Source organism: Hoplias malabaricus, chromosome 6 (genome assembly GCF_029633855.1).
Source record: "Hoplias malabaricus isolate fHopMal1 chromosome 6, fHopMal1.hap1, whole genome shotgun sequence".
Taxonomy (NCBI): domain Eukaryota; kingdom Metazoa; phylum Chordata; class Actinopteri; order Characiformes; family Erythrinidae; genus Hoplias; species Hoplias malabaricus.
Window position 1 is genome coordinate 35902235 of NC_089805.1, and position 72089 is coordinate 35974323.

General features: G+C 39.6%; 3 protein-coding genes across 5 annotated transcripts in view; 1 reads left to right on the forward strand and 2 right to left on the reverse strand.

The window, feature by feature from the left end:
- Nucleotides 1-334, reverse strand: part of c6h6orf62 (chromosome 6 C6orf62 homolog) — a 4461-nt gene extending 4127 nt beyond the window's left edge. Inside the window, exon 1 of the mRNA XM_066674027.1 lies at nt 1-334. This exon is cut by the window's left edge and continues 1268 nt beyond it. The gene's annotated coding sequence lies outside the window, so the exon portion shown is untranslated.
- A 1585-nt stretch (nt 335-1919) lies between these two features.
- gmnn (geminin DNA replication inhibitor) lies at nt 1920-5639 on the forward strand. Its single transcript, XM_066675706.1, has 7 exons — nt 1920-2043; nt 3468-3535; nt 4267-4368; nt 4452-4608; nt 4777-4859; nt 4986-5096; nt 5199-5639. The coding sequence occupies exons 2-7, from the start codon at nt 3482-3484 to the stop codon at nt 5382-5384; spliced, it is 693 nt and encodes a 230-aa protein (XP_066531803.1). The 5' UTR covers nt 1920-2043; nt 3468-3481; the 3' UTR covers nt 5385-5639.
- A 734-nt stretch (nt 5640-6373) lies between these two features.
- On the reverse strand, nt 6374-57194 carry ripor2 (RHO family interacting cell polarization regulator 2). 3 transcript variants are annotated; one of them, XM_066675323.1, is made up of 22 exons: nt 57085-57194; nt 31263-31383; nt 28263-28418; nt 27483-27561; nt 27249-27272; nt 26926-26979; nt 18588-18737; nt 16840-16903; nt 16694-16737; nt 16147-16272; nt 15627-15775; nt 14039-14168; nt 12537-13181; nt 12164-12336; nt 11374-11539; nt 11016-11148; nt 10461-10622; nt 10132-10305; nt 9626-9828; nt 9178-9261; nt 8978-9068; nt 6374-8564 (listed from the first exon to the last, which is right to left on the reverse strand). In XM_066675323.1, exons 1-22 carry the CDS (start codon nt 57158-57160, stop codon nt 8464-8466), a joined length of 3105 nt encoding a protein of 1034 aa, XP_066531420.1. In that variant the 5' UTR covers nt 57161-57194; the 3' UTR covers nt 6374-8463. The 3 variants fall into 3 exon arrangements, with proteins under 3 accessions (XP_066531420.1, XP_066531419.1, XP_066531421.1); XM_066675322.1 differs by having other exon boundaries at nt 11374-11542; XM_066675324.1 differs by lacking the exon at nt 57085-57194 and adding an exon at nt 46192-46316 and having other exon boundaries at nt 11374-11542.
- Between the last annotated feature and the right edge of the window lie 14895 nt (nt 57195-72089).

The window sequence follows — 72089 nt, forward strand, 5'->3', positions numbered from 1 at the left end:
CTGTCAAATATAAATCTGTGAAATAAACCTCCTAGCCCCGTGTGAAAGCTCAGTTTCTGCCCAGCTCCTATCTCTCGTTGTTTTCCGCCGTCGTCACAAACCAACCGACCAAACCACCCATGCCATGTCAAGATAAATGAACAAACCAACTCAAGTTCTCCCTTCTTTCGGATAACAAAGGATTAGATTTGCTTCGCGGTGGACCCATAATTACAAAATGGTTGTGTGAAATGTCTCTGTAGCAGTTCTTTTGTCGAGGCGTCTGTCTTCGTTCCCCGTGAGTCTGAGGTGAAAAACAAACCCTGTCTCTCTCAACAGCTCAAAATGGCTGGCTCTCAACGTCACGCAGTTGTGGTAGTGAGCGGTTGCCAGATCCTCTACCAACAAAACCTCCACAGAATGAAGTTTTAAACTTTAACTAGAGACTGATTTTTATGTATGGAGAATGAATGTTCAGAACAAGCATGACTGTAATAATATTCAGGTTTAATATATCCTCTGCACAGTTTTGTGCAAATCATTAACTAAATAATCAAGCTTTTTCTTTGGGCCAGAGGCTTAGCAAAATTTCTCAGTGGCTGAATATTTTAAGCCCCCCCCTTAAATTGAATAGACTTGACACTTGTCTAAATTATCTGACTATCTCTCTGTACAAAGAAATGCAAATAAAAGTGAAAAACATTAAACTAGGGCAGTGTGTGTGTGTGTGTGTGGGGGGGGGGGTTCTTAAAATAACTAGAGAAGCTGTCAAGAAGTGGATATATTCATAGTTCCCACTTTTGGATTAAATGTTCCAATCAAAAAACTTTTCTACCTCTTCTACTGTTCCATTTAATATGTTCCATACATCTATATTTGGCAACCTTGTAAACACGTCACTTGGTAGACACGTGACTGAAAATATGAGCGCTTGTGTTTTCAAGAACAACTACCATGCCTTTGATAAATTAATCTAATCTCTGAATCATTACTTAATCTAGGGCTTCTCATTGCCGTTATGAAGCAATTTTGTCTTATAAAAACAGGATCAGAGTGGAAGTTTAACAAACACACGGACTGTGCAGTTGTCTGTAATACTTCCTTTAAACAAAGCATGCAGCTAAACTAACCCCCTGGACTGGACTGTCTAAAAACTTTAACTGAAATCTCCACCACACAGGACAGGAAACACTCTTAACAAATTCTGCAGACTGTTCCACAAACCCAAAGCCATTCTTGTCCATTAAAGAGCTGAACGACATTCTTACAAGGTCCTCAAGTATAAGATTAAGCAATTTCGCTATCAGAGAATGTAATTCCACAATACAGGCTTGCTAAATATATCCAGATAATCTCAAGTCATGTGTCCAGTAAGAAAATTGAGTATTCCTGCCAACAAACTTGTACGATTTCTGCTACCCTGTGAAAATACTCTTTAAAGATAGTAAGAGTAAAAATAAGTATCTTAACAATATTCCATTAATAATAATTGTATGATTATAATCAATCAACTAAACGTAGTGTGTGTACACAGGGCTTTTTAGAATAGAATAGAAGAGAGGTCTCTATATATGATTTTATCTCTAACGTGTTTAAGTTAAATTAACTTCTTGTAAACCTTGTTAACGTGTCAGTGTGGTGTTATTTTTACATGCTAGAAGATACATTTCATGTGTGAAATAAGCAGTCAAAGGCTTGGAAGAGCATTTAAAACGGCAATGTTCAAAAGACCCTGTCAGACAGACAAATTCAGACAACCAGGGATTCATACGTTGTCAACCTAAACCTGAAGATTACATTGTTTTTCTTATTTATTTATTTATTTATTTATTTATTTATTTATTTATTTATTTATTTATTTATTAAGTCCATCCGTGGGTGAGTTGTAGCGTGTGAAGTCCTCTATAGAGGTCGCTGTAGGATTACAGAGTGGCGCACAACCCCGCATCACGTGACCGAGTAGAGAGGCGGTACTTAAAGCTGGTGGCGCGAGTCTCAGTTGTTTTTTGGTGCGGAGACGCTGAGCGGACTGTGGAGGTTTTTGTGAAAAAATAGGCCACGTTTGTGAGTATTTCTATTTTATTTTTTCTTAAGAAGCATGATTCCTTAGTCGCTCTGCGTTGTGTCTGTCGGTGGTGAAGTAGAGTTCACTGCGCTAATGTGCTCTTGGTCGTCTTCTCCTGTGTAACAATAAGGTTATAACGATAGTTCTGTTTGTTTATTTAACAAGCCGTGGTGTGTGACTCGACAATATTACTGTGTAGAATGACCACACTCCTAGTTGATATTTATTCGACTTATGTGTTTTATAATGAAGTGGCTGGCTTTGTGTCCGTTAACTTAAAATTTCTTTTAGCGTTTAACCGCGTTTAATGTCGAAACATCTAGTATTTCACGTCTACGAGTTTTGCGTTTTAGGGTAATCCTGTTGCTTTTGTATTTAATCTGTTGAGCATGTTTATCAGCTACTTAGCTGTGATTTTATTAATTTCTAGCTCACTATATTTCACGACTGTAGTCACACTGCTCTTGTCCCTTTTCGCTCAGTTGTTTAGGACCCACACAGAACAGATGATGATTTGGGTGGTGGGTCCTTCTCTAAGCTTTAGTAACACTGACGTGGTTTTACTAGTGATATGTTGTTGCGCTGTCTGGATCAGACACAGCTGTGTTGCTGATATCCTTAGATAAATGTTGTGACCATTCACTATAATTTCTGCTAGAAATGCCTACCCTTTTGTCCTCTTTATCGCTGTAACGAGGTGAAAGGACTAGCTCATCTGTGTGTTGGTCATCCAACAAAACATTGTGGAGCTTTTAAAGAAGTTTCTTTAAATCGGTGTTTGACTTTTGTCAGGACAGTAGGTCAATACTTTGACTATATTTGGGTGAACTGTATTTGTTAGCTGATACTGAATGTAGTTCTGCTAACCTATGTTAAAATATTTGCATAATCCAGAAGTCACCTTTTGTATCTACTGAATAATGTACTGAATTGATGTCTCTGAATGCCTTTACCTCTGGCAGGAACGGAACGATTTTTTAAAATTTCTTTTTATTATTGTTTCCTTGACCTCAAATCTCAAATGGGGAGTAGAGCCCTTGTCGTTGGTACTCTTGGCTCAGCACTGCAGAAACTGCACTGTGTAACACCCCCACCCTCCCTCTTGATTTGAGGATGTTGCTGTAAGTTAATTACTCTGCAACTATAGGGGAGTCCAGGAGGGAAAAATGCCTATTAGGCTGTTGGAGCCCAGTGCAAAAATAATTTTGCACGTTTCCTTGGACAAAGTGTAGCTGTTGGACCTAATTGGGATGAATCATGGGATTGAAGAGTCAGCTGTACTGCTGTGTGCTCTGTACTTGGGAGTGATCAATTTTTAGAGCCTGCCCCAAATTTTCTTTAACATGCAGATTTTTTTTGTTCTCTGTATAATGTATGAAAGTTGTGGTGTAATGTTGTTGATGATCAATATTGATGTCTGCAGGTGTCTGATTTGAAATGAGTTCTGTCAGAAAAATGAAGCAAGCAGAAAACTCTTCTGAAAACATAAAAGTAAGTTAAACTAAGTGGTTGACTAGAGCCTTTGGAAATGGTCATATTAAAAATGTTTTTTAATGGTAATGTATATGTTGCTTATACAAGTCATTAAGCATCTAATTTTAGAACTGGTGCAAGAAAATTCCCAAATAATTCCTTTGTCTGCTTGAAACACATTGTAGTCTCTTATTAAATTAATCATTGCCAACACACACCCTCTTGGCAAAGTGTGTCCTAGTGTGTGAACCTGTTAGCTGTAGCTTAGACTGCCACTGTATTGTTTGAGTGAAAACATTAACTAACTCCTAACTTGTAGTTGGCCATAATGAGCTTCTTGAAGCAAGTTCCCACGGTAATTATTTGTTCAAGAATCTTGCTGTAAGATAATGATTTGAAAGAACCAGTCGCTGCCTGTGGGAATATGAGGCGTTTGCCCCATGCAGCTGATGACTGACCTGCCCCTTTCCCACGCTTGTTAGGCCAACAGACAAGCAGGGCTGCTCAGCTACCAATCTCACTTCTGTCTCACAATGACAGTTTAACAAGTATGTAAGTGGAGAAGAATGAGCCAGGTGAATTCTGTTTGTTATTGTATGCTGGGGAGGGGTGTACAATTTGGCAGTTCAGGCTGTTCCCACGTTGGTTTGATGCTCACATGTCTAATACAAACCGCTCTAAATACAGCACAGAATCCACCCAAACCCCTTTTATTTCCATGCTCAAGGTTTTTTTTTTTTTTTTTGCAGATGTTTTTTGGGCCACAAGCATCAGGTGTTTCTACAGGGAGGAGAACACTGCAAGTTCTTCAGCCATCTGCAGTTAATAAGAGCCTTGGAAAAAACACTGAGGTATAAATCCTGAGCAATTAATGCAAGTCTAGTTGTTTACTTACAGCCAGGATGCTAAAGGCTTTGCTTTCTCTTCTCTCTAGACTGGAAAAGCTGTTCCTAAGAGGAAGCTATGGAATACAGACCAGGTGAAAGGCTCAAAGAGGGTAAAAGCAGAAGTTGCTGTAAAAAGCATTGATCCAGAAAGTGAGAACCAGCCTGAAGGAATATCTCAGGAAGCCTATGAGCTAATGGTCAAAGGTAGTTTTCCAGATGCTATTGAATTTGTATGGCTTTGTAGAGTTTTAACCCAATCTCAATTTAACTCAATCTCAAGGTTTGAGTTCCAGAGGAATTCAGTATAATGTTCTGCATTGTTTAGGACATGAGTCTGTCCATTAATGTAATTGCATGGCTCTTTGTCCTCAGAAACTCCTACATCTGCCTACTGGAAGGAGATAGCAGAGGAGCGGCGGAAAGCTTTGTTCAATGTTCTACAGGAGAATGAGAATGTAAGCCACAAATAACAATATACATCCTTGCAGTTCTCATTTGAAATATGCTGAATTCAATTTAACATCTCAGTAATGGATGATGTTAGGATGATGGTTCTCAACCAATGTTTTGTTTTTCTCCAGTTGCACAAGGAGATAGAAACAAAAAATGAGCAGATTGCTAAGCTGAAAAGTGAAAACGATGAGCTTCAGGAATTGGCACAACATGTTCAACACATGGCTGAAATGATTGAGGTAAGCCTTCAGTGCAACTTTTATATTAAAAAAAAAAACTAGACATAGTTAAAATAGACATTTGCCATTACCACATTTTCATGTTTGTTTATTTGTTGGCAGAGGTTAACTGGTAAGAGTCCAGATAGCTTGGAGGAGCTGCGAGAGATTGCTTTTGATTCAGTGGTTGATGAAGATGAGTGTGCTGAAGGCCAGAGTGAAGATGAGGAGAGTGATGAGAGTGACTCGGAGGATGAAGAAACAAACTTGGAAAATGCACACAATAAAGAGCCTGGGTCAAAAGTGTAGGATGCTGCCAAAGTAATGTAAATCCTGTTAATTTTGAAGAATATCTCCTTGTTTTGGTACTAGTATTTGGTTTTGTTTCCTATAAGTTGCCTTGATTAACTGCCTTTTTTTTTTTTTTTTCTCTCCCCACTCCCATCCCTTTTGTTAAAACGCATGTGCAATTCCCTTGTTTTCAGCAATGTTTTTATATTTAAACTGTTATAGCTTTTGATGCACTGTATACACATGTAAATCTTGGACGTGTACATGAATAAAGTGCTGTATTTTTATAAATGTTGTGTGGTGTCCTTTTCTCCCCCTGGCCCCAAACCTGAGCAGCAATTTATTAGTTTGTTTTATTTAAGAATGAATGTAGAATGGCCTTGTGCTCAGTGATTGGAGGTAGGCTCTGGACCCATGACCCTGAATAGAATAAGTGGTTCAGACAATGAATGAAGTAATTTAGGATATCCATAACCTTAAACTGCAGAGGAGTTGCCCAAGTGTAGAAATTGGCCAGACTTGAGTTTGACAGTGAGTGTGCTGGTGATGTGGATTTTACACCAGAGAATGTTGAAGGTAGTTTGGGAGGTTTTAAATAGCTAACAGTTTTATGACCAGATCATTTCATGTAACCTTCCCTTCAAAAACTAACAAGTTGACAATTTAGATTTAGTGGACAAATCTATCTTGACCTTTTTCAGTGGGTTCAAAAGGTTTGGTACATCTCAAAGTCTAAATCAAATATAACAGACAACTCGGACAGGGCTCATTGTATAATTAAGTAGCATCCTGAGAATGAGGCTAAAGACATGTTTCAGCTTCTGATAACTACTTTAAAAGATTGAGGAATCCCCTGAATGCTTAAACCCTGTGATGAAAGTTGTGAATGTTCTTACCTATGGTACAGGAGGTTTTAGGCAGATTTAGCATGACTTATTTTTCTTTCTTCCAGGCAACAACATTCATACAATATATTAGAGTTAATACTGCATTGATAATTATGCAAAAATAAAACTTTATTGCCACTTTCAATAGACAAAAGAATACTGTAAACTCAAGAGGAAAGGAAAATCATATTTGAGAGCTCATTACAGAACAGAAGACGGCCGAAGTTCTGCAGATGATCAAATCCAGGTGTTATGCACTAAAGCGGTTTATATGAAAGCTCTCTAAACTGGTAACTAAAATGTATTGAAGAACCATTAAAACTAAAATATTGAACATGGTATTAGAAGCTTTAAGTGGAAAAACAATTTAAAAAGGTTTTTGCATTACCTTGGACTTGAATAAAGCATATCAATATGCATTACACTAGTCATTAATATGTACAAAGAAAACAATTCCCTTGAAGACTGATGTCCAAAAAAATACTGTGATTCATAAGGAAAAAAAAAACAGGACAAAAATCTTAATTGTAAATATGGAAAGGACAAAGGCCTCATTTTAAACTTTCTATAATGCTGAGTAGAAAAATTTGTCAGGCTTACACTGGTCTGTATCAATTATGGCTTTAGAAATTTGTGCAGTTTCTTATGAAACTTTAAAAGATGAATATAAACATTAAAAACAGAAATAGTTTGTGCTTTTAAGCACTTTATTACTCCAGGGATTTAACTGATGTTCTCCAAGTACAATCTTTAAATGTGCTTTTCAGAGACCAGTGGGCTTCAGCCTCCCCTTTGGTCTAATTCTGTAAGTAGTTAAAGAAAAGAAAAAAAAACAATATAAATTGAAAACCACACATTTTTACAACTTGACTGTTTTAAATATTAACATTGGCTGTAGACACAGGCACAGGGGCCTAGTATCTTACAGTATTCTTGCTGCAAGAGGTAAGTTAGGGATAACACCATTTAAAGATGACAGATCTATAAAGCAATATATAAGTTTACATTAAAATATTGTGTATATCTGATGGTAGGGAGTATCTCTGTGATTACAAACTAGCCTGTTTAGTATATTGCAGATATAGTCCATTTCAGTGATTTAAAAATAAAAAAAGACAAGCAACAAGTAAAAAATAAATTAAGTCATGAAAATCAGTTGTCACAGTAAATAATCTGACTCAGTAGTACAGTTACAATAGGCACAGAAGCTAGTTGGATCACAGAGCACTGTACTTCCAGTCTTCATTGAAGTTAAAACACCAAGTTCACAGTAAATCCATTAACACTTCTCAATATAGCAAAAAGTGCATTTATACACATACACAAACCCATGCACTCACACACACACACACACTCCAGTGAACAGCCTTAGCAAGGTCCCAAATCATTGTTCCCACTCGTCGTAATATCGCAGCTATAATGCATATAAATAAATACATGTGGAATCTGAAATCTTGCATCATCAGTCACTTGTATCAGCAGCCCATCAGGATTCTACTGCTTTTTGTTCCAAACAAGGCAAAACTGACCTTCAATAAGCTAAAGGCAAGCTGTCCTATCTGTGGCTGCTCAATGGTGAATGGGTAAGGAAACATTATGGCAAGACCTGTACCTCTGCCCTTTGCTCTCAAAGCATCCAGATGGTATGGAGGTGAGCTCACATCTGTCCAGTGATCAAAACGGTTAGAGCTTTCTTGCGTCAGACCGTACACACATACACACACTCAGTAACTAGGAGGGTTAAGTTAAACGTGTTCCTCAGAATCCCTGAAACTGAACGGCACATACTGGGGGGAGCTGAGTGGGGAGGGGGAAAAAGCAACATAACTCTCAGGTAGTTCAGGTAGAATATGCCAAACAATACACAGATAACCGTGTGCTCTATTTACACGCCTCTGATAAGTGCAAATTCAGGAATATCAGCCAATACCAACAAATAATGAAATGGTAGTAATAAAGAATGTTATTACTGTAAGATCAATAGCAACATGACTGTTCATCATCTTGGTGAACCTGATGAGTGCTGTGCTGTGACTGATCTGTCCACAGGGAAATGGCTGCAGAAGTCTCTCAGTGACGAGCCCTTTTTCTGAGTGGCCTACAGAGAAACTCCAAAGTCCACAGGGTCTGCCCAATCTCAGTTTACAAAATCAAACATCTGGGCAGAGACAGTAATGATGGGACTTTCACCCTGGTTTATCCAGCATTTCTCAGAAGGCAGTGGTGACTGCATTCCCGCGGCGTGTTCCCAATCGCACCATTTCCCGCGGCACTGTGTCCAGTTGCTCATACGCCAGCCGACCTTCTTCACCTGCATACACACATTCACCATCAAACACTAACGAAATACAGCCCAGAGAGACATGACATTTTCCCTGCCATACACTTTACTGAGTAAAATTTACTGAGCTTGTTATGTACTGCTGTTCCTGTTTGATCTAGGACAGAGATGTTGAATTCTAGACTCCACATTATGCTGCAGGATAAAATCTGAACACTCCTATACCAGGATAAAATCTGAAATCTCTCCACTCCTATAGTGTACACTATCTCTTTACATTGTGTGTATATTTCATTTGAACTGTTTCACTTTTTCAGGCAACCAAACTTATTAATATTTCTTCCCAACTTGAAGAATATGTGCCCAAAGTAATTGAAAGCTCACAAGTAATTTGCTTTCACAATCACTATCAATAATTAATACATGGCCAGTTGTTAACTTACCGAATGTGAGAAGTGTTTCTATGGCAACATGGCGGAGCTCTTCATCGGCAGAGTCACACAGTGACACTATTGCATGAATGCTCTCCACAGCCTGAGAGAGAAAGATAGAAGCCCCGAAATAGTCATGAACGTAATCTTTTTACTGCAACTGAACGACCTACTATCTTCACTGATTACATCAGTGGGTCAGCCATACTAACCTGCAGGGAGCTCAGGGCAACACAGGCAGCTCTCTGAGTGTGGACCCCTGCCTCTGATAAGGCCTGAGTGTAGTAATCCACTGCCTGTCCATATGCACACACACAAAAACACAATATTACATCCTTAATATCCTTATATTAGTTTAAAAGACTGATCCATAAATTATACTTAAAATCAAGTGTCAGTAAGGATCAAGGACACAATATCCTTCAATACAAAACAAGTAAAATCACCTCAATGTGTGCAGATAAAGTGCTGAATGATAAAGGTTAAAAACAAACGTGCACAAATAAATTCAACAAGGAGAATTGACAGCAGATAAAACCAAATAAAAAATAGGAGACAAAAGACAAGAGATCCTGATGGCAGGAATGATCAAAAGAATACAAAACAGATTACTACATTTACATAGTCATCAGTATCACTAAGACTGTTAACACCACTGACCTTTGACCTGAAAGGTGGATGTGATGCAGCATTAGAGAGGAAGGCAGTGGCAGCCTTGCTGAGGGCAGGGTCTTCAGAACTCAGTAGGCTGGCCAGGACACGCAGGGTATGTGGGCGAGGCTGCAGGCGGGCGATGGATATCTCCTGCAGCTCCTTTAAAGAACCATCCGCATCACCACAGCTTAGACGCTCTGTAAACACAACTGTACAGAACACAAACCCAGCCTTAACCACTCAAGCCCTTACATAGATTTCACATAGGTACACAAAGGGTTAAAACATTATTACATATTACATATATTAAACATTATTATTCAGCACCATATGCATGTTTGTGGGAAAAATAAGATATATTTAATTTTAGTTTAGAACGGGTTAAACATGATCATGTAAATTCCAAAAATTCCATAAAATGCAGGAGGCCCTTTAAACCATGATGTGATTCAAGTGCAGAGCTAAAATAAACCGCTGATGTTTAATATTGCATGATTAGTTATGTGTCGTACCCTCTCTGGCCACCTCCAATAAGTGTTGCTCCATGTCGACGATGTTGTGGTGGCTGGCGTAGCTGTGGAACTGAAACACAGTCAGCACATCCTGGGCAAGAGAGGAGGCTGAGGGGCAGGGGGAGGAGGCCAGGTCACTCCTGTCCACCATCTCACTCACCACCAGCCTGATCACTACATACACACAAAACAAAGATTACATTAATGACAAAGCAAAATATATATATATAGCACATGTAACCCTACTTTCTAATCTAATCTATTATGAGTTTTCTTATCATGGATTAGTGAGCAATTTATTATATATTATATAGAACATAGTATATTACCTGAGTCTGCACTGTGTGGATGAGTCTCCTGCAGTGGTGCAGTGAAACTGTAATGCATATGTTTGAGCACACGGTCCAGTGTTGTGTGGAAAAGGCCTCCAGAACCACTGCACTCAGACCACAGCCCCAACAGAGCCGGCCGCTCTGCCAGTCCAGGGAGCACTAAATGGGTGAATGCATACACACAAACACACAACTTATTTGCAGTCATGCTGCATGACAATTGGAAACTGTGTTCACTGTATCGAAACCACAATCTCCACAAAACCCTTGTTCACAGTGTAAAAAGATAATGGTAAATACTTAAACTAGTACATACATTGTGATTAAGCTTATTTTGTATACTCATATAGTGATAAATACACTGCTTAATAAATGAAATATACTCCTTTAGTGTGAAAATAAACAAGCTTACTTAATTGAAATGAACTACACAAATTGAGGCAAATAACTGTGTTTAAAAAGAATCACAAATTTTTCTTATCATTTAAACTAACACTCCACTCAAACCACAACAGACTAGATGCACAGTTCCAACCACAGATCATCACTCACCATCCACTGCAGAGCTGATGCTGCCAAGCCGCTCTATGCTGTTTTCAGTGAGCTCCTCCAGCAGCAGACTTTGGGTGGACAGCTTGTGCAAATGAGTCTTGTTCTGCCAGGAGCTCCCTCCTGAGGTCAACAGCTAAAATCACACACATTAGAAACATTAGTGTTTTGTCAACAGATAAGAAACATTTATGTTTAACGTATAAACTAATCAAAGTAAATGTGTTGCAACTGTACACATGTTTACTGTGGTCATGGTTGGATGAGTATGATGGTAAAAATAATGTGAACCACATTATATTTGTGGTGGCAGCAGGTCTTGTAGGTTGGTAAAAGTGAGTTTATTTTTCCCTGCATGCACCTGAATGAGGTGGTTGCAGTATTGCAGATGGATAACGATGGCCACATCCAGGTTCTCGTTGCCAGTGGTGAGTGGCAGTGGGCTGCCAGCCACACTGTTACCCACTCCTGTATCCTCGGTCAGGGCTTCACTCAAATGGCCTCTGGCCTCTGGGTGCTGTCCTGGCCTGCTAAACACACAAAATAATCTTACCACAAGAGGGCAGTACAGTATAGCACAATACATTCAGAGTAGAAGCATTCTGTTCAGTTACTGTTTGATATCAACAGAGCAATAATGAAGCTACAGAAGGCAAATGCTTTGATTGTCTGATTGTTTGATTGTACACAGCTAGCTCCACAGCCAGAGAAATCATACATCAGGCTTTTTAAAGCCTTATAAGCAATATATATCACAAAAGAAACAACAAGGGTAACAATTTAAGAAAAAATATAATTTCATGAGTCAGTGTTGCCTCTGCTTTCCGTCTGGTCTATTAGCCTATAATTATCAAAAACACAAGGCCCAAATATGCTTTTCAGACACATACAATGACCCAGAAATATATACAACTTTGTGTCATTGGACACTCCTGCGGATTTGCCTTTCAACATTGCAGTCTGGTGGAAAACCTCTCTCTAACCTTTTCCACATATAGTCAATACTCTGATGCTAAAAGAGGTTTTATCTGAAACATTAAGAATTTTGTTAAACACTCAGCATTTACTCATTTAGGATAGAACCGTTTGACTATCACTGTTTATCAATATTTAAACAACTGAAATGTCCTTTTTGGGGCCACAGTACATACCCAATCCTCTCTGTGTCCACATCAAAGAACACAGACCGTGGGACAGCGGTTGAATCATCCCCAGTGTCGTCATCATCAAAGTCTGAGGTGTTGAGGAAGTCGAAACTCTCTAGAGCACTCTCCACGGTCAGACTGAGGCTGGAAGAGCGGCTTCTGTGAGCAGGACCCCGGCACTGAGGAGTCACAACAGCCGTTAAAACTTGGCAGCACAGCTTAATAATAAACTAGCAAGCCAAATAAGAGCTCACCATATTTCTGTATTCTAAAATACATGATAAAAATTCAGTCAATTCACCCCTATTAAAAATTCCATTACTTGGCAACACTGTTATGTAAAAGCAATATAATCTTGAACTTGCTGTAGATATCTCACCTTGAGCAGGTCTTCCAGTTTCATCACTTCCTGTTCAAGGTCCTGGAGTTCCCTGCAGCGCTGACCAAGGCTCTCCAGCCTCAGCAACAGAGCCTGGATAGCCTCCTCCAGGCTGCTTTCTAGAAATGCTCTGCTGCCCTCTCCTGCCCAGCTTAGCACTCCAGCCTCAGGCAGGATTTCAGATGAGGTCAACCTCCTGACAAGCTGCTTGGTCAAACTGCCCTCCTCTCCATCCAGTTCCACTGGTTTCAACTCCAAGGCCTCGTCAGGCCCTCCTGGCTCCAAAAACACCACGTCCTCTGGCCCCACAGCAGATATCTGGCCTTCTGAGGACAGGGAGGGTGCTTTGGAGCTCTGAACTGGGCCCTGATCCCAGTCCCGCTCAGAGTCCGCCTCACTGGCACTTGCCAGGCTTACACTCACACTGCCAGTCTCCTCCTCTTCATCACCTCCTTCTTCCTCCACAGGCAGATCTGCTGTAGGAGGAATCTGAGGGTCTGTCTCAGGGGGGGTAACAGTGATTTCAGGGTTTGACTGGCTAGGGGCAGGGCTGGAGGTGGAGGTGTCGGAGAAAGTGAAGGACAGGCGCTTACACTCTGCTACTCCACATCCACCATTCTCAAATACGTCATCGGGCAACGTGGACTGTGAGAACAGCAGAGGGACATAGTGAATAAAATGAATAGAGTAGCAATAAGTCATTACAATACATAAGAATAAAATTATCACTGGCATAAGAAACCTCTTGTATCAAACATTTGGTAAAAAATTTGAGAAGACGACTTTCTTATGCCATGGACAAAAATATTTCATGCTAATTATATCTCATATCATCCTGTAATCTACATATTGAAATTCTAAGAAAATGAAACAAGAGTATAAGTGATGTGACAGGAAAACAGGTGCAAATGCAAACACAGGCATCAAGGTCACACACACATTTGGGAAGTAGCTAGGCACACAGCAACCTGACTCACATAGACTTCCAGACTGGACCTGGGTCGTGGCCGCAGTGCAGCCAGGTCGCCAAACGAACGACTGCGTCTGAGCTTCTCTAAGAGAGTGTCCCTGAGTGTGTGCAGGAAAGAGAGACGGTGGCCCTGCCGAAGCGGGGGCTGCCATGTCTATGCACCCAAACATACACAGCAGGAGCAGGGGCAGGGGATTTTTGCACAGAGGACAAGGGAAAGCAGTAATTTGGTGGTAAGTATGCATAGCAACAGGGAACAGGGTACAAATCACACACACACCTACACACATGCAGAATGGCAACATCAGGAGCGTGTCAGGGTGAAGAAGACATCAGGGGTAAATCAGGTTTGGGGCGATTGGAAAGCATGGATTGATTCAATAGATTCTACAAAGTCTTGGCTTCAAAAATAACTACTTTCAAGTTTCAATATGAAACTCTAACCTAATGTCTAACCAAGGGCATCTAGAAGCAGGCAGAATGCATTAACCTATTTCTCCCAGTGTTAACTGCAAATGAATAAAAAACTCACAAAGAAGGATGTGTCCTGGAAGGTGGGGGTCTCTGGTGTTCCCTGACTGTACACAGACACTCTTCTCTGAAGGGCAGTGGCTTTGCTCACATTACCAGAGGACAGTGTCAGGTCCTCCACATCAAATGGACTAGAGAATGAAGAGACAGGTGGTTGCTTGGTGAGATAAAAGGGTACACATTTAAAGGAAACATTCAAAGAGAAATCAAATCTACACGTTTCCCTTTGTCCTAACAGTAGCTGATCAGCTCAGACATATTTATACAAAATTACAAACATACGCCAGCCCTATTCCTGCTACTATTGTAAATCTATAGCAAATCTATTTCATAGTGGATCAGCTAGAGTTTGGGTAAGGGGAAAACTGAATTAGATTTTTTATTCCTCTTATTGCTCATAATGAGACAAAATGTCTTATATTGAATAAAACAAAATTGCCAGCAGAGGGCTGCACATTTCCTTTTATCATGCGGTGTTTATAGGAACTGAAGCTCCACATTAAAGGCAACATCTAAGATTGTTTGGTATTGCAGTTCTCTCCGGTTTGTTTACCTTCAGAAGCTCAGCGTCTTTTAAGATGGAACAGAATGTTTGAGAAGAAAACTTCTTGACTGTTGTTTGTTTGCAGATGAAGGTGAATTAAGTTTTGTAAGTTATTATTCACTGTTTGCATTACTAAAGAAACCCAATTGTAACTTGTATTGTTTAGTTTTGTAGCACTTTCAGTGTGCGTTTATTTTCATGTAGTTAGCAGTGTCCCGAATTAATAGTGGGTTCCTACCTAAATAAACTAAAACAGCAAAAATAAGTCAATATCACCCACCTGTGAAGCAACAATAAAGCATTTCCCTCATTTCTTTTCATGACTTCTAATATTCAGAAATCTCTTTGCCATTTCTCTGCTGTGAGCAGAGAGAGAGGAACCCTAGCAAGTCTGAACACATTTCACATTGTTTTTTTTACTCTGTGTTTAGTAGTGTTTGTGTTTTGGCCTGTGACCCTGCTGTAATTTGGCAATTTGTTTGAAAGATGGAGACAGCTTAGAGCCCAGTAAGACAAAAATACGGTGCCAGAGTTGGCTTATTTTCTCCTAAATAGGTAAGCAAGTCATTTTGGGAAAAACCATCAAGGTCACACTGTATGTATACCAATGTATATGGATTAAATGTGTAAGTAAAATGGTTTGTGTGTTTTAAATGAATAAATTGAGGAATAAGTATGTTTCAAAAGCTAACTTCAGTCTCACATAGTTACCTTTGATGGGGAACAGAAACATCAAATAAAAAGTTGGCAAATAATGCCATCAGCCTCATAAACTTAAACTAAAAGTGAAATTAAATGTTTGAATTCAAAAATTGTGAATCAGAAGCAAAATTAGCAGACAACTCACTCTTTTAAATGCTTGCGGTCAGTATTACAGGCTGCTTCTTTAACAAGGACACCATGATATTGATGCAAAGAACATAAAAGCACTACTTGTGGAGCATTTAGTATATGTGTGTGAGTGAGTATATACATGTGAATGAGTGATTTACACACAAGTTTCCTGAGGTGTACTGTTCTTAAAAAGCATGAAAATACTACTTACAACCAGGTGACCTCCAGGTTTAGCTTGATGGTGCCCAGGTCATTGACATCCACAGCCACTACCTGAGGCATTGCAGTAAACAGGTCCTTTGTTTCACAGATAACACTGCCTACCAGGACATGAGTGGCAAGCCCCTTCAGCTCTGTCACCTGAGGAATATGTTCACTGAGGGTTAGTGCCATGGCCAGGGCTCACTTTTAAGCATGTTAGCTAACCTGCAAAGCTTATAGTTTACCAATTAGTATTATTTACTAGATTTAGTTGTCAAGTAATTTAATACAGACTTGCTTATGTGGTTTCTGAGGGGTATGACCTTATTGTTTAGAAAGATGAACAAAAGTATTGTTTGATCATGTAATAAGAATAAAAAAAAAATGTAATACAGAATTTTCCAGAGGAAAACTTAAACTCTCAACTACCAGAGCATTTAGTCATTTACAGTAATTTAGTGACTGTGAGAGTTTTGTTTAGAGTACTACCAACACACCATAGCTAATGTTTTACATGTTACACCCAGCACCTTAATGGAGATGAGATCTGTTATAAGAGGCATGAAGATCATCTCCTCTGCATCCCAACTCTGCCTGGAGTTTGCCTCAATCTTCCCTTTCAGTTTCCATCTTTGGCGCCCATACCGCATGAAAATCTGGTGGAGGAAATGAGAGGAAATATATTAAGATAAAAGATAAAGAGGGAATGATTTTGAGGTTAAAAAAGACAGAAGGCTTGTGTGCCCACTCAGTCAATGCTCCACACCAATTAAGAAGAAAGCACATTCAGCGCAAGCACAGAAGTGTGATTCAGGTTTTATATAGGCTTACAAAAGCAGTTTTTCCTGAGGTAGAGGAGGACTGTGCTGCTGGATTAGAGCAGAGGATGTTGCTAAGGGAACAGTCATTATGGATGTACTTGATGTGCTTAGCAGATTCTAGACATTTACTATGAGGACTTGGTAATTGGGGATTTAGGGAAGTGCATTTGTTTGCTAGAGTTACACAAATGACTGCAAAGAAAAAGCCCTTTGCATTGGTGTTTTTTGGCACATAACACTAATTTGATCAACTCACCTCATACTGATCACCAGGACATAGCCTTGCAAAGCCAGCCAAACCTGGAGAAAGAACAAATTGAAATACATAACTATTTATTTATTTAAAAAAAAAAAAAAAAAGTATTTGCTCAGGTTTTATTCTGCACAGAAAAACAAATATACCTTTCATTTTGATATGGAATTCTCCCAGCAAGTTCTCCAGCTCCCCTTCAAAAGTGCTCATATTCTAAGGAAGAAAAGAAAGAAAAAAGAAAAAATATAAACTTAGCACAAGAAGTAAGGATATTTGTGTTTGGAAGATTATTACTTTGTTGTAACAATGCTTCTTGGCATTAAATCTTATAACTGTTAATTTCACTTTTAAACGGTGCCACATTTGTAAGGAACATGCATTTGTGGGATGAGCAGCAGAGCTGAGTATGTGGGTTGCACCCATGAAAAATCTGCCAAATCCTCTCTGCTAATGTCAAACGGCTTATTTTGCTGTTGCTATTTACACTTATTTTGAGCTTCTGGTACCCCCAGGTGCTGCCATTCAGGTGCCAATCAGCATGGTCAGTGGTCAGTAGGTGTCTGCTCCAAAAATCGGCATGCCAGGTTTGACTGATCTGGTCAGGGCCCGTGTGAAAGGGCAACATCAAGCTGGTGTTCCACAAAACCAACTTGCGGCATTATTTGGAGTGAGCCCTAGTACCACCTCCAAATTGAAGGCCAAGTCAAGGTTTGCTGGATGATATGGCTGATGGCTCTCTGCCCAGACAATCCGGAACAGACTGCACGCAGCCAACCTCCGGTCTGACTGGGCTGTCAGGAGGCCTGCCATGAACACCCTTCACCGTTTGCACTGGGGTTGGCAACGCATGCACTGGAGCCTGAACATGTGGAGGAACGTTATGTTCAGCGATGAGTCCAGATCCTGCCTACGGCAGTTGGATTGTAGCGTCGAAGTGTGGAGAAGACGTGGAGAAGGCTATGCTGACTGCTGCACCGATAGAGTAACATCTTTTGGTGGAGGCAGTGTGATGGTGTGGGGCGACATCACCCTCACTGGCAAAACGAGACATGTCATCATTGGAGACAATCTCAATGCAGAGAGATATCAAGATGAAATTCTGAAACCAGTGGCAAGCCCACATTTCCACAGTCTGGAACCAAACTCGATCCTCCAAGATGACAATGCTCGCACCCACAGAGCGGGGTTTATCAGAGACTACCTCTAGAATTTGGGAGTGGAGAGGATGGAATGGCCTGGCAGCAGTCCTTACCTGAACCCCATTGAACACTTCTGGGATCAGCTTGTTTGTGCTGTTCGTGCCAGAGTGACCAACCACGTTGGCTGACTGACAAATGCTGGCTGAAGAATGGGATGCCATTCCACAGCAGTGTGTGACCAGGCTGGTGACCAGCATAAGGAAGAGGTGCCAGGCTGTTGTGTCTATGCATGGTCCTTCTACATGCTACTACTGTTAAATTGCCAATATGTCTTGTTTCTTCAAACTTCAATCATCCAGTCCACCAAACACCAAACGAGTCAAGGGCAGAATAAGATGTTTGGCATTGGCAGAGTGAATTTGGCAAATTTTTCATGGGCGCAACCCACATACTCAGCTCTAATGTTAATTCCACAAATGCATGTTCCTTACAAATGTGGCGCCATTTAAAAGGGAAATTAACAGGCTTTACCAACGGAATAAAATGTATTGCCATGAAGCACTGTTACAGCAAAGAAATAATCTTCCAAACACAGATTTCATTACTTTTTGTGCTATGTTTATATAAGCTACCACTTTGGTCCAACAAATATTAGTGCAGACCTGCAGTAATATTTGTTAAGAGTATGCATCAGGAATCAAGAATAGCTTAAAAAAAAACCAGAAAAGAGCCAAGGGGGGAAACAAGAAAAATAGTACCTCTGTATATTCTTTGTAACGGCGATTGACCTCGGCTAAGCTGTCTCTAGTGCCTTTAGTGGATGGTGAAGCAGTGAAGGCTTGCTTCATCTTACTGGCTCCATCTCGCAGTCTCCTCTGAATACAGAAACCCTCATACAATTCATCAACCTGTAACAATAACAACAAAAAAAGGTTTTATATTAAGACTGACACAAAGAAAAACAATCCTCCAGTGGTCTGAAATGCTGATAATGAGACTGGAGTTCTGGATTCAGCACAGGCAAACTTAACAACCTTGCTTTAACAATAAATTAACAGTAATCCAAACAAAATACTATTTAGCAATTCTAATACATGTTCAAGGGCTTTGGACACACAAGAGGAGGTCACATTCTTAAAATATAGTGTAAATGATGTACAAAGCTGTTCTACTGGACATTGAATTGATTATGTGTGGCCTTTTGCATAGTAGTGCACATGAAAAATATCAGATGTCTGTAACAGGCCACAGTCATAGCATTCTTAATCATCACTAGGTTTTAAACTGTGGTATGATATTAAGTCCTGTAACACTCCATCCCTACAGGGGACTGCATCTAAGAGAAGTCAGACAACACATAGTTGCACAGAGCCACTGCCAAATTGATGTGACTTATGTATGATCTCAGCTCCATAGTCATCACTGAAGAAACAGACATTTGGCTAATACTCAACTCAGTGATGCATCAGTAGGAAAGAATAAAGAGAGATGGAGGAGGATAAATGAAAAGGGAGAGAAAAGGAGAGGGGAAAATGTGGGGAAAGAAAAACACACTGTCAGTGAAAAGACTGCAAATGATGGGATGAGAAAGAAAAGGAAACGGGAACAGACAATAAAGAAGTGGGAGCGCAAATAACAAGGCAGCTCCTCCAGCGCCCTGCGACAGTGCATCAGTGCTGCCTCAAACAGCAGATGGCATTTAGCACTCCCAGAGTGACAGTCCTCTCTTCATGTGTGCGTATATTTATATGTGGCCATCATATCCTAATCAACCCCCCACTGAGACCTCCACCAAAGGGAGCCACAACTATAGTTATAAGCTTTTTTTTGGTGCTATGAATACACAGGGAGAGATAAATGTACCTCAGTGCTTCTAAAGAAAACATACAGAGAACTCAATTCAAAAGGAAATATTCACATATTCACAGGCAGAGACGTTAAACATTGATACATTTCTATTTTCAGAACAATGAGAAAATAGGACACTCTAATCCAGTGGAAGCAAAGACATTCTTGAAGAGTGTTCTGCAGTTTAGTTAAGGAGCATAGAAAGATATCAAATGTCAGTCTTAAAAGATAGATTCTTTCTTTATCCAAATTAGAATTTTGCTAATGGTTAAACCATCAATATATGATGATGGATTTATTGTATTCTGGCAGAGCATGGTGTGGTTAATTTCAGCTAGGATATATGTTGATATTTATATAAAATATTTTATAACATTGTTAATACATTTCTGATATTTGCTAGCTCTCTTTTCCATTTGCGTGCTCAAAACAAGTCAAATGTATTTTACAATGCCCCAGCCTCAATACAGTACAGCAGTAAAACGACATCTGGACCATCAATAGACCTCCAAAACTAAAAAGCATGAACAGCGATATATATATCATTCCTGCTCCATAGGTGAGTACATTGATTTATTTATTGCTTTAGATGGAACTGACTCTAAATTCGAGAGTGAGCTGCATGAAAGTGCTATGAAAAACTAAACAACTTGATTAACAAATGAGTTTCTGTGTTAATTCAAACAGTGAAAAACAAATTTACAGACAAATTTAACTTCTGTCAAGTATAAACATAATGTTTCACCTTAATACGCAGAGCTTCTGAACATAAACAAATGAAAGAACAGTGTTTCCCCACAATTGTAGACATCGCCTTTAACTAGGACTATTCCAGTCACATACACTGCCACTAACATGGGATAGTGATGGCAAGACCATACTTCCTCCAAGACAAGCAAATCAAACTATGTATTTTTTTTTTTTTTCTTTCTTTCTTTTTTTTTTTTTTTTTTTAACGGCTGCTGACACAATGCCACTGGACAGCTCAATAGCTGGAAGAGAATACCAACTCTCCAGATCTGTTATGCCACTTAAAGGCAATGTCTAAAATGTACACACACTGGGGCTTAGTAAACACAATAAAGCAGGGATTTGAACACACAAGTATACTGTAAAGCAGCAAATGGTGTCAAAACATCTTCAGAATTTTACAAAAGGTGTTTTTTATATATATTAAAATCATCAAGTTTGTATTTAACAGAGGACAGTTGTGCCTTCTAAGAATCCCAGTCTTGGATTGCTGAGACGTCATAAGGGATCAAACCGATGATCTCCTCATAATGAGGCCAATGCTTAGACGAACGCACCACTTGGGATGGCAGTAAGCTTGGTGGACTGCTCTGTTCTGTTCTGCTACTCTTAATGAAGGTAAAGGAAATCCTAACATGCATTAGTTTTCTGTATTTAAACTAAATTATCTGAAGGCACACCACAGATGACAACAAATGCAGTTTACTGCCAGAAGATGGACACCAAGTCTAAAGTGCCTGTACTTACATTATTAAAACTTAATGAAACTGGATTTATACATTTATGGAGCAGAATCCAAAATAAAATAGCTGTAACCAACCAGTACAGCTGAAGATAGCTGCCTGATATTATTAGCCTGCACCAAAACATGTTGACTAAGGGATTTTGAATATTTGAGAGTAGTGTTTAAAAGGGTTGGGTACAAATTCTACTGATGGGGAGACATCAGGAAGCAGGGTTGGGCAGTCCAACCCTGGTGTGTGTGGATGTATTATCTGTCTGCATTTAAAAATGTGTGTGTGGGGTGGTCCCATCTGTTTATTTAAACTGCAGAAAAAGACCCACCCAAGTCTAGAGTACTCCACAAATGCACACCACAGCCATTCTTGTTGTGATATGTGTGTGGCTGTGTTGCCTTCTCAAAATCCCCTTTAGTCCCTCATGTCTAGTCTGTTAAAACTTGTGGGGCTGACTCAGCATTAATTGGGTGTTTTATTTTCCCACCAAGTACAATTTGTCATGTCTGGTACAGAACAGCTGAGGAGTTTCAACTTTGCATTAAAAGTGCATTGTATTATCCCATAAAGCTTGTAATCAGACACACGTCTTTTAAAAGGGCCACAAAAACATATTTATACCAATTTTCTCTCATCCAAATTTCCTGATAAACTAAGACATGTTTACTAGTTAAAGTTCTCTGGAGCTTCACATCTAACGTAGTTCTCAAATAACCGTTTATATTGTTACAACTGGGAACGGTGTAAACTACAAGTCAATTATCACACTTGCCTCAAACATGCTGTTATTCAGCAAGGCTATTTGAGATTACATGTGTGGTCTCTGATATATAATGTCATCAATGTGAAGCACTGAATTTTTGTAAACATGAGCTAATGAGCGAGCCAGTTCCATGGGTTTATTTGCATCTGGGGAGAGAAGGGAAAAAAAAGTTGGCTACCATACCATAAATCAGTAGGAGACTCCATCTTAAAGCTGTGAAGCCTTTATTTGGCTGTAATGTTATAATTGTAGAATATAAGCTTCCATTTCTTGTTAGCAACAGAAGCCTTAAACCTCAACTGGAGACCTAAAATCATCAAAACTGACTAATTGTATTTGGAGGAATATGGTATATTTTGAATTTGTCAGGTTGCTCTCAATTAAAGAAAAGGACTAATATGTGCATGAGCATGATACAACTGATTCAAACTGCATTACTGTCGAACCCACACACACACACGACAAATGTGATCATGCCTGGTGACACTGGCTCTGCACCACATGTCCCGAAGGCAACTGCAGAACAGGGCAGGGCCTGTGATTGACAAGACTATGGGCAAGTGAACAACTGCTGGTGCCAGTGTGAGAGTCCACTAAGAAGATTCACTCGTTTGATTTTGGAGAGATTTGATAAACACACAGAGGCACAAAACACAGAGACATTACATTGCAATGTTATTATGCCTCATCCACTGACATTCTTCCAGCCTTTTATTGTCATGATTAAACATTCATCTCCACTCAAAGTAGCCTTTATTTTGTGTGTTGTGCCTGGAGCAATTGTGCTCGGAGGCAGAATTTATAACCAATCAGAAAGCACTGTAGCGGCTGAACTGGAAACACTGCCGTAACAGGCCTTTCCCTCTCTGTCATTGTGTATAAAAAAGCAGGCTGAAGCAAGGGGTGATTAAGAATGCTTTTTGAAGCTTATCAATTCATATATCTCTGTATAAACCCACACCCAAAGTCAGAATCTTGAGGGGGGAAATGCAAGTGTTTGTTTAAAAAAAAAAAGAAAGAAAGAAAGAGAGAGAGAGAGACAGCTGGGGCCCATGGGCCCACACCCAGATACATTTGCATAAGCATACAAAAACATACACTTTCCCCCGAGACAGTTTTTGATCTTGGGCATGTGTCCTTTTTAGTTCACAGCATGAGGCAATGGCACTACTAGACCAACACATGTGTGCAAGCAAGCAGCTGTTTGGCAATATTTTAGCTTAGCTTAGCATATATGTGTGTGTGTGTGTGTACTTGTATTTTAAAGGGGGATATAGATTTGGCTTACCATGTTAAATATCCAATAGATATAAAAATAGCTGGGCCACAAAAACATTGGTAATTGGATGTTGTTGGTTTTTAGCTAGTCTGGATCATACACTCTGTTGACTAAATTAAAATATGAAACATCAACAATATCTTTTAAGAGTCACAACACCAAATAAGTGGCCATTTAAGTTGGTAATGAAAAAACAGTTATTTAAATGACACACCTAAAAGATACACAATGTCCAAATCCATGTTTAGAGCAAATAAATAAATAAATACATAAATTTTAAAATCTTCTTTTTCCAATCTTTCCAGTCCTCAAATGCTAAAATCTAAATATTCGCCATATTAAAAAATAAATAAAAATGGAATATCAAGCTCCTAAGCAGAATGCTGTGTGGCATGAACAACAGGGAAATCCTCTTAAAATATGGGTGCATTTATCAGCAGTGCTTATAGGATTTAGGACCACTGCTCTATAACATCCCATGGACACCAGTGAGATTATACTGAGATTAAAATGCTCAGTTCACCCACGTAAGCATAAATGACACTAAAAGTGACAAAAATCTAAAAGAACACACAGGAGAAAAATAGAAGAGATTGAAAGTGGAATGAAGAGAGAGAGAGAGAGAGAGAATGCCAAAATGTGCTTTTGACCTATGGATGCTGGATTTTGTATCTAAGGCAAGGCAAACTGAGCTCCATAGCTAAAGTCATGTTGAGCAGGGGCTATCCCTCGATATCCCGCCTCTGATCTAGTATCTAGCTCCCAAGGATTTCATCTTTTGTGCCATTCGCACCTCATGGCTGATACGTGTTCAGACCATCACCTCTAATACAGAAGGCCCCAGGAGCAGTTTGTTAGGAGACTTCTGAGAAGCAGCTCCTCAAGGAAATGGACTGGGCTATTTTTAAACCACTCTCAGAGAAGCAATGGTTTATTTCATCATCTCTTTGAGAAAAGATAAAGGGTGACTCCTCTCCCTCACTCTCATCTGTTCTTCCCCTTTTCTGCCCAACCTGCAAAACACCACCTGTTGTAATGCTTCCTGTTTGCCCTGCCCTGCTTCCTGTTGGTGGGTGGGACACCTGTGATTGCAGTACTGCTTCAAGTGCAAGTGTTTCAGCAGAAAGCCGGGACAAAGCCCTCTTTCAGCAAGTGTGCAACATGTGCTAAATGCAGTAAATAAGTGTAACTATAAATAAATAAAAATGTGCAAAGGTACAGCTGACCAACTGCTGACTGCATCTATTGCACACACTTTTCACACATGGTAACAAAATGCCAAACAAAGGTCAGGTTATGCACTGAAGAGACTGAAAGAAGCATTGTTTATTGTAGTGGGACAGTTTTTAACAATGAATTACAATGCCTCTCAGATCTCCTCCGGAAGTGATTTGCCCAATGAAATTTTAATCGGTTATAAAGGGGATGCATCTATTTGAGTGCATGTAATTTGAGAATCTGAAACTCCTACCAACATACAAATTATGAAATAAAATAGTCCAGTCAGTTTTTGCCTACATCTGAATACATGGGATGAAATGAAGACTTCAGATTTTATGCTGAGTCTTACGTAGAGGTAAGGCACTTCACAATTGTCACAGCTGTTTTACCTCCTGATCTGAGTCTCTCCAATCACAGCTCTGGACCCACATTTATGAGAGTGCGCCAAGACAAGGTTAGGCAAAATAAAAAAAACAAATACAACAAGAGGGGAGAAATAACTGTACTGATTACATATATATTAAAAAACAAGAACAGAGGACATAGACAACAAGCAACAATGGCTAATAAACAGTGTTTCTGCTCCTGGTTCTTCACTGCTGTTTAGAGTAAACGGAGGCTCACTCTCATTTAAAAGAACAGGTGCTGAAACCAGTCATTCTGAACAAGGCTGATTAGTCAGGGTAAGAATCGTGCTTGATTGATCCTTGTGGTATTTTGAGTAAAGCATGTTACAGGCATTTCATTATGACCCCAGAGGACTGTTTTAACCTCTGGAACAAGGGGTATATACACACACATATAAATTAATAAAATTTTCAGCCGGTGCTACTTTTAATGGTCTGCTTATGATGCCAATCTGCTGAGGCTGTAGAGATGTAGTTTTATGCAGTGTTTCAGTGATACGCATTCTGCTTTCTGGACCATACAGATCCTGCACCTTATCTGCACAGCAAATCAGGCTCTTACAAATAATCCAGTCCATAATACCGAAGACTTCCTGTCAGTAGCCAGCATGGCAATGCTGAAGGCAGAGGAGCAATCAAAGACGACAGAAGAAAGAATGGAAAGTAAGTAAAGTGAGCTCCAATTTCTACCGCCAATAACAATGAAGTAAGCCATTATACTTCCATGAGCCAAAATTGCTCATAGATAAAGCACTGTCATGCAGAACATAATTGGGTGTAAAAAAACACTGAGTCTCAGCTGACTGGCTCTCTCATGCTCCCGCCTTAAAAAAAACAGGAACACACACTCTGTCCCCTACACACACTCCCAATGCGCCATCAGAACAGAAAATGAGACAAAACACACTTCTCTCACACAAAATCAAATAAATGTACACACTTGGATGAATATTCACACTTATACATCTTCATTAAAGCCCCCAACTCAATTGTCAAAGGTCTATATCCATCACCACTCTGGAGGATTGCTTTGACCTAGATCCAGAGCCAATCACAAACAACAAAAACTGTTGCCAAGTGTGCAGGGAAACAGAACAAAACAGCTCTTCGAATTACCACAAGGAAGCTGCACAATGTCCTGTATCATATACGGGATTGTAAACAAAGTGCAATCGATGATTCAGCTGACTTCCTGAGACATGTGGAGAGCCACCTAGTTCTTAAAGGATAGCTATGAAAGGAAGGACATAGGGCTAATTTCAAGCTATGAATTGCTCTGGAATGGCTTCAAAAGCCTCCATCTTCACGTTGCTATGGCTACCTCTAGAGCACAAGTGCTTTTAGGTTGCCAATTAGCGCACCGCTGTGTAGCAGCAACACACCTTTGTCAGCAGGACACTGTGGAGAAGAGACACAGTGGGGCTCAGAAGAAACTGACCAGGGTGCACCGGAAATGAGTCAGGCCAATTACAGCATACAGTAATACGTCACAGTCAGCAATGACTTGCTGCTCAAAATATAAAACAATTTGGATTTCAAACATTTTAAAAGAGTTTTAATTTCCAGTTCACACAGCAGTTAAGACTACCCCGAGTGAGCTTGAATTGGTTTAAATGTGTCCAGAGCAAAAAGTCCAGAGCTTTGTCTCCATTAAACTCAGTCCACACAAAGAGATTCACAGAGGTTGGTCTGTGGGCTTACACTTGGCTGATGTGCTACTGTGTGTGTTAGGTTGGTGTGGGGAAAATACACAAGGCCAAATCTGAGAACACCCCTTTGAATCATAGATCAGTGGAAAGACAACTATAAGCTTAATACAGCTACCTATTAGAAATGTTTGGTCAGACATTGTGAAAATCATGAATACTTTAATAACATATGACGGGGATGAAATATGTATTTATGGGCACTTTCTGGGTCTCTTAATTTCTCACAGCAATTGTATTGCACTTTTAATTATTAGGTAAAGTAAGGATCTGAAATAAAAATGTGTCATAGCAGAACGACTACATTTGGTGTAGGTGGAAAATAAATGAACTTTAATATAATTTTAACACAGCAGTCTAAAATGGTGTCAAAATCACAGCTTACCTTACTTAAGTGAAATTCCAACCGTCGCATATATCTCTCAATGGTCTTGATTTGCTATAGGAAAAAAAAAACAAATCCGTTAATATACAGTAAGTCACACAAAGATCAATCTAAATGTACAGCAATACTATTCCACAAAAGCAAAACCATGCAGCCATTAGATGGTTTGTAAATTAATAGCTGCATTGCAGGAGAGTGACATGTCACAGCTACAAAGCAGCTTATTTATGCTTAAACCTTCTCTCACGTTTCTGAGCCATATTGGTTTTGTAAGCTTCATGCTAAGCAGAACCGAGAGGTGTTTATGGTTGAGCCCCACCTACCTTGTCAAGATCATACAGTACTCCCTGAGGATAAAACACACACAAGCATATACACAGCATCAGTGCACCGTAACCTCTCCAGTAGAAAAATAAGATTTAAAAAAGCCCTAAATTCACTCTAATAATTAAACAATAAGCATGAAGTAAAAACTTTATGAAAACAGTGTTTTAAAACAACCAAAGCCTGAACAAGTCCAGTCAGTCAGAATGAAATGCACTCATGCCATGTCTCACCAGTCTTGAGTTCCTCTTCATATCTTTCATGAGAGAGGTGAGTTTATCCAGCTCCACTTGGTGCACTTCCAAATACTCACTGATGCAGGGAAACAGAGAAAATACTATGTAGTGATCAATGAGCCAAACCATAAAGCACACTTTATTTTAAAACAAAAGTACTGTCCAATAGAAACACCCTCCTGTCTTTTCCTATTGTACACACTTTTGATTAAACAACAATCTTTCCACTTGATGTCTTTTATAAAACTCCACTTCAAAGAAATATTAGCAAAGCCCCCAGGCAGTTATTTCTACTCACACAAGTCTGGGTTACTATCTACTTTAATAAAAACAGAACTAGAAACCTGACAGCCATTTGAATACTTCAGAAAATAAATGCAATAATGTTAAAATATGAATCTGATAAATATCACATAAATGTAAAATGTTTGACAAATATCTCCCTACAGGGTGATTTTTTTCCTAACATAACCATTGTCGTTGTTGTCCATGTTGCCTAAACAACACACTACATCAATATTAAACTCATGCAAGGCTTGGTAATCAGCTGAAGAAGGCCTAGGTTCCCAAAAGAGTTGTCCGAGTCGTGCTCTGACCTCTACTGGTTTAAAATCATGTTTCCAGATAACCTGCCCAGTTTAATCAGGTGTGTTGAGTGTGTAGAGGACATGTACAGAGGACATGAATATTAGAACTAGGAAACACTAATGTAGGTTGAAGGGTAAATTATATATTAATATATAACTCTTAAGGTTGTAGGGATTGAGCTGCACTCACTCCAAGCCCTGTTTCAGTGCACCATACACCTCCTCAACTCTCTTGGGCTGCGGCTCATGTGAGCTACTGCTGGACTTGTGCCCAGACAGATGCGGCTTCTTAGGTTTGGAGACGGGCTTCTTCTGCACTGCTGAGTTCCCCATGAATGAGTTACACCTGAAAACACACACAAGCACACACTCACTATCACAAATGAGTTTCTGTTGGTTTCAGTGCTACTGGATCTACACTAGCCTTATACTTCAATTTACAAAAGACTGAGCAAAAATAATGCTTTTTAAATTTGAGTTTTCACTAGTGATAATTGTTTAACATTTGTATTTCTCAGTTTGTAATAAACATTCAACATACATCATAATTGCACTTGTCTTGCATAGAGAAAGCCTATGTGTTTGGAAGGATATTAATATGAGGTTAATGTAAGAGGAAAAAGCTGGATTGGAAACTGAAGTGGGGAAAAAAGACTGTCTAATTCTGTTAATGGTTTTGTAAAGTCACTGACTATTTTGAGCATGAAAGCCTATATTTAGATGTCTATTTTCAAATGCTCTTTAAAGATGATCACAAGTGAACTGCGTTTGTGCTTTTTATCTAAAAAAAAAATAATAAAAAATAATAAAAAATAAGTATCAGTACTGTCCGATAGTCAAGGTTTCAATATCAACATCAGAAAACACAGAATTATTTTAAAGGAATACAATAATGGATTTATGATTAAACAGCATAATAAGACTAAAAATAAATACACATTTATACCAGTATGGGCCGATTCCTAGACACATATCAATTAAGCCATTCAACACTGAGACTGGAAGCCAGACTCTGTGTGTAACTCAGTTTTGGAGCAGGTACTTTCCTACAGTTGTGCTTATAGGATGTTTAAAAATATTACTGAAATCCAAGGATTAAGGACATGTATTATTTGAGCAGATGAGTGCTTCTTAGCCCACTTTGGTAAGAACAGTCATTCACCACCTAATAAACTCCTGCATTCCTGAGATGTACGGATATCAAGGCAGTTGGATTCACTGCTTGACATGTCTCAACCTGTCACCCACACACACGCTTTTGGAAGTTCCACTGCACTGAATCTAGGCCAGTGTGGTGAATGAGCACACACAGTTGCCTAGGGGTCACACATGCATACTGCACTCTGCTAGGTTCAGATAAGGGAACAAACTTTACACATCATGCGCACACACACACACACACACACACACACACACACACACACACACACACACACACACACACACACACACACACACACACACACACACACACACACACACACACACATACACACACACACACACACACACTTTCCTTCATTATCAAATGATAATATACAACCATACAACTCACTTTTCTGTTTATTTAATCTCTTCATTCAACGTGCTGGTTTTAATGCTCTCACTGTCAGCTCCAATATATTGTTGATGTCCAATTAAAAACATGTAGCTTTTGGAGCATTTCTATTGGTCAATTCACCACGAGGTTCTACCACAATGTGAAGGACAGCTGCTGTTTTCAAATGATGTAGTAAACTAAAAATCCAGAAAAATGCAGATATGTGTTTGTAATTGGACAGTGACAATATACAAGAATACCGTATTCACAAAATCTGTACTGTTCTGTAGTTTTGATTAAACACAGATTGTAAATATTAAAAAAGTCACAAAATATACTTGGATATAGACTAATCATAGAGATCGCTGTCAACTTTCATTGTTACCTGTATAACTGCCCTGCACTTTACCCTTTTCCCTAGAAAGTTTTGCCCTGATCATTTGTGTTAATGTGTGGCATGCACTAGTGATAGCATCATGTCTATAAGATTCTAACAAGAATCTACCAATGATTAAGTACTTATTTCCCAGCTTCTTGTTCTGATTTTCCCGTTCCACCATAAACGGTACAGCAGCTATGTTCTGGTGCCTGCACAATTTAAGGTGGAATGGGAAACTATGAACAAGTAGCTGGGAAATAAGAACCTGATGAGCTTCGTAATGTTAAGGAAACTAAAGCAAATCTATAACAGGTGCTTTCTGATATCATACCTCAGGTACTTAATAATGGTAATGTCTTCCTTTATGTGCTTAAATAAGGAAGTCCAAAAGCTAACACCGCTGCTTCTACTGACTGGATTCAAGTAAACAAAACGTGCCCTGACTGGCAAATCAGTGGGCAGCGTTTTGATTCTTTAGTTAGTGGGCAGTGTGCTGATTGTCTAGACAGCTCAGGAGTAAAAACAGTGTTAACACATTTTGTGGTTTGTAGTTTGTAACTTTAGTGAGACTTGCGAATTTCAAACCTCACAATTTCAAAATATTTCAGAGACAGCATTTTTTTTTTGACACATTTGCAAATTATATTCAGGTGCAAAAACTTTTCCAATCATACACAACATTTTTATAGCTGTGAATCTTTATAACACATTCATAAACTTGAGATTGAGAGTTTTATTTTTTTATTTTTTTAGGTTCAAACATTCATGTACATGCATGCAATTCTTTCATGTGCACAAAGCGGGCATAGGTAGCAGGGTGTGAAAATATTTATGAATATCATTTCACAAGCTGAAAATATTAATGACCCTAATCTAACTCTATGCATGTCCTGGTTGGAAAAGTTAAACTGAATCAGCTTACCCTTGTTTCACCAAGAAATGTGCATTGATTTTACCTAGGGATCTGAGGTAGTAGAAGCCATTCAAAAAAATTGGCAAACGATTATTTAACCTAATGCATGAGTTTAAATCAGATGTCTGCTATCTGACAGATCATCAAAAAATGAGCCAGGAAAATAAATGCATAAAGTGCTACATGAAGTTAAATTTGCTGTTTGCTGCACTACTGAAATGAACAAGTGTAGCTAATTGAAGCCAGAAAGGTCATGTAAGAGCATGAATGGGGTATATAAATCCAGTGACTCGTAGTGATGGTGTGACTGATCTATATATTTGTTATTGGTTGTGACAAACAGGCTGTGTTTCCTTACCGTGAGCGTCTCTCCTGCAGGGTGCTGAAGCCAGCGAATGACTGGCTACGGATGATTCCATTGGGCCCTCCAGGAGAGTGGGTCCCAGCCGCCATGATTTCTGGGAAGCGGGAGGACACTCCTTGGGTAAGGCAGAGAAGATGACAGTAAGACTATGATCATTGCCACAGATAAAAGCAGTGCACTGTTAGGATAACACTTATTTTACATTTTAATGTCAAATGCTTACACTACCCTGGACTTCCTCTGACTGGAATGAATGCAAATCGTTAATTAGATAGAAGGTTACAAATACATTACAGCCATTATTAAGACTCTGGAAGCTAGCCAACCTTGGCTGTGACTTAATGCACATCAAAATCCCATTTAAATGCAGTGAAAAGCAAGAGATGAGTCATTTAATCTCTTGTGGAAATGCAGGCAGAAAATAGCAGCTTGGAGAAAGAGGGCCCCATACGGTGCACATTGAAAGGTTCCTAGAAAAGACTTAATGCCACCTGAGCCCACTTCAGATAATATGGCAAAAAAAGTGGGGAAACACAGCTAGTTTGTGGACAGTACTCCTTCTAGATTACTCATTTTTATTAAATCCAACAATACAAAGGATGCTGAATTTAAATCGACTTCAGACAACAAATCTGTTATGATGGATGCTCTGGTTGTAGGCTGTTACCTCATCCATTGCATCACAGCACAGCCGGATGATGACAGCATTGGCAAGCTCCTGACCGGGGGGGCAATGAGGCTGAAAATTTCAGCGATGCGAGAGGGCCTACGAAACACATTCACTCGCTCTGACACTGCCCTACCATGGCCAGCAGCTCTCAGCCCCACTAACCCGCCTCATATAGGCCATCAGATATGGGCTATTCACTTGGGGAAAAACAGGGAAATGAATGCTAAACTCAGAAAATATTGGGTTCAAAAATCCTTACTTTTAGGCATTATGATGGAAAATGTGATGCAATTACTCAAAGCTGTCAATTTTAGTGCTTTGATTTTGGACTGTTAGAATTAATTCTCAAAATGAGTGTGCTGAGTACTTGGTATTGCTCCACTGGACAATAACTCTGTATTTGAGGCTCGGAGCTCTTTCATGAGTTACCGAACCTCGACACGCCCACAGACGACCCCACAGTTCACACTGATAAACCAACTCTTGTTTGGTTCCAGCTGGGAATGCACTTTTCTGGTTCACAAACCAGTTTATGTCCACGAAAACGTGCCATATGGTTCCAAATTTAGTTCGCGAACCGGAACAGTGCTTGTTCCACGTTGGTGGAAAGGAGCTCCTGAACAACAAGAACACCTACATCCAGACACTGTTCACTGACATCAGCCTCACCATCAATGCAGTCATTCCTACAAGGCTCAGTGATTTGGTTATTAACACAAATATATGTAATTATGGGTTTTGAACATTATGACAGCAGCCTTTGAGGTTGGGCAATCCAACATTTGTGACTCCCATGTAGAATGACTCATATTAGCATGCATGCCACAGAGACACACAACCGCTAGATTAGATACACAAATTTCATTGCTTCATTGCTTGTATTATCAGCAAAAAAGACATTGCTGACATCCTGCATTGAGCTACATGGTTACATTTTTATTTTTATAGTTTATAATTATAATACAGTACAATTTATTGTAAACTAATAAATTATACCAAAGCGACATCAAAAAGATGAGCAACCTTCATCAAGATAAGGAAGTGGTTTTAGTGGGTTGAGAAAATGTTTAGGCACATGTATACTAATAAGATTGTGTCTGTGATGACTTTTAGGCTTTGTAAACAACATTAGAATATTAGCAACAGTACAAACATCAAGAGGCCAACATCTTTGATATGTGTATAACTGAATCAATATAGCATTTCTTTGCCCTTCTCTGAAAGGTAGGTTTGTTCGGATGGAATGGAGGTTACTTGCAGACGTGTTGAGCTCTAGCCAGTCCTGGGTACTGGAGGACAAGTCGAGTGTAACTATACACGCTGCCTGGGTCTCCACAAGGAGGGTAGTGCAATGGATATGCCACTGTTCAAAAAGAGCCACACAAAAGCAACAAGGCTCTATCTGAAAGACAAGATCTTGTTTTGCAGAAGCAAGACAAAAGTGAGGCTTATGACAGACACCAAGCTATTTATAGATAAGACTTCAGTAAAGATCATTTTAAATTTGACATTTTACCTAATGCTCAGAACATTATTTTAACGATCTGTAAAAACAACAGGCCATCACTTTTCAAATTCAAAGAGTAGAACTCCAGAAATAAAAACAAAGCTATACAGCAGACGTCTGGAAATAAACAACAAAGGACAATGTGTTTCCCAGGATAGCAACAAACAACACTCTATGCCCAACATTAAATGCCCAAAAGAGTAGCTTTTCAATATATGGCCTACAATTAAGACCATTGGGCCATTTCCAGGTAATTATGGTCTGTCATTACTGGGAGCTCAAAGGTTTGCAAGTATTCTATAGATACTGAAAGTCTAGAGTTTAGTGTTTTTAGGCCTACCTTACCCACCTAGATTGGAAGCTACACTTTAAAAAGCTCATTTCGACATATTCTTTCCACCTCATTTGTTTTAGAAAAGGCATATATTATTCTCTATAAACATACAACCAAGACCACATGCTGTTACATAATGAACACTGCGGAGCAAGAAACTGTAGTATAAAATCAATAAACTCAAGGTCATTTATTCTTTGTATTCAGGGTTTACTGATGCAATACCACAACTCCTTAATTCATGGTCAAGCCAGGCCAATCAGCATTCTTCTAAAACCAAATCTCTGCTAGGGATTTTGTTGCTTCTACCAGTTTGATAAATGCCCTACTTTCCAACTCCTCATGCATCTCAAGAAGACAAAGCCTCAGTTAGGCCCCAAGTGCATGCTTGGATGGCCACTGAATGGAGGTGCCACTCTCTCCAGTGAGGCCTGCCCATCTCGCTTCTCATTCAGCACTGAAAAACACAGCTGAGGCGGAATACGTCATCCTCTTCCTCTTTGGGCACAGCCCTAATAAGCATTCAGACTACTGTGGCCTGGTGCAGGGGTCAAAGCCTTTCTGAAAACAGAGCAAGTGAATGAGAAAGAAGGAATGAGAGGGAGGGGTTTTTTTGCCAATGGCTGGAGGAAATAATTATTTTATTGCCACAAGCCAGGCTCATACGCACGTGAAGGATGTGAGGGGGACCCAGAGCAGGCCGGATGGGAAAGTTTAAATTGTATTTGAGCCATTCAATAAAATCTGATGACATTAGCTCCCAACGAGGAGACTTAGGTTATTAGATTATTTATTATATATTCACTTTAAAAATAAATGGATCTATTAATCTGTTAAAAAAAGGCTAATGGCCATACAGGATCACTTTGTAGTTCTACAATTACAGACTGTAGTCCATCTGTTTCTTTGCATATTTTCTTTGCATACCATTTCACTTTGATGGTCAATGGTTAGGACCCCCAAAGAACTACCACAGAGCAGATACGATTTGGGTGGTGGATCATTCCCAGCACTGCAGTGACACTGCTGTGAGAATGGTGGTGGTGTGTTAGTGTGTGTTGTGCTGGTACGAGTGGATCAGACACAGCAGTGCTGCTGGAGTTTTTAAAGACATTAGTGTCACTGTTATAATGAGAATAGTCCCCCAACCAAAAATAACCGACCTTTTAAAAACCAAGACTGTATCTAAGATTTTCTCACCCCATCAACATCATCGCCAAAGCCAAATTCAGCTCCAAATAAATATTAGTCCTCTAGAATTAAGAATCTAACCCTTGTCAGCAGTCAAAAAACCTCTGACATATAAAAGGAAGAGATCTTGAAAAGTCGCAAATGTCAAAAAAACAGAAAGCCCTAATCTGCAGGCTGAAACCGGGTTGTAAGGTTTTGTGATGTTCCTAATTTCAGTTTTTAACTTCTCTGTACAAGCATGCAAAGGGCTTTATATGCACACACCCTGCCTCCTCAAATGTGAGTGTAGGAAGGAACTCTGTCTGCTGTGGTATCTGTGATGATCGCTGAATTTCAGCCCACAGTGTTAACAGTTGTCTAACGCCCTATGCTTGCATAAACGATGTTCCCCATAGCAACAGAACACAATACATAGCATGTGGAGTAAAACAACATTGCCATTATGGACCCTGTGCAGAGCCCAGCGCCTCCACCTCCATTCAGCTCTAAAGCTCTGTTGTCTGCTGCCCGGCTCTACTGCAGGCTGTGCTAGGTAGGAGGGTCCTTTAGCTCTGGGCCTCTGAAACTAGTCTTTGTGTTCCACTCAGCTTTGCTAACTCCACAGTGGCCACATCAGTGTAGTGACCTCACCATTGTTTCCCATGCCCACAGTTTAACAATTAAATTCTTAAAAAATACAAAATATAAACAAACAAATAATACAGAAAAGACTTGACATCACAAAAAAAAAAAGAATTAAAAATGGAAAAACATTTTGTAAAAGTAGAGTGCTTTTAAAGCTTTAAAAATCTTTATATTACTTAAATAATTAGACATTTTTTCTAAGGAGACTAAGCTCTTCTATATTCTCTTATAGTAAAATGCAGAGCTGGATGAACACATTCATTCTATGCAATAAAGTATTTTCGTGTTTTAAATTGTATTTCTGTGGATGTCAGTGAAGCACAACAAATGTTACACAGGTCAGAATGGAGACTAAACTTTTAGCTGTAGTGTATTAAGATCCGAACTTAAAAACATGTAATCTGTTACTCAGGTGCATAAAAATAGTACTGACATTTAAATAAAAGTATATTAAATTAACCTTCATTACTGAAGGTACTTTTAAATGAATGTGATTTACTGTATGTCTAAGAATTCAGACAAAACATTATTTGTACAATGCTACAAAGAGCTGTAACTGTGGCCCTTGGCGCAGAAAAAGCAGAAAGAAAACCTCAGCTCGAATTTGGTGTACAGTACTTGGCACTAATAAGTTGAGCTATGATTTGCTTGCTGCAAAGCCTTTTACTGCCATGAAAAAATAACAGAGAGAATCAGACAATTAACACCAAGGGTGCAAAAATAGATCATATAACAGTCCTTATGAACAGTCACTGAGCTGTGCTCTGGGGAACTCTGCAGCACGTGACAGTAAGCCTTTGCCAATGCAGCTGGACATGTTATATTTAGGAAAGAAAAAGTAGAGACAGCTAATTGGGCAATGTGACATTGCAAAGTATTAAGAATTCTCTTCTGGGTACATTCAGAAATTCAATGTGCATCATAGTGAAAATAATGCAATAGTCTAAAAAAGGCAAAAGCGAATTTGAAGTTGGGGAATGTAAGCGCATGGACTCACTGGTAACAAATACTGTATGTAACTGGACCATTTTTGTATTATTTGCAAAACAATGCCACGGAAATGGATGTTAAATTTATACTTGGCACAAACACATTCACTCGTTCATTCATTTTCTGTAACCACTTATCCATTTCAAAGTCATAGTTGGTCCGGCGCCTACCTGGAATGGACACAAGTTAGATGCACAACCTGGATGGGGCATCAGTCCATCACAGGGCAGCATACACTCTCACATTCACACACACCTTTGGATCACCTGAAGTAAACCTACATGGACTTGGGGAGAACACAACAAACTCCTCACAGGCAGTAACACCAAGCAAGACTTGAACCCACAACCCCAGGACAAATTCCGAATAACCTGAAGGACAAGATAATGTCTAATATATCAAACCTCAAGGCTCCTCAGTCCTACATTTTCCCTTGATCCTTAGGGGCTGCGAGATGGAACAGAGCAAAAATATGGACCCTCCTGGAGGCCCTAATGACCGGGCTGAGGACCACTATTCTACAGGACACGTGCGAAACTCACACGTGCAAACATAACTACCATCTAACATGAAACAGAATATCTAGCATTAGTATGTCATATGTCTACATAATCTTTGTATGCAAAGACAACACACGTATGGTAGACATGCACTGGCATGCAGACACCCACCACATGATCTACAGGTGTGTTAGGAGTTATAGTCTTTGGCCCAGATTCAGAAATAAAATAACATTTGAAAAGAACAACTGAGATGGGTATGTCTACATCTGTACAGATGTTTCATCAATGGACAAAATGTTGAAACTAATTGATTTCATTGCAGTTATGTCAGAGGGCAGATTGTTATTGTTGTTGAGTGTGTGTGTGTGTGTGTGTGTGTGTGTCTCTCAATTTCCTGCATTAACTGATAGAATTAAGATCAAAATGTTTCATCAATTTGCTACTTATCAGATTATTTTTTTTTTTTTCCAAACAATTTAACTATGAACATTTTTATGTAACTTTGAAAATTAAAAAACTTTAGTTAATTGATTAAAATGTTTTCACTGATAGTGGGCAGAATTATGCAGTACTACTTCCCTAAACCCAGAACTATCTGTACCCTAAGTATAAGTACCACTGTAGCACTCTACATGCAACAGGAAGTAAGCAGCATTAATGGGAAGTTGTGTGGTGTTCTAGTGTGAAATTCTTGTTTAGCTACCTTATACTCACATTCATTTACCAGCACAAACAGGGAAGGAATTAATTTCATTTCTACACAAGTTTGAAGCAATAAAATGTGAAATGTATCAAAACAAAAAGGTGATTTTTGCCCAAAAATTTAGCCACTAAAATGACTATTAAAAATTAAAATACTTCAAACAATGTCATTGATTCCTAAAAAAAAAAAGAAAAAAAAAAGTCACATTTGATTTGTTTCATGGATTCCCTTGTTTCCTGTATACCACCATAGCTTGTGTACTATGCGATGTACCCATTTTATTAAATGGTAATATTACATGCAAACATTTTGAATTAACACTAACGAAGCTGTTTCTGAAGCCTACATTAGCAAATGTGTCAAAATGGGACACGGGTTCACATCAGTTTCAAGCTTAAGAATCTGACCTCGCCTGACTTACATAAAGGTCAGATGCACATAAATGTTAATGTATTATCCACAACTAAAGCATATTGTGACCATGCCATTCAACTCTGACCATCATAGAAACATGTTTATTCCAAAGCTCAGTGAGCGACCATACAAACCAAGCACTGCAATGTTATCTTAGGGTGACTGCGAGCAGCTGATAGGAATGGTTAAATGTCATGCCACTTCCTATTGCTGGACCTACTGGGGGAGTGGGAGAAGGAGAGAGATGGGTGAGCCTGAATGTGATGGGGTGTGCTAGACTGGGGCGTTTGAGGTTTGTAAAGTCACACTTTCAGAATATACAAAGATTTTAGAGAAGTCTGAGCATGTTGTAAATGTCAGTAAGTTGAGGAGTACAAGGCTAACTGTTCATTATTAAACTACTATAGCGTAAGTGTGCTTTCAAAACCCACTCACTCCAGCATGTTCACTGCAGCCATGGCAGACACACCAGGTTTAATCCAGTTACACAGTTAAACAAAGGCAAAGAGCAGTAACTATGCCAACAGTGAAAATTGAAAAGTTCTGTGAGTGTCCAGCAATATTAAAATCACACACAGTCAGTCAATCACTTTTAATAATCGAGTATTGAGCATGTCATCAACTCTGATCAACAACTCTATGCAGATATTACACGCTGCTTTTGTACTCCTATAAAGGTTAAATCCAAAGGCACTTGTCTTAGACTAGGTTTTATACTCACACTGTTCTCTTTAAACGCTCATGCTTGTTTTTTTCTACTTTCAAATTCTTATACTGTTTTCAGATCAGTATGTATCTGTATGGTTAGTAACCTAAACCCAGTACCCCATACTCTGTAACCCTTTGACTGTTTTCCAACACAGTCTAAATTCCAGCGATGCCATGACCAAAACACCTGGTAATTATCAGCAGTATTTTCAGAAACACCAAACGTGTCACACATCATGAACCAAGGTACTATTTAGTTGCCCTTTTGTACAGTGTGTATGTTCACCTGTGGTCCTGTAAACACAGGCTGTGTACATGTAGCCCTGTATATTGGATACATACTTGTATGAGTGTGAAAGAACATTGTTGGTCTTAATTGTGTTCTTGAAAACAGAGCATAGGTGAAGGTTTTGTCCAAAGATAAAGCTGAAGCTCAGACACCTGACTTTGGTTGACCAAAACTGCAGTTGCTGCCTTTTCTATTTGTATCGCAGTATAGTGGACAGAGCATTCCAGAGGAAGCTAGCTGTGTGGTTTTTTCTCCAAGAGAAAAACTAGGATCTGTGGTTTCTGTGAGAATGGTGGGTTAAAAGTGGGGCACGGCTCCATATGTGACAGAGAGTAGAGATGACGTGAGTAACATGTAGCTGCTGGCTTGGCACTGGGCATTATGTGGAAGACCAATATTTTTAGAACAGAGTGAAAAGAGCAGCATGAGTGTGGGGGTTGACATTCCTGTATTCAGGGAGTGCGAGGCAGTGAGAAAACACATAGCGAACACAGCTGCTGAGGCCATATGAACTACACACACCTCTACCATCCTCACTTCCATCAGTGGTTGTAATGAGATGGAAAAGCTGTTGACCCTGAAGCTTTACAAATGGCGTCCTCGATTTATATTCATGCTTACACTTGTGGAGCACTAGCTTGGGGTCAGGTACTCCAGTTCGCCATTGGTCAAAGAAAGAAATTACACAACCACCTGCTAATGAAGGACTGGCCCAATCACAAACACTATGCCTAGAGAAAGAAGGAAGGAGAGCTAGAGGACAAAAGGCGAAGCTATGCTCAGTCTCTTAATGCTCACTGCAGCAGCTAAAAATGCTCCAAGGAACAGTTGTCCTCAAATCTTCGGCAGGCTTTTTGAATCCAACACTGGATCTGTATTTCCATATTCTAGCAGACTCGCAATGCAAAATATCATTTGTCAAGCCACTGAACCCAGTTAGACTTGAATTGATTTTGACTGAATTCAGAGTTGGGTTAATACCATCTATTCACCAAGCACTGAATCATCAGAGCCGTGCCACAGACATAAGCCTCCCTTATGGCTTGTGCTGGACGCAATGCTTTTTTTTTTTTGCTTTGATGTAGAGGAAATTAACAGTATTAATTATGCAGGTGAGACCCAGTCTGTATGTTCACAGAAAAGGTAGTAGACAGGTAGGGTTACAGTAGAATAGCGGTAGAATTCGGTAGCTGAATCACACATTAGATTAAAACAGTTATATTCTTTTTTTTTTTTCATATATCCATCCATTATCTGTAACCGCTTATCCAGTTCAGGGTCGCGGTGGGTCCAGAGCCTACCTGGAATCATTGGGCACAAGGCGGGACTACAGCCTGGAGGGGGCGCCAGTCCTTCACAGGGCAACACAGACACACACACATTCACTCACACCTACGGACACTTTTGAGTCACCAATCCACCTACCAACGTGTGTTTTTGGACTGTGGGAGGAAACAGGAGCACCCAGAGGAAACCCACGCAGACACGGGTAGAACACACCAACTCCTCACAGACAGTCACCCGGAGTGGGTATCGAACCCATAACCTCCAGCTCCCTGGAGCTGTGTGACTGCGACACTACCTGCTGAGCCACCGTGCCGCCCCACAGTGATATTTGTATATTTCAAATAGATGCTTAGCCACATTCTGCTCTTCTTCAGTTTCTAATGACAATAGAATGTAGCTAGATGTTTGGCTCAACAGCTCATCACCTTACATTTTTGCTGTACTGGAATATGACAAATAACCTACATCATCAAATATCAAACAGAAGCATTGGTCAGATCTCAACATCTCATATATACAGATGATCTTTTTCCCCCCAGCAATTATATGCAGATACAAACATGATTTTGACATCACTATATGTCTCTACCATGGACAAATATACAATTCCACTCCTATCACAAACTTTAAAAAAAAATTAAATTAAAATTAAATAACCATCAACATATTTAACAAAGAAAGAAATATATTTTCTGAACTGCAGAAACATACCACAACTTTTTACCTGTTACTCAATGGTGAAGTAAATAAGGCCACCTCTCATATAAATGTAAATCAGGAATTACTGGCAACAAAGACGTAAAACCTTTCAACAATAGTCTCTATAGATTCTATACCAATATAGAATTGCTGTTTATTTTATTTAAATATTTAATATTTGAGACCAGTCTCTAATACAGATTCCATTTCTGCCTGATGTACATAGGAACAAATTCAAATCTGACCATGCAACATGAAACCTGCATTAATTCACAGCACTCAATTCAATACAAAGTGGGGGCTGGAGGTTATGATCTGACATAACGACAATCATGAAAGACAAGGAAAATATAGTGTTGTCTGACCCTGGCATTAATTTTGTGTCAAAATATATAGCCTGTTGTTCAGCCATTGTATTCTCCTGTTTTATTTTACTTTTTTTTTGTTGAATACAAATGCAGTCCTCCTTCCTTCTCCAGCTGTTTTAGTACATCTGTACCCCAGTGGGCCACAGCACAGTGTGTCCTCAAATGCCATTATGGCAAGTGTGCCTTCCAATAAAAGCAGATTACACATTGCAGTAGGCAGATGTCAACTGAAACAGATGTCACATACAGAATATGTAGAACATGACAACTTCACCTTCCAGCCAATAAGATTTCAGATGGAAGTTCAATGAATCAATCAATTCCATGTCCAGCTGTTTACCACTGTTAAGGCACCGATGAAATTTAAAAAAACAAAAACAAACAAACAAAAAAATAAACAGCTTATCAGCTAACGCCTGAATGATAAGGCTCTTTAATGCTCTTTTGGTGCGAATCTTTGAGTGAATCAGTGGGGGGTAAAGTCTGCGGGTCACTAGATGGGTGCCCACTCTACCACTACACAGATGTTTAGTCAGGGGGATTACGGGGTAGCCCCCCACTGAGCAGTGCTGCTGTAAACAGAGATCATCTGCCCAGTGTGTAATAGAAAGAGGGCAAACCCTCAGACTCTTCCTCAATCCCACCGCTCTAATAAGTACATTGACACATTGATGATCTTTAAAACAGGTGTCAGCAGCTTTCTCAAGCCCATGTCACTGACATTTGAACTAATTGAAAATTTTAAGCAGAATACAAATCAATATATTAATATGAATAATGATCAAATCAGTCCTTTCATTAACTTGCAGGGTTTATCTCTTCACTATAGCACAAAAAAATAAGGTCTGAGTCTAGAATTTACTTTTGCATCCGGATCTGATGCTGGTTTATGTACATCTACTTTGCTGATGGGCTTCTTTAGATTTTAAACAGCCAAATATTTACAAAACAAACAGACTAACAAAGTCACAACATAAATATATAAGGCAATTCTAATAAAAGTGATAACAATAATGTTATATTTACATACTACAAATTCTGTAAATATATATAATTATAAATTCTCAACATGCTTTATGAGTAAAACATTAGAAATTATAAAATACCATGGTCTAAATGTGTTAATAGTCCAGTTACAAACAATGGGATCATATGAGCTCCAGTATATTAAGTATAATACTTTATTTCCAAATCTTGATTGAGCCTGCATTCCTACTACAATCTAATGGTATTAAATTTTGAATGCTATTCCTGAGTTTAGAAGCTAAATGAGACGAATAACTTTTAACAACAATGCTGTAAGTGGTTCTAAGAGATTGTGGTCAGGGTCCGCTAAGTAAAAAAGTTATTATATAAGAAACACATGCTGAATCTAAACCATTTATTGATAATCCTGGGTTATTCTGAATAATTAAAATTATATAAAATCTATTTTAAAAAAGGGCAGCATGTTAATATTAAAGGACTATTAGAAAAGGAAGCTGTAAACACACCATGTCTCCCATATGTCAAGCCATAGTGATTTTCATAAACCATGCTCATGTTTTAGAACTTCTCAAAGTGATCATGCAGGCTACATCAGAGATCCAAACAGCAGAACATCAAAGCAGTAAACGCTGATTGTGTGTGTTATGTAGTTTCTGACACTACAACCCCACCATATCTCTCAAATGACTTGTTTGCTGTGGTGGTTTAATTTGAACTTTTCCGGCTGTAAAACTGAGACCACCACCAAATACTCCCTATCACGATTACAGAAAGGTAGGATTAAAAAAATAAACAAACAATCTGATTATTCCTTTCATTCTTATCTTTTTCTTTCTCTTCCAGGGAATCTCAGATATCTCTCTGTTCCCCACCCCCACTGTTTCTCTGCCTCAATCACTCCTGAAATACCCCTCCTCACACCCTCAGGGCCAGGCTCTCCGATTGGGATTTGTCCAGACAAGTGCAGCAGAGACACTCAGGCAGTTTAAACACAGATAACCCTGACAGGCCTCACTCATAAATCTTTCTTCCATTCCCCACACAGGACAGAACTGCACAGAGCTGGACAATGGAGAGAAAAGCTTACCTTGCCTGACTGAAACTAAATGTGGGTGAAGGTTGTGTATGGAACATATGGACAGGCCTTGTGGCTGGATCACTAAAGGCTGAGGGCCAACAGTACAAGAACATTGCCAGTTACCACACAAGACATGCCCAGCTCAATGACCAGCTGTGAAAACTCAAGCTATGCCTTTGAAAAGAATAATGGTTAATACTCCCACCACCCAGTGAGAAAGAGTACACTAAATATGGGAATCACGGGAAGGCAGCTTACAATTTAAAAAAGAAAAAAACTTTTATTTCTGTACGCTACATTATTATTTATTCCATTTGTTAGAAATGTATCAAATCTGCATCAACAGGTAAATGGCCCATAACAGCAGAAATTAGACTGAGTATCAGAGTAAGAAAATAATTCTTGCAGCTTAATCCTGAAACAGATCTAACCAGACAAAGCACATAGTCACGATGTGCGATGTCATGTTGTTATCTGTGCATTTCTTCCTGTGGGGCGGCAGCAGGTTTGTGTAACTTTGTGATGCTTGTCTAAAGAGAAGTGCTTTAAATAAAAACAGCTCATTTTACAGTTCATTAGTTCTTAATGAAAAATATTGGGTGTTTACTCTAAAACTCAAGGATTTACTCTTCAACTGTATCAGAAATCATTTCTGAAAAGTCAAAAGTGGTATTTCGCCATCTCTACTTGACTAGATTATTTTCCCCACTCCTGGACTCACAAAAAGCCTCAGTCAAAGTATCAAGGCCCAGATGGATGTGTCAAGATGGCAAAAAAAAAGACAAATTAGCTCACTTACTACCTCAAGCTATGATTTAACTCTCATCTAGGGCTCACAGAATGATGTCAGCTTCAAGAATGGGTCATTGTACCAAAGGTTGTACTGCACAGAACAACAAACAGAACACTGCCTGACTTCATTCATTTGAAGCTCAGCTCAGCAGATCTTCATCAGACATAGAACAGCTAACAAAATATGTTCTAAAGCAAGTTACATGACATCATTGTGTATGCAGGACAAAGTGTATGTTACAAGAGAACGTAAAATCAAATGCAAGAGTGTCAAATGGGAAAATCTGTGACGGGGATATGGAGACACATGAGGAAAGAGGAACTGAGGGCTCTGACTGAAGGGAATTTGTCTCTGGCAATGAACATGTTGGCAGCTTTCGGCCTTGGCATCCCCCTCCATCCACCACTGTCCTAACACTTCCCATCAAATATCTTTCAGAACTAAACCTCTCAGATAAAATGGGGCATATCACTGATATTATCCTACAGCACTGCAAAACCAAACCACCCTTGACATACATTCTCCCTTCTAGCCATAGCGTCTGTCTGAACAACAGTAACCCGAATACAGCAGGAACTGTAGATCTCTACAGAATCACTGTAATCACTGTTATTATACTAAGCACCAGACACAGAGACTCTGAGCTACACAAGCAGTGTTGCTGTACAATTTCCTCAATTTGTTTTAGGGATGTTGATAATTCTATACACTTTTGCTCTAATATTTAACTTAATATGTTAAAAAAATCAACAACAAAACACATATATTCTCTCTGCAATTCCCAAAAAAATGACAAATAAAAATTAAAAAGAAGTAGTTTACTCAAAGTCATAAAAGATCAAAGTTGTAAAGAGTATGGGGCAATTCCATCATGTTTTTGTAAATATATGGCTGTATATTTGTTGATAGCAGGGGTGATAGGAACAGATGCCCATTTTGTAACATTTTCTACTAGTTATATTCAGAAGTCACACTTAAGTCATATTTATAGTCATATTTATTCCTTCAGCATTTACACTAAAGTCCCACCATCAATTAAATCCCTAAAAACTCATTTCTGTTGATCAAAATTACATAATTAAAATTTATTCCAAAAATAAAAACTCTCATAATGCCTTCAACAATGACTTAGATGTTACTCTACAGCTTCACTTTCATACAGTATGTAGATCAATGAATATGTAAGTACTCTTACTTCTGTGTCTGGAGAGCCCCAACCCACAAGTTGACAGTATTGGTTCCTCTGGTTTATGACGTAAGAAACCCTAACTGTTTGAACTTTCCATTTTGAGTCTGTATAACACTGCCATAACAAAGCTGAAAGGCTCGGCCATGGCATGTACTGCTCATTTCCCTCATGAAGCATACAAACAACACCGCACTGACATGTTAGCTAACAAGAAAAGAAACTGATTTTCCCCGGAGGCAGTCTTCCACGACCGTTACTCTCTAACGTCCACTCCTCCTCCGTGAGTCTGACAGGGTGAACATTTAACAGCACTACACTGCACAAGAGCGACCAACCCGACCAAACAGCGAAAAGACGAAAACACGAGGAGGGAACGACACTAACAAAAGTGTCGTTTGCTCGTTAGAGCAAAGAGAATGTACACAATTGTAGAAGAAAACCACAGGCTAAGTTGGCTACTTTTGACTCGGCTATGTCCTGTGTCAGATGTTTCGCTGATATACGGCACAAATAACGAACACGAAGTAAAGTCACTCCAAACATATTTATCTCCAAATGTGTTTGTGATTGGTGCATCTCCTCTACTCACCGCTGCTGGAAGACCGCAAGTTTAGTCCAAATAAACCCCGTTTACTCCCTCGGTCCCTGATCCATTCGCTCCAAAGCGCTTCATCAAAACACGCCGCGCTTTAAACCGACGCTTCTAATCGCTACAGCAGCGCGTGAATGAGAGCAGAGCATCCAAACTCATGTCCTCTCGTGTTGCCTTGTACTTGGCCACGCCTCCCGAGCTTCAGCTGACCAATGAACGAACAGAACACCATCAGTGGGAGGGGTCTATTGGTACCCTCTTAAATATTCACCCCAAACCCACTCTGATGTCTAAGTTGAGTTCTGTCTTCTGAGGCTGGAGGCTGTGGAGCTCCACGTTACAGAGGTATTTACTCAGCTGTCATGATGTCCACACAGCGAGCCTGCAACAAAGGCTGTAGCTACCAGCACCAAAAATAACTGTATAACAAAAAATCAAGTTACATCTGAGCAGCTTCAGTAGTGGCAGTGGTTCAAGGGAAAATGAACATTCCAGTTCTTCAGATTCTGTACCTTCATTAAACATGTGATTCTGGCCAGAGCAAATGTCAATATAAGATGACACAGAGAAAGAGAATTACAATGCATTAAATAAATAGTTCTACCTCTTGATTACAGGTTGGTCTGTAAGTGAAGGGGTGTAGATCAAATATTGACATAATAAACGACCTCATATAAACCTGTGATATTTCACTCATTCAGTTCAGGCTGAATCACGCAAAACAAAATTTGCTTTTGCTTCACAGTCCAAGCAGAAATGATGCTTCTAGCATGGAATGCATCAGATACGTTGTCTTTTTGATGTTAAAACCCCATCATATTTACATATATTCAGACTGCAGTACTTTTTTTTTAATTATCATATAAACATGTTTACAAGTGTTTCAGCCCTAGCTGCTTTTTGAAGAAGCCTAGCAAAGGGCAATCAGTTCAGGGATAATTTTTGTATATATATATATATATATATTACATTTAAACAAACAAGTTTCTGAAAGATGATGATGTAAAAAAATATAATGAGTGGTCTTAAACATAAAACCCATACACAAACATTAAAAGGGGAAAAGGGAAAAAAATGCAAGAAAACTGTAGAAAATGGGTTCATTTAATGAGCTCCTCAAATTACCATAGCATACTTTACAAGTGCAATTAGCATGTTTACACAGACTGGGTGTTAACTGAAACAACAAAGAACAGCACTGGACAACTATATGGCCTGCGTGAAAGGGGTTAGGTTCTTTTTATCTCTCTGACTTACACATTGAAAGAATGGCACACACACACATGCACACACCCACCCCACAAACACACACACACACACACTACAAAGTCAAAGTCTCCTGCAGGTAGAATAAACCCACATCAGAAGCACTCTACCTCAAGATGAAATCAGTGCAAGTGCATTAAACTTTGAGCACCTGGGTGTTCTGTTGCAGCATAACCCCACTCACTCCACCTCGCTCAGCCGGGACATTGGTTGGCTCCTACTGGTGACCTCATTGTGGTTAAAGCTGACCTGAGTACAAAAGCATGCCTTCTAATTGATATGTTATACGTCAGTCCACAAGGCTGAGTGAATACATGTAGGCAGCCTTGGGCAGTACAGCACAGACACCTCCACACGCCTCCTCTCTCAGCTGCTCTGAAGCTCATCCTGTAATTATGGCTGTCATCAGCAGCCCCCGACCAGCAGCTATATTTACTGGGGCTCTGCGCAAACAGCAATCATGCTTAAAAAAGAGCCCTGTACAAGAGCAGGGCTTACAGCCACACTGGACCTTCAAAAGTGTGTTCCAATTAGCGCATTTATCCTAAGAAAAATAATGTCATTCTGGTGGCTCAGAGATCAAAAGACGGCATTAAACCCAAATTTGATCCTGACACGCCAGACAGTCTTGAACACTGAGACAGTCCCTCTCAACTCGGATGAAAATGGCTGACTCATAGAAGAATATATATATATATATATATATATATATATATATATATATATATATATATATATATATATATATATATATATATATATATATATATACACACACACCTGTCAGCTATAACACTACTATCTCTCCCTTGTTTTCTTCCCTCATTGTCCATTTTATCATCTCCACTGACCACAGAGTTACACAGATGCACTTTTAAATTCTACAGACACATCTGTTGCTCAGGACCCTTTGTTAGTCCCCTTTCACCCTGCCTTTAGTGGTCAAGATTCCCACAGGACCATCACAGAGCAGGTATGATTTGGGTGGTGGATCATTCTCAGCGCCACAGTGATCACAGATGTTGTAGTGGTGTGTTAGTGTGTGTTGTGCGGGTATGAGTGGATCAGACCCAGCAGTTGCTGGAGTTTTAGAGAATAATCACCTACACAAAAAAACCCTGTTCTGTGGTGGTTCTGTGGCAGTCACAACCTTTTAAGTACAGGTGGTGGCACAACAGATGTGCATAAATATATACATTTCAATATATAAATTAAGTATTTATTTTAATAACAGCTTTACACCCAAGGTATTTGTGTACAGGTTCGAGCAGAAGTCATTTACATGTCTTCCCAAAATTTTACTTTGTTTGGTTTTTAAAACAAATTATATCACATACTAAAACCACATGCAATTTAAATCCAGTTCCCCTATGATTATCTGGTTACACAAGACATATTGTATTATGAAAAAGTGAGTGATAATAGACAAATGCATTCATTTTAGATCATCAGCAAAACCTGCAAATGTAAAGCTGGTTGGTCTGCACAAGGCATAATTATCATTACATAGATTTCATTATAGGAGTTCTGAAATGGTTTAAAATCATGCCTTAGCCCAAAGGCTGCATATATTTTGTCTGGCAGCACAGTTGGAGAGTTAGTCAGCCTTGCTTACATTAGGCACTCATGCCTTAAATCTCAGCTCCTATCTTTAGTCTTAATGACAGACTGAGCTGCAGGTAGAAGGGAAGGCCAGGCACCACACACAGCTGCCAACACACAGGCAACCAGGTGTTCACTCTGAGGTTATATATGTGGAATGAGCACTAGGATCAGCCTTAATGTGTGTTCAACAATAATAAAGGTAAAAGCTACAAGTTATGAAGCTGGTCCTGGGTCAGTGAGAGAGGATTATATTTTCTATCACCACCACATGGAAATGAATTTGTGGTGCATATTCCTTTATTTCTGGAGTCTTCACAGCCAGTGTGGATACAACATTATGCATCTGTCATCAGCATGGCAGCATTCACCATCCACACTGTTTCTGTTCTCCCACTGTTTGGAAAATAAACGCAGCCTCGTGTTCGTGGAAAGCTAAGCTCGTCATGGCTAAAGTAGGTCAATGGTTACCTCCGTCATGAAGCGTTGAGACAAAAGTGCCACGCAGTCCCTACGGCCCACATGCACTAATAGTGTCTCCCTGGGGTGATAAGAGAACACTGCTTCGCAAAAAAGCACTAGGAATTTAACACAAATTCAACAATAAAAATGATTTTGCACTTATTTTTACAATTACTTATGCCCAGATAATCAATAAATGTACACATTTACTAATCACCTTCAACCTGTCTATTATCAGTCATATATCTCTTATATATATATGAATATATCATCACTGTTTAATGAAAAACATGTATCTCCATTTTTGTTTACTACATAATTAGCAGCTGTCCTTCACACTGTGTGGACATTTCATGATGAATGGACCAATAGAAATGCTCCAAAATTATTAAAATAAGTAAAATCGAAAAATTAAACAGGCTTAATCCTTTTAATCCTAAAATTAGTACTTTTGAAGATGCATATTTTAGTTTGACAGTGAAAATATATAATTGCAATGTTGTGCATTTCCCACAGGTCAGTGCTTCATTTTCCTCGTACTGAAGGGGGCCTTACGCTGCACATTTTAGTGTATTTGCAATGTAAAGAAATTGCAATTAATCAAATTATTTTGTGTATCACAATGAATTATTATTACTTTATTAATTACAGAACCTATAGCACCAATTTTCCTGTTTAAAAATAAGCACATATGGTTCTGAACAACCTTTCTCCTGTGATGTAGTTCATCTCCAAGACAGTTACCTTACAGAGCAACACAGAGAGGCCATTAAAGAAATACTTCTGTGCACATTTCTGTTGATCATGTCCAAAGTTGAATTCCATCTTGCCAGCACACTACTCTGCTAGTTTTGCAATGTTTTATGGTCTGTGTTTAAAGTGCCCAACAATTTTTCAGCATTAGGTTAAAGCACCGTACAGACACTGCAACAAATTGTGAGATGACTTGTGCAGTTCAGGCTTGCTGTTCCTCTCAGCAAGGTGCCTATGTACTGTTTTTTTAAATAGGCAATCTGAGGTGCACAAACCAGACCTAGACAATAGATGGATGCGGCACTGCTTTCAGCCAATCAGGAGAGAGCAGACCCCATCCCATGTAGTTCTGTATTGAGTACACAAGATTTTTGACTTTGTTTCCATAAAACATAGAGAACTGCCCACACAGTAAGCAGATCCATGCAATATGTTGAGAAATGTGCAAGTGGACCTGTACCATTAGCCTAGAGGTATAGACAGTTTACAGGAACAAACAGCAGTGTCATTCTCTCTCCCTCTCCATCTCTCTTTACATATATTCTTTATCTCCTATTCTTTTTCTCTCTTCTGCCTCCATCGCTGACATTTCTTCTCTCTCTTTCCATAGTGAAACAATGTAGTGTAGCTCGGTTTGCCTGAGGAGTGAGTCCTGAGCTGGCGTGACCAGGCTGTGACCGGCTCCTTCAAACACACACTCGCCTCCAGCATCGCACACTGTCACGCACAGCCCCTGTGTGTGTGTGTGTGTGTGTGTGTGTGTGTGTGTGTGTGTGTGTGTTTGTGTGTTTGTGTATGCCTGCTCTAGAAAATAACTATCCAAAATGTGGATGCAAACACAGAGCACATCATCTGCATATGCAGAATATGCCTGAACAAACAGGGAAGAGTGTAGATTTCATGTTTATGAAGCAGGAGTGAAACTGGGGAACGAGAACAGAAAGTAAAGTGCAGAGACACCAGGCTAATGCTTCAGGTTATATAAAATGTTTACTGGAGAAAAAAAGGAAGGAGCAATTAGAGCACACTTTATGCAAACCCTCAGCTTATGCCAATACAGATTATAAGCACTCCTACAGCACACAGTGGTAACCACTCTAAAATCATTAGCGTTCTGATACACTCTGGCTGGCACAGTGAATGAAGCAGCTGCACTGGATTATCTGCCCTAATTTACATTGTGAAGTTTCTCACACACCCTTAAGCCTCAGACAGTGATGAAGTCGGAAGATACCAGGGGTCAGTTGTACTGACCACAGGGCTTTAATTGTCTAAAGGCAAGTCCATCACTGCTATTTGTCTCTGGCTATGGAATCACCACATAATGTGATGACTGAGCGTATTGAATAGCCATAAGGCTGAATGAGACTACGTTAGCTCAGAGCCATTGCTTATACAAGGGCTTACAGGCAGCATCACTAGCAACACCACTGGCTCTGCAGCCTACATCAATAAATCCTCCTCCTCCATCCACACCACTATAAGTCGCAGATCACTCGATCAGGCAGTCATGCTGTGAAACTAGACGCCTGCTCAGCAAAGCTCTGCACAGACCCCTGAGAGGATACAGTTCCCTCCACACTAATGCATCCAGAGAGGAATCAGCAGAATAAATGGGCTTGTGAAACCTGATACTGCTTTCTTCGTGCTCCTCTGGCGGTTCAGCTGCACGTGGTACACAAGGCCACAACTGAATAGAAAATCAGGGTGAAATCAGAGGTTTTTCTTTCACTTAGCCATCAGATCTAGTACTGCTTCCAGTCTCTGACCTCATGACAAATTAACTCTGTTACAGTCAATGTAAAATCTCAAATAACAACATAAACTGTGATTCTATTAATACAGAAATGATGTATTAAAAAGTTGCAAAGCTGTATGCCGTATAAACACGTTATTGCAGAACCCTTTGTGTCAAAATTTTTAAGCCAATTTAAGGTGCTGCATTGGGATTTCACTGGTGGGAAATTAGTTAAAATAATACAAGATAATCAATTAATTCCAAAATTGATTGAGCTGTTTTATTGTTGGCGGCATGGTGGCGCAACAGGTAGTGTCGGAGTCACATAGCTCCAGGGAATTGTGGGTTCATGTCCTGCTCTGATTGACTGTCTGTGAGGAGTTTGGTGTGTTCTCTCCGTGTCTGCATGGGTTTCCTCCCACAGTTCAAAAACACGTTGGTAGATGGATTGGTGACTCAAAAAAATTGTCCACAGGTGTGAGAGGGTTTCGCCCTGTGAAGAACTGCCGCGCCCTCCAGGGTGTGTTCCTGCCTTGCACCCAATGATTCCAGGTAGGCTCTGGACCCACCGCGACCCTGAACTGGATACGCAGTTACAGATAATGAATTAACATTTTTTTGTTTGTTTGTTTTTTGAGCCACACCTTTAGAGCGAATGGACATCAAGGGCCAATTTTTCAGTTACGTTTACATGAGATAACAGAGAACTTAAACCAGTTAGGGGTAAATATGTCCATCCATTCTGTCAGGGAATTATATGATGGATCTTATAATTCTAACTGGTGCCTCATTAGCTGCTTCACCACATTTAAATTGTGAATTTTCAGATATCTGTCCTTCATTTCATGTAACATTTACATTCTGTAGTTCGTGGTATAAATGAAGTAGGTAAAACTTGCCAGTGAACCATGAAAGTGTATTTAGAAGTCTTCAAATCAACTGGAGAAAATATCAAACAAAAGCCAACTTGTTCAAGCCAAGCCAAGCCAAGTTCACCCCGAGAGCAGACCGCAAGATGTTAAAAGTCTCAAAGAATCCCAAAATATCATCACAGTACATGGTACAAGTAGCTGTTTCCACTGTTGATGTCAAAGTGCATAAGCCTAACAAAATTTGATGTACACCGTATCATGTCCAATCGATATTACCACTGGTGGACTCCAATAAATGTGGACAACACTGATCAAGAAAAATGGGAGGCCATGAGAGCTAAATTTCAAGTATCATAGCAAAGAGTCTGAATAGTTTTGGTTTTCCTTTATAAAAATCTGCAAAACATATATATATATAATTCTGCTTACGTATTCTCATTGTGATAAAGTGTCTGAAGACTTAATGAATACATTGTAAATGCAATTTAAAAAATCAACGATCACGCAGAGAGTTTTCAGAATACAGAGAATCTTTCAGTTAAACAGACCCATGTGAAAACTCAGTTAATCACAGGGCTTATGGGTTTTAACCATGTAACAGGTAATGAACATGACAACTGAGTGAGTGAGTAATCTTTTGTCAACTTGTATCCTTGCATCTTATTCCAGCATCTCCTTATTTTGTCCACAGAGGAGATGTTACACCATAAGAAAAACATGACAGGAAGGCATAATGGACACAAACATAATGAGAGGCACTTATGGTTGGCTCTGGCATCATCTAAAATTAATGCATGCTTACATACCTAAGATAATCCAAAGAGGATAGCAGCTCAGGCCAAACTTTTCAGAGTGCATTGTATTTTGCAGTTTTACAGTTTTCTAATTCACTGACTATTACAACTCATGAAAATAGAAAGGGAACACTGAAAGCTGACACTCTCATCCCATCAACCTAGACATTCTCCCAGTCCTGAATATAAGAGCTTAGATTGCTCTGAGGAAGAACATGTGATGGAATGCGCTGAGGCATGGAGCTGCTAAAGATGTGATGATACATATTTGTGTCAGTAACATCAGCAAGTATGAAGATAAATGGCTCCATTCAGAGTTTAGGCACAGCTCAATCATCCAGCACAGGTAAGCAAGGTTCATGAAAGCTTGGCTCATTGCAGTGCAAGTGTTGGACAGGCATGAGGCAGCAGCATGCTGCAGCTTGTAGCTATAAAGCAAAAAATGGGGTTATGATTTATAGCCTGTCCATCTCAAGGCAAAAGAGAAATTTCATTCTGAGAAAAAACGATGATGCCTTAATTCAGAGAAACTCTGAAGTGTTCTTGGAACTGAAGTACATGTGTACGTGTCTTACAAGTGTACTGCATTTATACCAGGAATGCGTATTGCATTGTTGAGCTAAAAGGTTCTCACTGGAACATTGTGGATTCAGAACAGCCATAGGACTTGACCTGTTGGTTAGGCCTTCAGGTGCGGTACAGAAGGCTTTACACCATAGATCAGCTACCAGCATAAAAAAGAAGTGATGTGGAATCACATTTTGAATGAAGTGAATATTGTAAGACAAAATGCCACACTAGACTTTCTGGAACCTCTTACTGAACACGAGCTTTATTCCAACGAGTCTTCATCTGTTATAAACGGATAAGAGCACTTCTTAGGGCCCTTTACTGAAAGAACCACTGTAAATCAATAAGCTGAATTCTAAGAAGAAATTAGTATTAATGCTGGAGCTGATTCTTGTAGCTTTTACATTTATCACAGTTTAACCACTAGTTTAGGATATAAGTCATTACTAGACATGCATTAAATGAACAGGGACATGGAAATATAGATAGCAACCTATCTTCATTTCTCTCTCCCAGTGTAGATCTTCAAGTGACCCCTAAGACTCTAATAGATAAGATCAGCTGTGTGAACACAACTCACGTTCTAGATCATTCCCCCTCAAGCCTTCTGGCAGGGTCTCCTCTGGACTAAGGAACAGGCTTCCCTCTTTCCTTACGAACCACAGGCTACCACGTGTTAAAATACCCTCTGAATAACTCATGAAGTGCCCACAAAAAGGAGTCAAAGGCCTCCATTGTGTGTACTTTTCACACAATAAAACTGCCTTAAAGCCTCTCTCTTTTTTTCCTTGGCAAGATTGAATTAGGTTAATGAAAAAAGTTTTTGAAGGCTGCACTCTTAAAGTCTGAGAGAGAGAGAGAAAATGTGTGTGTATAAGAGAAAGAGAGAGAGAGAGAGAGAGAGAGAGAGCCAGCAAGAAAGAGAGAGAGAGCCAGCAAGAAAGAGAGAGAGAGAGAGAGAGAGAGAGAGAGAGGGAGAGGGAGCTCCATGGAACTGGTAGATATTTTCAGGCTGCTTATATGAGTAAGCGTGAGGAAGTATCTAGAGCCAGTTCATCAGGTTTGAGCAGAAATATGTACCAGAGTAGAGGGTCCCAGAGGAGGTTTCAGATATGATTGTAAAATGTAGGCCTGCGTTTTGGGTCTACACATGCTTGCACAGCCTGAGAAATTGAACAGAGGTCTTTAATATTATAATCAGAATATCAGTGATCACTGTAAATCCACTCCTGTGCTATTAGAATATAAGCTAGGTCCAGATGAACCAACTGAGACCTCTAGACTCTAGACAAAAATAATAGTCAAATATTCTTTTACCAGAATTTTTTCAGTGGCACTGACAAAAACCGTACATTGTTGGTGTATATCAAGGCTACAAAACGCAAATTTCTGCAGCTATGGAACTTCAGAAATTCAACACATTCATTGTCCTTATGCTTTATCTGACACATCTCTGTGATCTCTCTCTCCTTCCCTCTCATTTTTCTATATTGTATGGCTGAATGGAGAGTTGGGTCATTGGGTTTCAGTGAACAGTGGACACACCAGATGATGACAGTTTTCACATTTGAAGAACAGCAAGGGTCTACCGAAGCGTCAATGGGGATGTCATGCCATTGACTCATCTCTGTAACAGTGATCCAAAGCCTTTTTAAAAGCAGAGATATTTCTAAACATTGTGTCTCAGATGCTCTTATATGATGAGTATGAAAATATCTATTTCACAACACTTCTTGTAATTCTTGCAATTCTACCATTTTGTGACCTTGCAAGAACAGCTAATATGGATATGAGGACATTTAAACTATTCAGATGATGCAGTATTTAATTTCATTATTCCCAGTTTGAGGGGGATTTAGCAAATGATTTGGCACACTGATTGTGTCTGCAACTCACACAATTTCTTTCTCTCTTCCAATAGAGCAGTGTGTGTGTAGGATTCCTATCTTGAGTGGTGAAGAGCAGATAGAGAAGCCCACTTGAACTGTCTCATCTGCCTCATGGCCATTTTTCCATGCTACATGCTCATGCACATAGTGACAAATTAGCATTTTATCCATCCAGATAAATAGGTCATCCAAAGCATTGGGAGGCAAAGCAAAGTTCTTTTCTATGTAGCACTACATATATTACCATAGTGTTGAGCTCACAATGGTCTGTGCTTCATAGCATAGAGACCTTTTGAAGAAAACATAGCCCACAATTTGATGCCCTTCAAGTTCATGTTGATTGCAGTTAAGGCAAAATGAAGTGATGCTAATAATATTGCACATCATGTAACAGTGTACTTTGCTCATTTTTAGGCCGTTGGGAGTTACACAAGAACACCCACACAATACCATTAGCATTCTGCAGATGAACAAATAGGAAGAGCAATGCTATAACCAGCGAAACAGCTCTTGTACACAAAGATGATCATGCTTAAAAGTTTCCTAAATGCCTCTTAGCTTGGGTTTGTGGACAGTGGTAGCCAAAAGAAAGGTTTTGGCACAAAATCAGTGAGGAATGCCTTAAATCATTTTTTCATACTTTATCTAGTTAGGAAAGATATTTAGCAAAAATAGTTTTTGATTTTAATCAATTGAAATGTTCTTTGGGGGACCCCAAAGAGTTTAATCTATAGCACCACTACATGGAACCTCTTGGCATCTTTATTTTTAAGAACGCTAAAGCAAACACCACATATTTCTTTAGTTCTAGAGGCAAAATGATCTAGAGATAATCTCATTTTGACTTCACCTTACATATTTTACTCTTCCGCAGATGTATACAATATCCACAGAAATTTGCATCCTTTGATGTTATCACCCACACTGCAATTCCATGCCCCTACCATCAAAGAAGACATCCTCCGCCTCCTCGTGCATCAGTTCATGCAGGTCATCCTCTGAGATGTCGCACAAGGCCATGCCTTCTCCCCCGTCTCTGTTTCTTTCCCTTTCAGTGAAGCCGCTCTCCTGAGCTATGGACTCTTTAAAAGAGCTCAAACTGTGTTTGGATGCTCTTCCTCGGGCCGGTCTGAAGCAGGCTGTGAGCTGGAGCCTGAGCAGGGACTGTGCTTCTGCTCACTGCACAAGGGCTAGTGTGAGTGTGTGTGAAATAGAGAGAGAGAGAGAGCCCACACCACCCAGGCCAGCTTTCATCAACAGGATGATTTCATAATCTCCTGTGTGAGTGTTGAGAAGTGGAGAAGCACATTCTGAACGGTTGTGTGGGTGAGGTGTGTGTTTTGTGTGGTAAATATGGCAAGTGTGGTGGATGTAGTGCAAGACGATGAAGGCCTGTGAGCATACCACACCCAGGCGATTAAAAAGTGAAACTAACATATTAGAATCAGCAGGGATTAAGTGTAAGTGGCCTGTATCAGTTGTTGCTACATGAAACAGCAATGTTTTATGTTTAAAGATACAATTTTTAAGGATAAAATTATATTTATTTTTGTACATTACTGAAATTACACTGATCACATTTATTCCAACACAGAGTTTATTCCATCGGTGTCCAAACCAATGCTTTGTCTTGATCACTTGATCACTGAAAGACTGGGAGTTGGATAACTAGTGAATGCTCAACCAATCATGGAACAGGAGTAGAAGCAAAATAGGCTTCACTCTCTCTGGATGAGGAGTAGTATCAGTATAATGCAAGCAGACTGGGCAGTTTGAATTCTCATCCATATATGGTCAGCAATTCAATGACAGTGTGTTTGCAGCAGTTTGAAAACATGCAGGAATGGACCTCATGTGACTTGGAGGAAGATACCTGCCATCGTGTGATTGGAAGAGTCCTAGCCATTGTTAAAAGGGCAGGGCATTATGTAAAGAGATCAAATAAAACCAAATAATCCAACAAAAATGAAAAGGGAAAGAATGTTCTTCCTACTTTCTAGCCTCCTAGAAAACGTACTGGTGGCACAAGTCAAAATCTAACATTAGTCAGTATCTCACATTAGTCAGGGCTCAAAATGTATGTAATTAAAACATGAATGGAAACCATCTTATTTAAGAAAACAAATTGAATTTAAATGTGATTAACAGTGCAGACCTTTGTGGTTCCCATCACCATCTTAATATTTCACTTGGGGTCTATTATGGATAACAGTATGGCTCTGAGACCACTGTGCAGACTTATTAAAATATGAAAAATAGCCTACATGAATTAATTTTTGTGATGATTGTGATGATGAGTTTACAGCACATAAAATGTCAAAATGGCACCCCATATCACTCATATAGTGTTTACTTAATTTACCTGGTTATGTTTACCCTGATAATAAATAAACACTGTGGAGGAGCAAGTACAATTATATATCACTAAACAGAACGTACCTTGGTAGTACGGACCCAGGCCGTCAGTGAGCCATTAGTCAGTGTCTCAGTAAATTCATACAGAGTGAACAATGACGTATTCTGATCCACTGAGACAAGCTGAAATAGTAACTAGGCTGCAGTGGTTGAATTTAACTTGCTCCATTCTTTCTCTTCAATTTTTGTGCACCTCCCTTAAACCCCAATGGAATAGACCTAACAGCAATCTCATTAGTGGAGGAGCCATTTCAGACCGCCAAAGCCATCTAACAGCAATTATGCAGCCCAGGACTCACGTAAAACCCGCTCCAAATAAGGAATAAAAATAGAGCCAGACAGTGGTTACATTTTTGGGGAAACTTTGATAACTGTTCCCACACATGTATGTGTAATACAACAGTGAACCCTCTAAGAACAGCAGACTGCAGTGAAGAGTACTGGACCCTATGTGCATATACACACTGCAGTTAGAGTCTGTCTGGCTTTCGACCCTTCTCTGTTGTAGTTAGGAGGTGCCACTGAAGTCTATGTGCATGAATAATAAAGGATAGGTGGGTAATAGGAGAGCTAAGGCAGCCAGGAGGAACCACACTTGTAGATAAAAGATAACCTAGAGGAGATCGAGTATGTTTTATCATCTGTGATGACTGAATACTCAGACACAGGGAGATCAAACACAGCTTCATTTTTATCTTATGTGTTAGTTCCTAGATGACTAACTGTGTTGCAGGTGTATCTGTAAACACTAGCCTAATAGAAATATATATATGATATATTTAAGATATGCACTAAATAATAAAAAAATATCTGTAGGATTTTGTGCTAAAATAAATGCATCCACAGGATTCTCCACTCTGTCTTGTGTTTAGGAGAATGCTAATTATGTGAACTATTAGTCACAGCAACTCTCTCACATACTCATACACCTGCTATTACTAACACATCCCACCCACAACAAGCTGCCCTGGGTAACAGCACTGCATTTCACATCAGCAGGAAAAACACCAAACATTTCATCATCGCCATAACAAAACCTCCATATATTGTTCGTTCTTTTACCCCACTCAGAAATGCCAGATGACCTGTGCATTTCATGAACATTTCATCATCACTAGGCCAACAGATATTCCAACAAGTCAACAATTAAATTTTAAAATGTAAATGAGATTAAATGTTTATTTCATTGTAAAGACAAATTTCTGAGATACATTCTGCAATAAAAATGTATTTTGGGCCATTCTCTGGTACAAAATATAGATTGCCAGGAAATTTTATGTAAAACATCATAAATATATTACCTCCAAGTGTTTGACAAGAACATATTTTCTTACTGCCTTTATCTGAAGTGTATTTTCCTTCTATTTCCCCTTCCATTTCAGAAATACAAGGTTTTGTACGGGTAGGAATGAAGCACTGAGTGTGGGAAAGAAAGGAGCGCTCAATTTTTGACCACAGATTCAAACATGAACACATTGCACAGCAGGAGAGAAAAAAGTGACCATTTCATAAACCTGTTTTCTCTACATAAATACACGAGTGCAGACATCACCTGTTCTATTATTCCTCCACTCTCAGCCCAGTCACTACAACAAAGCATGAGTCTCCCCAGGGGACTGGCCTCCTTCCATCAAATGACCACACAAGTCTTCACAAACAGGCAACTCTCGCTTAAACCTCTCTCGCCAACAAACAAACTCACTAGTGTTCTCAGCAATGCTGCCTGAGCAACGTACTCGCGTCGTCGTCCTGGAAGTCCCTCACAATGAACTTTTCCAGTCAAACAATAAGACTCTCGGCATTCTACAATCTGTACACTGTAACAATGCAGGTCACTGTTTCAGCCACAACTGCACCGCCCATCCCTCTCCAACTCGTAGTAGAAGCAGCACTCATAGTATAACACCATGTCATCTCTTTCATTTATGCAAGACAACGCTAGATGACAAGAACAAATAATATTTTTTGAGGATCCAACATATTTCCACTAGCATCACTTCATAGAACTGTCATAGAAGCACCTTTACTTTTGAAAATATGGGGGAGATTTTGGCAAAGGTATTTGCTGATTAAAGTTGTGTATCAAGTAGGCAGTTTGCCTCTAAATGATCCTCCTTCTCTCATGCTGTTTTATCCTCTCTTGGACATACAATGGAAGATTAATGTGTAAAGAGTGAAAAAGTAATATTGTTCTGGTTGCCAGGGAAACCCTATTTTACCTGTTCATTAATAGTCAGTTTCCTGCTGTTGACCAAATATGATTTCAGCGGTTGACCACTCTCAACCCAGCTGTGACACTGATGTGGCATGCTCCTAGTCTCAGAGAAGTCCACTCCCCACAAAATCTAAGAGGGCCTTGGTGGTCAAAAACAATCCAGTGGAAGGACTAAAGGATGGCTGACAAACTGCAACAGCAGGTGTACTAGCTTATAAATGTACAGGAGCAAAATGAATGTATAAGAGGAGGGGTTTCGGATAAGGTGGTCAGTGAGTGTTTCCTGTTTATGTACTTATCAGATGCATCTAATAAGATGTGTTAGAAGTGGCAAAAAGGTGGGGCTTTATTAAAACTAAACAGAGACATGTGCAATAAAAGGCCAACATTCAAACATTCTCCTGCTTTTTTGTCATTGTATGGTAACTACTGCATACCATTGTCATTCATTGGTTCATCATCTGTAACCCTTATCCAGTTCAGGGTTGCGGTGGGTCCAGAGCCTACCTGGAATCATTGGGCGCAAGGCAGGCATACACCCTGGAGGGGGCGCCAGTCCTTCACAGGGCAACACAGACACACACACACCTACCTATGTTTGAGTCGCCAATCCACCTACCAACATGTGTTTTTGGACTGTGGGAGGAAAGCGGATCACCCGGAGGAAACCCACGTGGACACAGAGAGAACACACCAACAGACAGTCACCCGGAGCGGGAATCGAACCCACAACCTCCAGGTCCCTGGAGCTGTGTGACTGCGACACTACCTGCTGCGCTACCGTGCCACCCATACCGTTGTCATTTTATTTTTATTAGACTACATATCAGTCTTAAAGGAGATGTTCATTAATTAATTCATTCATTCATTATCTGTAACATGATAAAATAATTTATTAATAAATAAAAAACACTTTTTATAAAATTAAGAAGATGTTTCCTCACCATTTGCTGCTCTCCAGTCTGTTTGTGCGCTGAAAACTGCTCTAATGTGTTTACGAAGCCTCTGTGTGAGACATGCTAGCCTTCCTCTCTCTGCTCATGGAAGGAAAATGGCAAAGAGACCTTCAAATGTTGCAAATCATGAAAAGAGATGAGGATATTGCTTTATTCCTGCTCCACAGGTGGGTAATATTGTCTCTTTTTTGCTATTTCAAATTATTTATGTAGGAAACCACATTCAATTCTAGAGACTGCTAACTGCATGAATGTAAACACAGCAAATGTGTTTCAAAACTAAACAACTCGAGTTATGAGTTTCTGCAGTAATTCAAACAACAACAAAAAAGTTATAGACAAGTTAAACATCAGCCACGTACCAACAACAATGTTGTTTTTCCTGAAAAATACCATTTCACCATAAAGATGTGTAGTTTCTGAATGTAAACAAACCAGAGTGAACTGTTTCTGCATGTATTTTAGGCAGCAGTCTGTTAAGTGTACTTGTGCTGTAACTGGAACACTAGTCTGTACAAATTCTGCCTGCCACAGCTAGTTTGTTCCAAAACGTCAGTGTGCCAGCACCTGTTTACTTCACAGAGTGTTGTAAGTGGTGCTGTATCTCCCGGCTGAAAGAGGACAAGGTTCCTGCAACGTGACAAACAGCTGTTTGTATGAAGATTATTAACAACAGGCTGCAGCAGATCCACAGAAGCTTTCACTAGGACTTCTGCTTTCACCACACGCTATGTTTTTCATATCCGTCAGTAGCTCCCAGGGATAAGCAGTGACTAATCAAGAATGTTACTTATGCAGACAAAAACACATTTTAAAACTCCTTTAAGATTACAGGTGGCTTCACAGACACTGCTTAGTTGCCTATTTAAATGATAATGTCAACTGAAGTATTTTTTACTTCAAAAATTGTAATAAATAAAGTAAAAACCATAGATTACTCGTAAAAACAAAATCAAACAAATACACATGCACACCAGGGAGTGGGCAGGGCAGGAGGTGGGTCCTCTGACTGTGGTTGGCCACAGCATCCGCTCCTACACCAGCAAAAGACTAGAAAAAAGAGAAGTAAATGCTACTGAAAGAGAAGGAAGAACATAGAAAGTGTAGGGTATATCTCAAGTGTAAATTAGCCAAACTCAGGGTGTGGCATTGAGGTGCCAAAAGTTCAGCCTTACTCCACATCCGGCAAACAAGCAGTGATGTGTGGCACAATGTGCTTGCTGTGGTAACAGGGCAGTGTAACTGTGGGAAAAAAGCCCATTTGCCCAGTAGCAGTCACTCCAGCAGGATATGATTAGATCCCCAACACTGTCCGATTTCTTTACTGTCTCATTGATCTCCTGCCACGAGAATGGTATTAGAGGATCGGCCTATAGCTATTTATAAAGCGATATCTAATTGGCCAAGTCACATTCAAAGTCATTGTTAGCTGAATTCTGTACAAAAGTTAATAAAGAACATTGTGCTGATCACAGGAGAATATTTGTTCTTTATTTTGTTGAACATCTAGATTCTGCTGTTAACAAATTAATGAGAGGGTTATATACATGGAGTAAATTTAGGCTGTGGTAAATAATAAATAATCTTTTCAGTCAGGGAAACAGCATTATTCATCAATTGTCTGAACACTGCATCAAAAGAAACACCTGAAAACCACAGATTAGATGAAAAACAAGCAAGCAAAATGATGCTTTTTCTTCACCCTCAGCTGGGTTTATGCTAAACAGCCTGCTCCTGGACTTCCTGGGAAATTGGGGCTGAACGTGAAGTGAGAGATTCTCATATGGTGTTCCAGAACTTCACACAAGAGGCTGTTTTCCGGTCTATCTGCATGAGAATGTGTCTCTCACCCCCACTCATTCAGCACAGCTAACCCGGGCAGCTTGGCATTCCCCAATGGGCCCACATGTGTCCTGCTTTCAAAATATGCAAGCATGGGGAACACCATGGTGTCTTCTGTCAACAGGAATTACACGCCCAATCCCCTTATCATGGATCCATGAGCCGTCAAAAGCCAGAGGCCCCACTCAACACTTGTTACACTATGTTTAAGGCTCATGGTTGAGTTTTGTTGCTAATTTCTACATTAGTAGCTATATATGGCTTGTACAAATCTTTTTTATTCAGTATGACTTTCTTACTCAAAAAGCCCTGTCAACAAACTGCTAATTTTGGCTCATTATCTGTTTTCTTTATGCTTCATGAGATTTAGTGCAAATCACACAAGAGTTGTTTTTTGCCGTATGACCTGCAGGCTGTTGTTAAGGGTCAGGATTATTTGGAGGCTCTACTGGCGTGACTCACTTGTGACTCCGTCTGTTCTCAGAATATACACAGAACCCACCACAAGTGATAGTTCCCTAGGAACACTGGAGAAAATATGTCACACAGCTTAAAACAACTGTAGTATTCGAACATATATTTTTTGCCTTTTTTGTGGTTGATATTTTAAATATTTAAGCCATACAGTAGCACACTGCTTTTTAGCCTGGTATAAACTTGCTTGTAACTATTAGTATTATACCTCTTTAAACAAGTAAGGAACTTTGGAAAGCAAAGATGAAAGTACCAGAAAATGTGGTCTGTTCCTCTTTCTGCACTTCATCTTCCTGTTTAGAGAAGTGCACCATGGCTTTTGTCATTTTTATCTGATTCACAAATATACCACACAACATTTCCATCTCTTTCAACACAATGTATAGCACCACATGAGCAAGGACAATATTTAACTAGACAAATATTCTTTGACATGAATTACAAGGCTTCCTTTGGCACATGCCACTGCTGCTTCATGTATGAAATTAAGGCAAACTGCTGCTGTGTTGGTGCTTGAAAGAATTCTTTTACAAATACGCCTGTGAAGGCACAATCAAGTAGTTTACAGCCAAGGCCACTGAGGCTTAGTGACAATGTGATCAAAGTCTACAAAGCTCATCTGAATAAAGTGAGGGGGCTGCTGTGGAAGAAGCTGCTGAGTGTATTACAGAGGCTTTGTCTGAAGAATAGTGTGAGGGGACAGTTCTACCTGCAGAGTCTTGTATATAATCAGACTAATTTTACATAACGGTTCACCTTCAAAACAGGCATAAAACATTCCTAAACACTCAATGACTCACGTGTATAAGCATGGCCTATCATTGTCTGAAGAATGTGCTGTCTCTATACAACAGTGGTATCCATAGGAAAATAAAGGCAGAGAGAATAAAGTGGGCAGAGCAGCAGAAAGCGAGGGAGCGAGAGTGAATCACAGCAACTCTCCGCTCACTCTGGTGCGCTCTCCTGCATACTCACAGTCCTGCTTTAGTACGGGAGAGGCGTGTTGCCATGGAGTGGGAAGATGTTCTGCCTGCAGAAGCCCATTATAAATCAGGTTAAAGGAATAGAGAGAGAGAGAGAGAGAGAGAGAGAGAGAGAGAGAGAGAGAGAGAGAGACAGACAGACAGAAGTGTAACAGCAGATGATAACTCAGATAAATGGAGATCATCAAAGAGAAGTAATTGTACATTCAGTCACCCTTATGCACAATACACACAGTACATATGCCAATCAGGCTTAGCTCTATAATGTATGAGTGTTATATCCTCCAGGGTGAATCTCGACTGCTATAAAAACAGCCAAACCTGACCATTCAAATGAAAAGTGCTCACACCCAGCCATAAACGTGTAAAAAAAACTATTATTCAGCTTCATCACACCTAAAAGCAGGGTTTACTAAACCACATTGATCAGGAGTGTGATGCCTCTAAGCATGATGTTGTGGTCAGCTGAATCCTCTGAACATACACTTACATTAGAAAATATCACCCTGTATAAATACATTCACTGATGTCAAGCACGATTCATACGGTCTCTCGGTTTAAAATTATAGCTGTGAGCAGAGTAAACTGTAAGAGGTAGGGTCAGAAGGTTTTGCTTTATTACAGTAATTCAGATTTTATCATCCAGTGAGAAAACTACCCACAGGGTGTGTCACACTCAAGGCCTCAGAGACTCTATGAGTGGAAAAACACTTTAAAATAGCAACTATTGCAAAAAGTTTCCTGATTTCTCTTTTAGGTTTCCTACATTTCACTAAGCACATCCTTTCCATTGCAAAACGCTGCTCTTTCTACACTGACATGCTTTAAAATGAGAGAGGCAGTATACGATGGGTCATGGGTTTCACACTACATTGTAGTTATGGGAATGATTGCAAATTATGAAGTAAAATCAGCTTTTCTTCAGTTAAGAAATACATTTGGCAAGTTAGATCTCTATTATGTTTTTCACCAAAATAAATGCTTAAGTGACAATATTCCACAGCGTATGTTGAGTCAAACCCTTTAAATTAAACAAGGAACTCCAAATAAGGACACATGCCACAAGGAGCCACAACAGGTATGAGAGGGGAATGACAGACCGTTTATGTTTTTCACATGCTGTTGCTTATGCACAGTGATTTTTCTGATGGCACGAAGCAGATGTCTGAAGAGCTTAACAGCTCTAAAAGTTTTACATATGTAATGCTTTATGAGAAATGTTTATAAGCACTCTGTCTGATGTCTCAGACTTTAGTGGGTTTTATAGATTTTAAAAATATAATTTTTCATATATAAAAGCCAGTGATATATAGATTCATTTTGGCAAGGATAAAAACTACATTTGTATTACAACCTCTAGTTCTTATCACCACAAATCATTACATTTCTCTACAGTGCATCTTTAAATAGCACACCACAGCATGTGATTTTGTTTGCATCTTAATAATCTTATTATACCTAACTTTGTGTTCTCCCTGTGTCCACGTGGATTTCCTCCAGGTGCTCCTACGGTCCAAAAACACACGTTGGTAGATGTATTGGTGACACAATTGTGTCCATAGGTGTGAGTGAATGTGTGAGTGTGTGTCGCCCTGTGAAGGATGTGTTCCTGCCTTGCACCCAGTGATTCTGGGTAGGCTCTGGACCCACTGCGACCCTGAACTGGAAAAGCAGTTACAGACAATGAATGAATGAATGTGTTTCAAGACAATATTCTCTTTCAAACAAATAACCATTATCTGATTTTAAAATTGCTGAAACATTAAAAACAATGCAAAAATATTGTAATGGGAATTTCAACACTAATCCTGAGTGGGCAGCTGTATGATCATACTGAAAGATAACTTACAACACACACTGTGTGAGTATATGCTATTTGCTCTAGCTTGTGTATTCAAGCTTTTCTCACTGGAGTGCAGGAGGGTCTGTGTGTGGGAGCCTGTGATTCGGACGCTTGGCTAGCCACTGTCTGATTGAAAAAATCAATTGAAGCCCCCTGGTGGTCAAAACTGAAAGAGTGATGTGCTACCCATAAAACATAAACACATATGTCCAAAAGTTTGTAGACACATCTGCTAGAGAGTATTTTTTTTTTTTACTTTAAAATGCAACCTTTATCTGCAGTGAAGGTGAACAGTGCACACATAGCTTCTCCAAAGCAAAGCTTTGCCAAGATTATAGGATGCTCTGGAGCAGCTGCACTCTAATTCCAGGTCACCATGCCTAATTCCAAGGGTCCAACAGAGGGGTATAAAGCCCCCCAGCATTTGCTGGTGGAGCCATGAAATGGCATTTTTTTTCATCCAATACCTTTGAGATCCAGAACTGATCATCCAACATCAGAGCAATGTTCCAGTATCTAGTCTAAAGCCTTCCCTAGACACTAGAGTCAGCAACTGCAGAGAACGGAGGATAAGCACTCAGGTAATATCTTTGCTTTCAGAAGGGTGTAGGGTTGGGAGGTGGGTCTACAGAACCATATAAGGGTCTTTTGACCATGTAGTGTATGGATATAGAGATTAGCTTAATGCTAAAACATTAGCTAATTTCTGAAACAAAACAACATAAAGTCCATCTTGGAAAGGCTACTTTTTTAAGTACACGTTGGAACTCAGGCCTCTGTTCTCAGCTCTTTGGCAGTGGCACTGGGCCTGTGGGTGGACAGCTGCAGTCTCCCCACTGTTTTAGGAGGCGATGCTGTGGAGGCACTGATTGGAGCTGTAATGAGCTGCTGCTTGATTGCAGACAGACACGGCGCATTGCCAGCTAAGAATAGCAGCTCTTCCTGTCCTGTCAGTCTACTCAGGGAAGTGAAGGGTTATCTCAAAAGAACCGGCGCTATTCCAAGAATCTGACGACATGGTTCGCTGCCCTTTTCAAAGTGGATGTAGAAGCCATACAGGAGATACTGCTGACTGAATCAGGGAGAACAAATAGAAAATCAGCTTAGTATTAACCCCTTAAATCCTAAGGGCTTATATATGGACCCACATATTCCTTGCTCAGTCTTCCTTGAATATACATTTCACAGTAACATAGGAGTTACATATGTCTTAAAGGAATAGTTGGCTTTCAAACTTACCTTTGTCTCCTGCACATGTGAGTTACAGTTAAATAATACAGACAATTTTAGCTTTTTCTTCTTCTCATTACATAAGAAAAAGTGCACTGATTTGAAAGATTTAGACTCTAAAGTAACACATGCTGAAACAAGTGCCTACATTCTCTTGCATTTTAAGTGCACCCTACTTTAGGTTAGGATAGTGTGTATAATTGTACATTTCTCAGTAAACCTTTCCACCATTTCTTGGCCTGTTTATATTAAGTGCCACATTTCTTCTCACTAAGGATTTGTGCTGAGATTACTCCATCATGATATGCACATAACTGAGCAATTTGCGATCAGTCCATTATAGTTTGTGGTAATTACTGTTTGTGGCATGGTACTGATAAGTTAAACAAAGAATTGGCTTAAAACTCTAGCACTGTGTAAAGGAACACAAGGCAACATTGGAAAATTGTGGGTTTTTGCTCCTTGGGCTCCCTCTAATGTAATTAACTTTTACAGCAATGTACTGAAATCACAGGGAAGGGGGTAGTTTTCACCCTCCTCCAAAAGTTACATAGTGCATTTTCTGCAGTGCTGAGCCCAAAGAAGCAATGGCAGAGGCCCTATTACAGGTCAGTGAATCCATCGCAACGATTCTGAAGCTGTGATTTTAAGGTAAAACATTATGCAGTGTGTCTTTAAGACTTAACTGTGTAACAGGCCTAAAGTTCAAGGGATGAAGTGATAATCACTGGGCCTTATACCAACATAGGGAACTGATTTGACGAAATTAAACAAAGTTGTAGTGATCAGAGCGCTCTAATTCAGACCTAATGAAGGAGCTTTTAATCAGGTTAAAGGAATAAAGGTTTCTACGTAGTAAAAAAATCTATTTTAAGCACATCAGACAAATCACTCCAATCAGATGTTTCTTTGAGATGAACCTTGCTGGAGGGCTACGGGAATACAAAAGCACTTGCTCTATGATCTATACAGCACCTTCATCCCTAAAGTCTGTTCCTATGGAGGAAACTGAAGTTCAAAGCTTAAGCCTGAGAATATTTTTTGACAGTGCATCGTGAAGCCATTCTCATCTTAAATCAGGCAGCGTCCTTCAGAGTCAGACTGACTCCTGATGTCTCATAAGCCTCTTTCTTATGTCTAATCACTTCTTCACACACCCCATGCTCTCTTCTTCAAAGGCGGATGAAGCCCAGGGTGATCCTGGCTGTTACAGGGCAGGCTGGCCGGACTGCAGACAGAAACCTGGTACATTTGGGAGCTGTTTTTTTTTGGCCTCATCTTTCACTCAAAGCTCCTCCATCATGGGGAGGATCAAGGCGGACCCCCCTGCATGGTGCTGCCTTTTGTTTGGCTGGTAAAAACACGTCTCCACTACATCTGCGAGGGAGACAACCCAGATCCACTCGTCAGTGAGATGAAAGAAGGCTTTGAAATTAAATAAGCCCCCAAGCGCTCATGCCCATTTTGGAAGGGGCTGTGTATGTGTGTGCACCTCACCCTTTAAAACACAATTATTTTTAATAGAAGAGGCGTGGAATTCAATTCATATTGTGTTTTGTCGCAGCTCATAGAGAGCCCTCACCCATCTCTTAAACACAGACACAAAGCCTTTGTGTCTGTACAACAGCTGCTTGATAGGATCAGCCATTATTTAAATAATGAACTGTGCGTGTGAACAGATGCATATTCAGCTGTGGACTCTGGCCTGTGATATACATCCAGTTGCCATTTTATTAGAAATAGCAGCAGCAAACTCTTCATTAGTTTCTAAGCCAAAAAATGATGAAGAATAAAGATACCATTATTTTTAGCATCAGGAAATAAGCAATACATTTATTTATCAATATATATATTTTTCTTTACACTTTTTTGAAGAAATCTTAAAGGGTCAATCAAAGATATTGGTTGCATGTTTTGCCACCCCCCAAATAATCCCAAATATACTCCTTTTAGAATCTGGTAGATCAGTCTATAGTTCTTATAACGTAAGAGCCTCTGTTTTTTTGTAAACACCCATTGTTTTCTCTGTACGTCCTGGCCCCTTGACAGGTAGTTTGAGACACATCGTAATGAGTTGTCTTCTTAAGATGGAAAGATAGAAACACTTGACTGTCACTGTTGGACTGGAAATTGCCCATCAACTAAAATACCCAGCCTAGAACGGTTGTGTCATTATAATCTAATCTCTGATGGACAAGAGGATGGCTGACTCAAACTGAGCTGCAGTCATCTTTTACTCAGCTGGACAATAATGATACAGAACAAAACACTCTACAACACTCAACATGGCACCATCTGGTCTAAAAATATGTCCTTGCCCACTGTGTCTAAAATTTAAAGAGTTCACCATCTTTGTGATGCATAAAATATGAGCTTGTGGAATTTTAAACATATGGTGAGCAACTGAAAGCAACTGTTTTGCTTTAGATATGGGAGGCATGTGGATTCTCACGTCGGCTGCTGTGGGGTTGTTGAGGAGGTTTAGTGAGGTGAGGATTTTCACCTGAGTCATAGAGTTAAAACACAGTGGTCATTAATTAGCCATGCTGAGTGCTTCTGGGGCTGCCACTGTCACTGGCTATTTAAAATGCCATTCAGCTTCAGCTAAATCTATTGTGTCACACATGAAAAAGGATTCTCTCTCTCTCAGACTGTGGTTGGAATGCAAGCACGCGACAGTCCTACTCAGTCTGACATGGCAGTGGAGATCAGCATCTAATGTCCTAGTTAATAAAGTTCTGATTAATTTCACAGGGTTGGGACGGTCCAGTGGAAATCACTGACTGCTTCAACCCACATAATTTGACCTAGGACTCTGAGACAAGAGTGAGTGGCATGAGAGTGGGACTCTGGGCTTCCATTACCTATTATATGGAAATGCATGTTAATTAGTTTGTTGTATTTAAATTCTGATAATAATTAAATTGTCCCCTTATTTCACTTTTGGTTAAAAACAAAAGAGCAAAATTTTTTTTTTTGGGTGATATCTGAGAGCCATGCAAGTGCTGCCAATTTATAGGCCTTGTGGAGCTCAAATTAGCACATTAGATTCACTAGCAACATATAAGGAACTAAGAGTTGAATCTTTAATTCACATTTTATCAAAGGTGGGCTGAATTTTACAATGAGAAAAAATGACAGATTAAACAGGGTGCTAGGGCAATGCCATACCTAGTGGAAATATAATTCTTTACTTTATTTAATAAATATTTTTATATAATCATTAGCTACTTATTTAACACATGAGAATGTTACAAATGTGTTTTTTGCATGTATGTATGTGTCTGTATCTTTATGAACTGGTCTTTAATGTAATGATTCATATAATGTAATGTACCTTGGACCTGAGCACATTAGAGCAGCAATTTTTGATTACACCAAATCAAATTTATTTGTACAGCGCTTTTTACAACTGATGATGTCACAAAGCAGCTTCACAGAATTCCAGTAAAGACAAAGTTTTGACATGAACTGTAAAAATGTAAAGAATGTAAAAAAAAAACAGGAGAGCAAGCCAGGGGCGACAGAGGCTATGAAAAACTCCCTCAGAGCTGAGGAAGAAACCTTGGGAGGAACCATGGCTCACAAGGGTGAGGGGACCTATCCTCCTCTGGTCAATCTACTGGTGATAATGGTTAGGAGTCTGTGAAAACTTCAATGTAGGGTGGGCAGTCATTTCAATAAGCATTAGTCTATTTTAATCATTATTAAAAGTAATTTATTTTCACAGAGCTTTGCTGTCCTGTGGTATGTGTTAAATCCTGTAGAATGGATGGCTGTTGAAACCGACAGTGCAGCCAAAACAGCCCCACCTAGAATATTTTCCCATTTTTCCAGTCCCCACTGCTGCACACTATATAAGATGCAACACACAATCAAAACGACTCACTTATACCATATTTTCAGATTTAGGCAGATCACAAAACACTGACTGGGTTGTTTTATGTCACGGATTGTGGGTTGGTAGGAGATTGAAGTACCCTATTTAATT

Excerpts from the sequence above, each read along its gene's own strand:
- gmnn (XM_066675706.1), top strand. The coding sequence starts at position 3,482 with ATGAGTTCTGTCAGAAAAATGAAGCAAGCAGAAAACTCTTCTGAAAAC. Across the intron at positions 4,369-4,451 it reads GCCTTGGAAAAAACACTGAG|ACTGGAAAAGCTGTTCCTAA; the intron begins GTATAAATCCTG and ends TCTTCTCTCTAG. Across the intron at positions 4,609-4,776 it reads CTATGAGCTAATGGTCAAAG|AAACTCCTACATCTGCCTAC; the intron begins GTAGTTTTCCAG and ends CTTTGTCCTCAG.
- ripor2 (XM_066675322.1), bottom strand. The coding sequence starts at position 57,160 with ATGGCCTTGTGCGACATCTCAGAGGATGACCTGCATGAACTGATGCAC. Across the intron at positions 27,273-27,482 it reads TGAAGAGGAACTCAAGACTG|GGAGTACTGTATGATCTTGA; the intron begins GTGAGACATGGC and ends TTTTATCCTCAG. Across the intron at positions 11,543-12,163 it reads GTGGACACAGAGAGGATTGG|CAGGCCAGGACAGCACCCAG; the intron begins GTATGTACTGTG and ends TTGTGTGTTTAG.